This window comes from Melanostigma gelatinosum, assembly GCF_949748355.1.
Source record: "Melanostigma gelatinosum genome assembly, chromosome: 1".
Taxonomy (NCBI): domain Eukaryota; kingdom Metazoa; phylum Chordata; class Actinopteri; order Perciformes; family Zoarcidae; genus Melanostigma; species Melanostigma gelatinosum.
The window spans coordinates 2,632,200-2,703,169 of NC_136634.1; the positions used below are offsets into that span (position 1 = coordinate 2,632,200).

Below are 70,970 nucleotides of genomic sequence, written 5' to 3' on the forward strand. Positions count from 1 at the left end.
GTTCCCTGATGATTAGGTGTGTGTGTGTGTGTGTGTGTGTGTGTGTGTGTGTGTGTGTGTGTGTGTGTGTGTGTGTGTGTGTGTGTGTGTGTGTGTGAGAGAGCTCGAACAAACAATACATCTGTCTCAATACATCAGATTGTTTCTCAGCAGTTTTGGGCCTGAGAAGGCAGATAACGAGGGTTCAATCTCTTTTAATAAGAGGCAGATTTTTAATTAATTAGTGCTAATAGCTCACTATTTATATCAGACTAATGAGGCATAATGAGCTACGCCCCCAATTACAGCGTGTTTCATTATATAACTGATGTTCATCCTCATTTCATTTCATTCAGAGACACAAAGAGAGAGAAAGGAGAGAGAGAGCGAGAGAGAGAGAGAGAGAGAGAAAGGAGAGAGAGAGCGAGAGAGAGAGAAAGGAGAGAGATAAAGGAGAGAGAGAAAGGAGAGAGAGAGCGAGAGAGAGAGAAAGGAGAGAGATAAAGGAGAGAGAGAAAGGAGAGAGAGAGAGCGAGAGAGAGAGAGAAAGGAGAGAGAGAAAGGAGAGAGAGAGAGAGAGAGAGAGAGAGAAAGGAGAGAGAGAAAGGAGAGCGAGAGAGAGAGAGAGAGAGAGCGAGAGAGAGAGAAATGAGAGCTCAGACTGCAGAACGAAAAATGTTTAAAGTTTAAAGAATCGCCCGAAGAAATGAACGTTTCTAACTCGGTTGAGTTTACTGAAACACCAACTCGAGGAGTGAAGCTTCCTTCTCTCCGTGTCGGCCCTCTTTGTCCCAGACATGAATAATAAAGTTGAGCTGAAATGTGTTTTGACTCCTCGGAGGTCCTGAAGGAGCTTGCGGCTCTCAGAGTCGACGTTGGAGAGGCTAAACGTCCCGCTCTTCTTCTTCTGCTCCTCCTGGACTTCCTGTCTCCTTCCATCTGCTCTCCAGTTCATCCCCGACATGTCAGACGTTCTTCTGCACCTTCTGCACCGCCGAGGATCAAACGCTAGAAAGCTTTCAGACACACACGTCTGTCAGCAGGAGGCTGAGCAGCTCGCGGGGTTCCTGGTTTGATGAGACATCAGCATGACGATGGTGATGATGATGATGATGATGGTGATGATGATAATAATAATGATGATGATAATAACGATGGTGATGATGGTGATGGTGATGGTGATGGTGATGATGATGATGATGGTGATGATGATAATAATAATGATGATGATAATAACGATGGTGATGATGGTGATGGTGATGATGGTGATGATGATGATGGTGATGATGGTGGTGGTGATGGTGGTGATGGTGATGATGGTGATGATGATGGTGATGATGGTGATGATGGTGGTGATGGTGATGATGGTGATGATGATGGTGATGATGGTGATGATGGTGGTGATGGTGATGATGGTGATGATGGTGATGGTGATGATGGTGGTGATGGTGGTGATGATGGTGATGATGATGGTGATGATGGTGGTGATGATGGTGATGATGATGATGATGGTGATGATGGTGATGATGGTGGTGATGATGGTGATGATGATGGTGATGATGGTGGTGATGATGATGATGGTGATGGTGATGATGGTGGTGATGATGGTGATGATGATGGTGATGATGGTGGTGATGATGGTGATGATGGTGGTGATGATGGTGATGATGATGGTGGTGATGATGGTGATGATGATCGTGATGATGGTGGTGGTGATGGTGATGATGGTGGTGATGGTGGTGATGATGGTGATGATGGTGGTGATGATGGTGATGATGATGGTGGTGATGATGGTGATGATGATCGTGATGATGGTGGTGATGATGGTGATGATGATGATGATGGTGATGATGGTGATGATGGTGGTGATGATGGTGATGATGATGGTGATGATGGTGGTGATGATGGTGGTGATGATGATGATGGTGGTGATGATGGTGATGATGATGGTGATGATGGTGATGATGATGGTGATGATGGTGGTGATGATGGTGATGATGATGGTGGTGATGATGGTGATGATGATCGTGATGATGGTGGTGGTGATGGTGGTGATGGTGATGATGGTGATGATGGTGGTGATGATGGTGATGATGGTGATGATGGTGATGGTGATGGTGATGATGGTGATGATGGTGATGATGGTGGTGATGATGGTGATGATGATGGTGATGATGGTGATGATGGTGATGATGGTGATGATGGTGGTGATGATGGTGATGATGGTGATGATGGTGTGGTGGATGAAGTATTCAGATTCTTAAGTAAGTAAGTCATTAATAATACCACACTTTTACATAGTAAAATTCCTGCATTTAAAATCGTACTTAAAGTTATTATAAGAAACTTTTATTTTGCAGAAGAAAGTGGTCGTGTTTCAGAGCACCACTCTTTTCAGATATTTAGTAATTTGTTGGGTACTTTGCAGTTCTTATATTTCATTTTTATTTCTTTTCATTTTTTCTAATGAAACCAGACACACAGAACCAGTTGGTCTGTTTCTGATCCAGTGTTCGGACAGCAGAGGAGGACGGAGCAGGAATGTTATTATGGGATGGATGGTGGAGGTGAGAGGTCAAACAGGAAGCGCAGTGCTCAGCAGATTCCACAACAACACTCGCTTGTCTTCTGACGACCTCTGACCTCACCTGTCCGAGCAGCTACCTCCGCCACGGCCTCGGAATGTCTCCACTGGCACAAAACTGGACAAAAAACACACAATCCAAAGTACAAACACTGCTATATGTATAGTGTGTCGTGAAATGATTGAAGAAAGCAATAAAGAACAGACATTGGACATTAAGCACCTTATTATTGTAATAAAACTAATATTAGACTTATATATATATATATATATATATATATATATATATATATATATATATATATATATATATATATATATATATATATATATATATATATATATATATATATGAATATATCTTGTTCCGTTGGCTGTGTGGAGTCTCATCACAGCAGAGTTTTGTCGTCTAAAAGCTCTGCTTCTTCATCAAGGTCGTCCCAAAAACCTGCTGCATCATCATCATTAACAAACTGCTTCGTTTTCCAGAAAGAAAAGAAAACAGCCACGTCCGCGTAAAAATATCACAACATTAAACTTAAACGACTGAACCGTTCACACACACACACACACACACACACATGGGCTGTTAGCAGCTAATAAATAAAGGAAATGAGCAGAGAGAGAGAGCTCATTAATATCAGTGAAGGTAAGCAGCTAACAGCCCCAGGAGGCTGCTGCTGTTAATACAGGCAATGAATGGAGAGAGACGACTCGAGCTAACGCTAATGCTAACACACACACACAGACACACACACACACACACACACTGGTTTTATGGTGGTCAAACTCTCTCTCTTTCTCTCTTTCGCTCTCTGTCAAAAAATAAAGAAAACATGTGCTGTATATCATCAGAATAATGAATAATGATGAAATCTCACGTCATGCTTTAAACACATTATAAAATCCATACACAACAATATTTCAGTTTTTTTAACAGATAGATTAATATGTTTTTATATTTTGCTGATTTTCGGCTCCAGATATTTCACCAATAATTTCCTTTGATATTTTACTAATGTTATTTCGGATGTTTTACATTATTTTGTTTTGGGATATTTGTTAATATTTCTTTTTATTTAAAGTTGTTACTGTATATTTTAGTACATATTTTCTAATATTTAAAAATAATTCCCCAGATATTTGACTCTCTGATGAATTTTAGATACTGATACTCTTTAATCATCACATTATGGAAAGTATGAACTATATATATATATATATATATATATATATATATATATATATATATATATATATATATACATATACATATATATATATATATATATATATGTGTATATATATATATATATATATACACATATATATATATATATATATATATATATATATGTGTATATATATGTGTGTATATATATATATACACATATATATATATATACACATATATATATATATATATATATATATATATATATATATATATATATGTGTATATATATTGCATCCAAAAAAAATGTAAAAGTAGTATCTTGCTCCTCATCCACCATCTTTTTGTCCTTGTCTTCTCCTTTTTCTCTTCCCTCTCAGGACCTCTGTGTGTGTGTGTGTGTGTGTGTGTGTGTGTGTGTGTGTGTGTGTGTGTGTGTGTGAGTGAGTGAGTGTGAGTGTGTGTGTGTGTGTGCGTGCGTGCGTGCGTGCGTGCGTGCGTGCGTGTGTGTGTGTGTGTGTGTGTGTGTGTGTGTGTGGTAGTATTAGTGTTAGCATGAGTGTGACCTTGCTGGACTAATTATCTCTGTGGAGGACACAGGAGGGAGAGCACGGTTTTCTGCCTCTAATGATTCATAAACAATTTTAACAGGATGAACTCCATCAGGACCTTAATTAGCCAGCGACACACACATATGCTTCACACAAAACCATGTTATATGGCCATGTATGCATTTCAGTGGAAGACCAGTGTAAAATCAAAAGGGACGTTCACATCCAACACCAGAGACCATCTTTGACACAATGCCACGAAGCTTCAGTTTAGAGTATTTTTGACATCAGCTTCCTAATTTTAAAACCACTGCAAAATCTCTCAAATTCACTCTCTTGTAACGTCAACAATGAGCATCCATGCTCAACTGCATACATACATAGGTATTTGCAAACTGTAGATTTAAAGTTCTGTGTGATTGGCATGAAGCTCCAATGAGTCTCAGCCGGTTGGTGCAGGTGAACGAGGCCCAGCTGGGGAGCAATCAAGTCAATCAGACGGTGGGCGGAGCCAAACTTCTACCCTATAAATAAGACTGGTGCACAGGTGAGCGTGTATCAAACAGAGGAAACAGCATAGACTCCTCAACATGGCCGGGTCAGTCAGAATCCTTTTCTGGCTTCTTTGTGGAGCCGTGTCAGCGGCGCTGGACTTCAAGTGGAACCCTAAACCTGCTGCTGGCAGGTTTGGACACCGGAGACCAGTCCAGGGCCAGACAGGTAGACCTCACCCGCACCACAGGGATCACTACAACACCGACCACTTTTGATATCTGATGATCAATGTGGTTGATTTATCAGTCAAATGTTTTAATCTATAGAAATTGAATGAGTTTCAGCATCGGATGGAGTGATTGTTTCATTTTGACATGCAGGACGGAGGTGCTGGGTGACCATCACTCAGGTGATCACTGTATATGTACAGCGTCTCTGTCACTCCTTTGCAGTCCTTGTATGGTCTCTCCTATTCACATGGTTGCAAAAATCGAGCTTTCAAAATTGCATTCCACAAACCAATGGCTCCACTTTTATACAGGCTATGTTCTTCATAGCATTACCAATGAAACTGATGACACCTTCCCTCCCAGCAGTCCAGGAGAAGCAGTCTTTACATGCACCGTTGTCTTGGAGGTATCCGGAGCCACCGGCTGAGGAGGAGCCTCAGTTCCCTCCAGAGTTTCAGCCAAAGGCTCCGTCGGCGGCCGACAGCGTCAGCGCAGTCTGCGGGGAGAGCTCCGTCTGGGTGCAGGCAAAGAGAGACCTGCTGGGGATGAGTAAACCTGTCCGGGCTGCGGACGTCACGCTGGGAGGATGTCCTGCCGCTTGGGAAGATCCTGAAGAGCAGGTCCTGATCTTTGAGTCAGAGCTGCACGGATGTGGCAGTCAGCTGAAGGTGAGTGTTTATGTGAAAAGATAACCCACTTTTTGTTTTTAATCTATAAATTGTTTCACTATTTTATTAAAGCCCAAATGATGAATACAGTCTCAGTATCGATTGGCTGATTTGAGAATCTGGTGCGTCTTCGTCCACCTGATGAATGAAATGTGTCACTTCGAGCTCTGTTTTTGGTCTCCATCAGCTCCTGAGGGAGATATTGGTCTTCAGCAGCTTAATGCTCCACCACGTTCACCGGCTTGTTAACTGAGCCTGTCTGGTGCTGAGCAGGTGGTGTAATGTAACTTTGTCATACGGTGACTGTGCTGTAGCTAAAAAGCGTCACAAAGTTGCAAATTTGGTGCCAGTTATTGATAATTGTTAATGTTCCAGTACTTGTCTTTCAGATGTCTGAGGACTCGTTCATCTACACCTTCACGCTGCTCTACTCTCCCAGTCCTCTGGGGGGCAGTCAAATCATCCGAGCCAGAGACGTCGCAGTCAACATCCAGTGTCTCTACCAGAGGTCAGATTTATATACAACTAAACCAGGAAAACAAAATGTTATGGAAGATGTACGTGAATACCACTTAAAACATGAATGTGTTCATCACTTTAGTGTCGGCGTTGAACTGAATTTCATGTTTGGATTGTTGGAAAGCTAACGCTACAATGTATCATTTAACAGTTTGGTGTATAATCTAAAGCTGCCGAGCTTGACGTCCATTTGATGCACAATGTACGCACAGTACTGAGTAAACATGCTACCTAGCTACGCTCCACCTCTGTCCTTAAAGGTTTGTTGTCGATTGGTCTTCTGGGGAACATGGAAGTGTTTCGTCATATCTTTGCTGTTAATCTGTTTGTTTTAGGAAGCATGACGTGAGCAGCTCGCTGTTGCAGCCGACCTTGAGTCCCTTCAGCATCGCCAAAGGCTCGGAGGAAAATCTCTACTTCTCCATCAAACTCTTGACTGGTGGGTGTTTTGTTCCAACTTCAGCAATTATTTTCCTGGTGGTGCTGTTCAAGTGAAGGGGAACTTTACAGGTGAGTAGGGTAGATCATGGAACTTAAACAGTGGATTACGTAAGAATTATTTTTCATAATTATATGAAGTACAATGTGTCTCTCTGAAATGGAATACAGAATTGTACTTTGTACAAAACGTGAAGTTATTTTCCACCTCTGAGGTTCAGCTGGTCTTTTAATAGGAAGCCACCATATGTTAGATTTCTTGTGAAGTTTAACTCTTTTCTGAACACTCCTGTCTTCTGTCCCTCAGATGATTGGCAGTACGCTCGTCCGTCCGCTGTGTTCCTGTTGGGAGACATGATGAGGTTTGAAGTGTCTGTCAAACAGTTTCATCACGTCCCCCTCAGAGTGACGGTGGACAGCTGCGTGGCCACGTTGGTCGCGAATAGCGACACAGTCCCTCGATACGTCTTCCTGGGAAACAACGGGTGAGTTTACTTCACTGGTGGTGGATTTTTAAAGTCCACCTCCACTCTGAAAAAATCTTAGTTTAACCAGCATGGCTTTACCGCAGCATGTTCTCCCAAACGCCGTATTCTTCTCAATCGTTGTCAGAGTCGGTTGCTTGAGGGTCCTCTTTGTTGTGTTCAGGTGTCTTTTTGACAGTCAGCTGACAGGCTCCAGCTCTCGGTTCCTGCCTCGGACCCAAAACGACAGACTGCAGTTTCAGGTGGAGGCGTTCAGGTTCCAGCAGGACGACAATGGCGTGGTGAGACTTCCTCTATCTCCTGCGTGATTAGGCTTTTACCTGGGCTTTTCTAACAGTTTCCTTTCTTCCAGACAGCCGCTGTTTCTATGTTGACAACTTGAATGAACACCTTTGTCTCTGTAGATCTACATCACCTGCAGTGTGAAAGCCACCACAGCTGCTGGAGCTGTTGATGCCACAAACAAGGCCTGTTCATTCTCCAACGGGTGAGACGCCACTGATACTACAACTCCCATCATGCATCTGCTGCCAATACTTGATAGTGTTTCTGTGCTGAAATACTAAAGAACTTTATAATCTATCAATATCACAATCTGAAATCAGTGACTGACAAACTTCTTCTCAGAAATCATAACTAATGTAACTTTTTGTGCACTGAACATCATGCAGGATCACTAAAATGTGATAAAAATCTGAAGTGAACAGATGACAGAATTTTGAAACCTTTTCTCCAAACGATGACGCAGAGCTTTTGTTGACAGGTGGAGGGAGGCCAGTGGCAGCCATCAAGTCTGTAGCTGCTGTGACTCAGACTGTGCAACAGGGAGCCACGAGACTGCAACAGGTGAGTCGGTCGACTCCAAAACCAGTTGCACCGCATTTCCACTAAAGCTTTACTCGGCACATGCTGGGTCAACCTGAACCTACTGTACTGTTAATATAAATCCCAGATGTCTGTACCAACAGCATTTAAAAATCACATACTCAACCTTAATGTCCAAATAATTAGGAGTGTGTAATTTAGGTCAAATTACAGTTTTATGTCAAAGTTCTATTGATTAGATTTTTTTTAATTAATAATGTAGTCAAGATATATTACTGTTTGAGTTATAGTTTTTTTTATAATGGAAAACTTCACTAGATGAGGCACAAGATATCCCTTCGTATGGGAGTGAACCCTTTAATTTAATCCAATCCAGGGGTAACTGTAATATATTAGAAACTGTTGTTTTGTTGCTGCAGGAGCTCGGTGGGAACAGGAAACTGCTGTTGGACCAATCACAGTGAAGGAGAGACCTCTACAGTGAATAAAAAATAACTTTTACTGTGATTAAAGCTCTTAATACTGTGAGACATCATAAGAAACACCAGAACAAAGCGGTTGATTCAAAGTAAAACTGAATTTCCAAATGTTTCAATGAGTCAACAAATGTATCTGACTTTTGCAGTTTAAATGAAACTAATTCTAAAAACTCCACATGCATATGCATGACTGCTCACATCAGCCAAAGTCGGTCATCGGCCACAATCCTTATTTTAACCAACTCTGCTGTCCTTTTTGTCCACCAGCCAATGACCTGAGCGTAGCATTAGCCCGTTCAGGGATCCCAGCTTGTAGACTGGTTTGACTAATGCGCCAATTATCCAGGAAAACAGTGTTCTGAACCAGTAACTTGTTAATGGATCTGTGTGGTTAATGGGCAGTTCCACCATCGCATCGGTGTTTAATTGAAAGTTCTTGCAGATGAAATTAATGAATGAAAAAATCCAATGTAAAAGCGGTTTTTATTCTGTCAAGGATTTGTTGATTTTATTCAGTCACAATAGTCTTCAGAGGAAAGTATATGACATAACTAAACTCATGTACCTTGTAGGACAAAAACCAACAAAGGAAATTCCTAATTTAAAATTCAATCCAGACACGGTTTGGTGAGAACTAACACTTTTCACTAGAAGCTTGACTGAGTATCTGTCTACATGTGTACCGCTTGGCTTCCAAATAAGTTGTGATATTGCTGTTCGTACACCTTTTACACTGAGATTTACAGTTTCTTAAGCTGATCGTTCATCCACTGCATGTTGCTCGGCTTCAGCCAGCATCTGTTTGCTGAGCATCTCCTCCAGCTCATTCACAGCTCTCGCCTTATATGAAGCTGGACTGACTCCTGTCCTTGGTGGGTGGCGCAGCGTTCATGGTCCTAAAGCTCTGGAGGTGGTCTTCGCAGCATGGGAGCTGCTTCACCTAGTGCTTCTTCTTCAGTTCAGATTTCCTGTTCCAGCTCTTTGACGCCTTCAGCCAGTTTCTCCCAAGAGCTCTGCTCGGACAGGAAGTCCTACTCTGGGCAAATGATTAAGGCCATCAAGGTGGCAGTGTGTTTTTAGAGAGAATTGATATTAAATATATTCTGCAGTTTATTTCAGTCTTTTCTTTTGTACATTTAATGTCATACTATGCGCTCGGTGTCAATTCTGTCAGTGTCCTGTCAAAGCTTACTCTGAAACTAAGATCTTCGGACAGTGATTCATATATATTTTTTCTCTCAGAAGCTTCACTAAAAATACAAACTCTTACAATGAAATATAAGGTTCTTGATTTGACATCCAGAATTTCCAAAAGCTTTTCGGGCAGCTCTTCGTGAATCTCAAACCTACCTGAGACAATCATAAGAAATGCAGACTCTCACTCAACGACCAAAAGGGGCCCCTGCGACTTAAACATCAGACATGTGGTGTTCCTACTGTCATAAAACTGGTCATGTTATCGCTGAGTGTCTGACTCGAGCGCAAATATCAGCCTACAAGTAATCCAAGCGTATTGGTTTAATCAAAACGGTGACAGGAGTTGTGGAAGGCCAGTGAGGATATTGAGACACTGGTGGGTCGCAGTCCTTCATTCTCGCTGATCTTCTGCCTCTCGGCACTGATGCCTCCTGTGGAGCTAGTGCAATAGTACGGGGCATTGAGATGGGTTACGTACCTGCCCCACGTCATCGTGTGCATGTCCAGTCAAAGCTAATCTCTGGGTTATTTGATGTTGCTGCACCCTACTCATTTCATATACAAGGGTTTGAGTTCATCATGGGAAATGATATAGCTGGAGATATGGTACTGCCTAGTCCTGAAGTTGTGAATATCCCTGTTACTAGTCCAGATAAGGATGAAGTGTTGAAGTTGAAGGCTCGTAAACAGGAAGAGGCAACCAACCTGCCAGACTCCATACTTGCACATGCCTCTGCAGAAGACAAGCTGCCCCCCTTTGATCGTCGGGATTCTACACCTCCTGAACTGGACCTATCCACTCCCACAGTGATTTTGTCACCATTGCCTGTGACGCGTGAGTCCCCGATTGAAGCTCAAAAAGCTGATGCTAGTCTCGCTAAATGTTTTGATGGTGTGACGGAGGTAGCATATGAGAAAATGATTCTATGCAGAAGAGGGGATCTTGATGGGTTTCACGGACTATGTTAAAAGAAGAGGGAAAGGATGAAAATGGTGGTACTGTGAACCAAGTTGTTCCCATTGTGTACACAAAAACAGGAGATGACTGACTTGACTATGCCTCCTTTTAGAAGAGAGCTGTGTTTGTGTTTCAGGTCTGCCACGCCGCTTTGTGATCAGTTCATCAGTGGACCTGAATATCAACACCGAGATCCACTGGTGTCCCTCTTTTGTTCTTTCTTGGCCTGTGGAGCTGTTGGTTCGCTGCTGTGCCGAGAGCATTGGTATTGCCGTACCTGGGGCTTTGATTGTTCCTGACTATAGAACTATGTTGTCTCACTTTGGGGAAGCTGTCTAGGGGTTCACTGCCATTTATTTTGTAATTCCTGTTATCTCCTGTTTTTGTGGCTAGTTAGGGAGCTCAGTATTATTATTGCATTTTTTTTTTACCATTTAAAAACTGCCCTTGGCACCGAGGCTGGCGGCCAGAGAGCGGGTGCCGTTGGCACAGAGGCTGGCGGCCAGAGAGCGGGTCTCCTTGGCACCGAGGCTGGCGGCCAGAGAGCGGGTCTCCTTGGCACAGGCTGCCAGCCAGAGAGCGGGTCTCCTTGGCACAGGCTGCCGGCCAGAGAGCGGGTCTCCTTGGCACCGAGGCTGGCGGTCAGAGAGCGGGTCTCCTTGGCACCGAGGCTGCCGGCCAGAGAGCGGGTCTCCTTGGCACCGAGGCTGCCGGCCAGAGAGCGGGTCTCCTTGGCACCGAGGCTGTCGGCCAGAGAGCGGGTCTCCTTGGCACCGAGGCTGCCGGCCAGAGAGCGGGTCTCCTTGGCACCGAGGCTGGCGGTCAGAGAGCGGGTCTCCTTGGCACCGAGGCTGGCGGTCAGAGAGCGGGTCTCCTTGGCACCGAGGCTGCCGGCCAGAGAGCGGGTCTCCTTGGCACCGAGGCTGCCGGCCAGAGAGCGGGTCTCCTTGGCACCGAGGCTGCCGGTCAGAGAGCGGGTCTCCTTGGCACCGAGGCTGGCGGTCAGAGAGCGGGTCTCCTTGGCACCGAGGCTGCCGGCCAGAGAGCGGTTGCCCTTGGCACAGAAGCTGTCGAACAGAGAACGGGTGCCCTTGGCACCGAGTCCGTCGTTCAGAGAGGGACCTTCATCACCATGTTTAACTTGTTTTCCATCATGAGACAGGATGAGATAAAGATGTGCTGGATCAGGATTAAGTGTCGCCTCCACTGCAGACGGCTGAAATCTCTTCAGCTCGGCCTCAGTGAGCAGCTTCTTCATCTGTTTACTGAGCGTCTCTTCCAGCTGATTCACAGCTCTCTTCACAGTCCCCTCATGTGGTGGACGGATGCTGACTCTTGTCCAGTTCTTGGTGGGTGGAGCAGCGTTCAGGGTCCTGAAGCTCTGGAGGAGGTGGAGGTGGTCTTCAGTGCGTGAGAGCTGCGCCACCTCAGTGCTTCTCTTCTTCAGCTCAGAGATTTCCTGTTCCAGCTCTTTGATGAAGCCTTCAGCCTGTTTCTCTGTCTTTCTCTGCTTCTCTTTGATGGTGTCGATGAGCTCGGCCTGGCTTCTCTCGACAGACTCCTTCAGAGCGGTGAAGACCTGAACACCATCTGCTAGCTCTCTGTCTGCATCTTCCTCACTGAGCTCCACTGAGTGTTTGATCTCCTGAAGCTTCAGTCGTCTCTTCTGGATCATCTGCTGGATTTCAGCCTCCAGCTCAACCTTCTTTCCTTCATATCCTTCTTTCAAAGGAACAACATCATGTGTCTTGTGGTCTGAAACAGTGCAGAGCATGCAGACACACATCTGGTCGGTCTTACAGAACAGCTCCAGCAGTTTATCGTGCTTCGTACACATCCTGCCTTCCAGGTTCTCCACAGGGTCGATCAGCTGATGTCTTTTCAGACCTGATCTTGTCAGATGAGGCTCCAGGTGAGTCTCACAGTAGGAGTCCAGACACACCAGGCAGGACTTCAGGGCCTTCAGTTTGGTTCCAGTGCAGACGTCACAGGGAACTTCTCCTGGTTTGGCAGCTTGTTGCGCTGAGCTGCTGCTGCTGGCTTTCTGTTGAGCTGACTGTCTGAACTGAGCAGCCATCTCAGAGATGAAAGTATTGACCTGCAGCTCAGGTCTTGTGTAGAAGAGCTTTTTACAGTTGGGACACTGATAGGGGACATTAACATTCCAGTGTTGAGTGATGCAGGCTTTACAGAAGTTGTGTCCACATGGTATGGTGACTGGATCAGTGAACACATCCAGACAGATGGAGCACAGAAACTGATCTTCAGTCAGCAGACAGCTGGCAGCAGACATATCTACACTCTGAGGACAAGGAAGAGAAAAGAGAGCACTCAGAGGATGAAAACACGGACAACTCCCAACCCCGCTTTATGGTCTATTTGACTCTAAATGGACCATAATTTACTAAATGAACTAGAGATTGAGACCATAAACTCATGTTTACTGAGGTAATAAATCAAGAGAGAATTCGTCATTTTCTCATCGACTTCTATACAACCAGACTTCTTTTTACAACTGGGGGAGTCGCCCCCTGCTGGTCAGTAGAGAGAATGAAAGTTTTGAGACACTTTGAGACAAGTCGATAATTAACTGTTAAGATTAGTGTCCATTATCCATCATTCTATTTCATCTGCAGCATTTGAGCAGAACAGCTGGATCCCAAGTTCAACTATCAAAATTCATATTATTGTTAAAGGATGAATGATGAAATTCTTTAAAGGCTCGTTCTTAAGTTATAAATACAATACATACAAATTTCCCCCTGGGGATGAATAAAGTATCTATCCATCTTAAAGCCGACATGTGCCCAGACGCTAATGCGTCCTGGTGTTGCACCCTGTCCTCGTGACACAGTTCTGACTTTGTTGTTCTGTCAATATGAAAAGAATAAACTATAAAAATGTCAGACAGAAATCTATATATTTAATCTGTGAATCCATTCAGAGCGATAGAATATTGCAATTCATCTGAAATCCCGCCCCAGTTTACAAGCTGACTTCAAACCATTAAAAATCGAAATCATCATCACGTGATAGCCAGATCCCAGATTATATTTCACCTAATGTGTTCAGCCTCTATTAATCTCCACAAAGACTGTTAACCTGCATTCAACAAAAGCCAGCTCCAACGTGATTGGTTACTAGTACTCTTTCTTTTTTCTAGTGACGTCGCCTTGTTCCAGATCTCGGAAAGAGAAATTATGGACACTACTATGAAAACATAATACTAGAAGTATTCTTTGAAGACAAACACTTCCATCTGTCTTCTTTTGCCTGCCTGAGTCTGGCTGCCTTGCTCATGGGCTGAGGCAGAGAGAGAGAGAGAAGCTAAACTGGTAAATAACTGCAGAACTGGTTGGTTCAGAAAAGAAGATCCAGGCAGGTGTGTCCTCGAAAAACATGACAGACATGGAAATGCAGTCTCATATAATTAGCTCCTGTGTGCTGCAGGCACTGAGAAGATTACACACACACACGTGTTTATATCTATTACCCCCACGGCCTCCGATGGAGCTCAGTTAAACATTTGCTCTGAGTTGAACTTCCTGTCTGAGTAGAGCTGAGGTTTTGAGTTCAAACAGGAAACAGGTCTGTGAATTAGCTTAAGCTAATGCTAGCTGTGACTGTATTCTGTCTAACCTTTAACTAGCCAGAGTTCAGTCACTGTGGTTTAGTTTCTACCTCTGATGGTTTTATCTAAAATGACACATTTCTACGGCTTAATATTCTTTATAAGATAAAACAAGATGTCAAACAGTCAGATTCTGGTTTGAACTAAACTTGGACTCAATGTTTAGTGAGTGTATTTAGTCTGAAGAACAGTTTACTCACCAGAGTTTGTCAGAGACTCTGTTGTGTTGTTGAGAAGAAGCTGCTGGATTCACTTGAATGTTTCTTCAGAGAGAAACAGAGAAACTTGTCTCGACTGCAGCTCTGCTGTCGCTCAGACTAACTTTACTTTCACTTCAGTTAAAGTGAGTCAGCAGCTCCTCTTTCAGTTGCTCCTCTCAGTGAGGGAGGGGTGGAGGAAGTATTCAGATCCTGAACTGAAGTAAAAGTACTGACACCACACTGTGAAAATACTGGATTCAAAACCTATTATCAGGCAAATGTGCTTAAAGTATGAAAAGAAAAGTACTCTGTGCAATAAAATGTTGCCCTGTTGAAATATGAAATATGATGTTTCTGGATTAATATTCCTGCTGCATTAATGTGTATGTTACATTTTAACTCCTGTATATCCTGTTGGTTAGTTTAATCGACATCAATGCATCATATTCTATAAGATCATCATGTTTGTAGCGTCTGTCCTGTGAGAACCACGTATCTCTAGAAGAACAAAGCTTTGTGACAATGTGTTTTCCAGCTGATCCAAGAGGTTTTTAAAGAGCTTATTTAGCTGAAGTAGGAGGATTTTATCAACACGTAAAGGAACACTTCATCCTTCAGTTTATCACAAACATTCAACATCAACACATCTGGAGATACGTGGTTTTAACTGGACAGGAAAGCGAAGGATTAGAATCTGAAAAAGATACTCTGGTAAAGTAAGTGTCTTAACTACAGTACTTGAGTAATTGTACTGACATTACACCACTTACCTGTAACACTATACCTATACCTGTATTTTTACAGTATGATATTAGTACTTTTACTTTGTAAAGGATCTGAATACTTCTGGAATGTGAGCAGGTCTTAGACCTCTGGACGGCCTCTTTGAGCCCTTAACTGATTGATAAATTACTCTCAGAACAAAAACTAGCAGCTTTTCTTTGTGAATACGACCCCTTTACACCACGAATGACCTTTTACCTTCCGTCTGACCTGCTCATGCTGCGGGGAGTTTACTTTACTGGGTCAGTCGCTGCTGTGCTGGGACAGCTGCTCTGCCACTTCGCCAATCGTCCATTTAAGATGACATCACCTGCGTGGATGCAGCTGGAGAGGGCAGAGCAGGGGGCTCATCATCTGTTTTCTATATATAACCCTGACCTACACCCTGCTCCTGCTCCTCCTCCTCCTCCTCCTCGCCGCCACGCTCCCTCGCCGCGTCCTGAGCGTCCGAGGCAGCGGCATCCATCACGGGCCGGAGAGGAGCCTCCTGTGGGATTCATCCATCTCTGCCCTCCACCTCTCGGGAGAGGAGAGGACGACTGCTGGCTGTGTGAACCTGAAACAAGAGAGGTCACGGGGTCAAGCTTCAAAATAAAAGTCTTTAACGCATCGAAAAGTCAGTGACGAACTTTGGGTTTCTCTCACAGTGCTGATTTTATTTTGTCCGTTTTCATTTATTTATTACATAAAAAGTCTGAAAACTCACGGCACAGAGCAGTAAAGGTTTTGAATGCAGGACTTTTATTTGTAGAGGAGTATTTTCACTGTGTAGTATTGATACTTTTACTTCATTGAAGGATCTGAGTACTTAATTACACCACCCGTCATCAAATACCCCACCACAATAAAACAATCATCACTCAACTTCTGGTTCAAATCCGCCTCAACTCTTCTCCACGGACCGTCACGTGTTCTTCATCAGCTTCTGGGTCCATCAGACATTCAACAGTTTCATCAGGACACCTGTTCTTTTTGAATTTAGAGCTCTCTTCATTTAGTCTACTGAACAATAAAAAAGTAAAACCCTTCTGGAAAATACATGTTTCTCTAAAGCCTCTGAACTTTGTTTATAGCTATGTGAATATATACTCTTGTTTTTGTAACATAATTGTCCTTACATTTTTATTTAAATTATTTGTGTGTGTTATACTAGTTACATACTGTATGTTCTATATGTGCTGCTTATGTTTACCTGAATTCTTCAAGTCAAAAGAAATTAAAAAATTAATCCAAACAACATTGAAGACATGTAATTATATTTCTACCAATGCAGAGACGAAGTCTGTTGGGAGTCTGAGGTTAAATTAATCTCATCCAGAGTAATTCTAGTATTAATAATCTGCCGCCGACGCCAAAATAATCAACAGGTTTAAGGAAAAAATATCAAGCTGACTTTGTGCTGCCTCCTGGACTTCAACGTACACGAGTTCAAATCCCCAAAACATGAATTAAATGTAACACGAGGCGGACTTTGTGACCACGAAGGGGTTTTGAACAGGTGTGCATCAGGAGTTTAAAACCATATGATTTTATTGAGTTGTAGAGTTCATGTTCAGCTGAAGGTTAAACCAGTTTGAGTTGAATTTAACGGCGGTTTGAAATCTTATTGGTTCAAAATGAACTCTTTGTATCAAAGAAAAATCACTCAAATCTGTAACAGAGAACAGCTTTTTTTAGAGAAACTACAGACACACATACACACACACACACACACACACACCCATACACACACACACAGAGCGGTGAGTGCAGCAGCAGCGCCGCCTGCTGTCTCTGAATAACATCACATCCTGGAAAACCTGGAACTAGTTGTAGCCAATCATGGAAACATCCTGGAAAATGTTTCTTTTTTTTAAATAACCTGAAATGTCTTTGAAAACATCGAGTTTGTCTCGTGTGGAAAGTGTGTCTGAGACGTTTCCAGTAATTATCACAAAAATGTCACATCAATGATTTTGTTCTCATCAATGGAAAGAAAATGTGTGAGATTTAATTATTAATGAACACCTTTAAAACCAACAAACGTTGGTCAAGATATTAAAGTTCATGTTGCTCCTCAGGTGGCCGATAAAAAAAACTATTTTGCTGTGTATGCTTTTATTTTGCAGGTATCTATTTTCTATGTTTTGATTCTCAGCTTTACATTTACGATTTATCTAAGAAATAAACCTCTCACACGGTTTCATTTAAATAAAACTTTGAGGCCTAAAACTGTAAAACTATACTATATTTCACACACAAAAAGAAAAGGTTAAAAAGGTTTAAAACAAATGAATGTGTCGATCAGAACTTAATTTCTTCTTCTTTGCTCTCACGACCCCTCTGATTCATCCGGTGTCCCTTTTGGAGGGGCCCGACCCCTAGGTTGTGAACCACTGGATCAAACTGTATACAAAGCAGTTAAAACTGGCTCCACCTCGAGCAGCTACAACAGAAAAAAATGTACAATCTTATAATGAAATATATAATGATATAGCAACCAGTTTCTGCACATTCAGAGTACTTTTACTCTTGATTCTTTACGTATACTTTTACTGCGATATGGAGCTTGAATGCAGGACTTGTGCAGTATTTTCAGATTGTTGAACAGCTGCTGCGTTCCACACTTTAACCTCCTGACAGAAAATACAAAGTAAAAGAAGTCCAGAAAGGGTGAAGAGAGATGGAAGATCCTGAACATGGGACCAAACCATTATTTATACAACTGTTACACTATTATACTAGTATTATTACTCATGCGTTCATGTTAAAACTGGATTTCACTGTTGTAGTTGCTTTAAGTGGAGCTCATTGTGAACTACTTCTTAAAAACTATTTCCCAATATTTATTTATAGGAGCTCTCCCAGGATCAGTGAGACGACGTGATGACGTACTGACGACAGACGCCACCGATTTCTGATGCTTTCATGTGCTTTATGAAACGTTGGAATTATGATTTATTTTACGTAAACACAAATAACCAATCAGTGAGAAGAGGAGCGCTTGCACGTTGCTTTGTTTGATACAACTTCTATAAAGACATGAAAGTTGTGTACGTTTTATAAGAAAGCACAGGGTCCCTTTATGACACCCAAACATTGGATTTCAAACACTCTTTTAATCTGAACTCTGTCTATAAATGTATATTGATCATCTTTCTTTCAATTCACATAAAACAAAGATGTGTTTAAAGCACACATTTAGTTATAATGTATTAAAATCAAACCAATTTTTCAATAAAACTAATTTATTTTCAATATTATCCAAAAAAGAGAGTCATGTTTGAGACTTGTTTGAGGTTTTACAGAGTTTTCCACTTGAGAGAGTTATGCAAATAGGAAACAGTCAAATAAAATGAAATGAATTATAAATATACTTAATTATATATTGTGTATTTAGAGCTCATGAAGTGTATTAATCTGTCCAGGTAAGAATTTAGGCACAATATAAAGAAAAAAATTATGTAAAAACAGTATAGCCACCAAAAAACATCCAAATATAGAAATCATATTTAATCTAAGTTGAGCATCTATTTTTCTGTTAATAACGTTATTTATGTCACACATAAAGGCTGGAACAACAAAATATGAGAATTACGAAATAGAAAATAAAGAGTTGTCTGGCAGCACTTGAACGCACCACTAGGCTCCTCCTACTTCCGGTAAAGAAACCGCTATCTGTCAGAGAAAAACATCCCACAGCTGAATTCCGCTACATTGTCACACTTTGTATCGCCGCTGTTTGATCGTTATTTTTCGGGTTATTTGTGAGGCCTCTCCGGACACACAGAGAGAGACATGCCCGGACAGAGGTAACCGTCCCCGGGCTGCTGCTGCACCCTCAGCCGGCTGAAGGACAGGAGCAGGACGGACACACGCAGATGGAGAGGCCGAGCAGGCTGCTGCTGCTGTCCGAGCTGCGCGTCAGAAACGCGGCGTGCGACGTGAGCCTGAGCCGGTCCCTGCTCACCTGGAAGAGACAGACCTCCAGCCCGGTGTACCACCCGTTCAGACCCAGTAAGACCGGGATAATGTGTGTCTGTTTATGTCCATGTGTCTCTCTGTGGTATCCTCTCTGTGTGTGTGTCGGCCTCCTGTGTGATAAACACAGCACATTTAGCACAAACAAAGGACTCTGTGTGTGGACCTCAGAGACCAACACACACACGTGGATGTACTGAACACTCCATGATTAAGTCCGGACTGTAACAATAAGTGAGAGGTGATATATCCGGGTTACATAACGGACACACACACTATGTGGAGGTCACAGTGAGGAACAATACACACCAGACCTCAGCTTATTCAATTATTAAAAATATCTATATTTTAAGGACTGATTGGCTTGACGAACGCAGACGGAGAGATCGTTGGTTTATGTTGTTCTGGTTGTGAATTCAGAGACTTTGACAGCGTTGGAAAGCAAAAGTGACACAAAATACCTCATTTCACCAACGCTTCACAATGAGTACTTTATTCATATCTTCATCTTTGCGGCGAGTCAACGAGAGAAATATCGGAACGTCTGTTTTTAGGGGATTCAACCAAAGGAGGTTTCTATGCTGTAGGTTCGCTGCTGAATACTGTGTTAGCCTGAGGATCCAAAACCTGCGAGGTTTGTGTTTTCCAAGTGTGTTTAGGTTCACGGTGGCGTTTCAAGTGCTGGATAAACGAGCAGTAATCTGTCGAGCGCGTGAGGAAATAAGTGCTGTGACGGTATTATGAAAGATATCGAGGAATCTGATTTACATTCACTTCTATTGTCAATGGAACGCAGTTCAGCGTAATGTACAGAATATAAAGTATTATATAGAATATATACTAAACAGTCAGTGTATATATGAATATATATATATAAAGTATGAGGAGTAGAACATGTGCAGCAGTTACAGTAGTCAGTGCAGGTATTAGTATAAAGTAAATATAAATACAGAGTGCAGGAAATGCTGATAGTAGGACATCGTCAACAGAATACACAGCTGGAGCTTTGATAGGAATACTGTGGACATGCTTTTTGTTTTTACTGAAAAGCGTCTTGGGAGTTGTAGTTTTTATGCCCACCAGCTTGTAGCCTTTGACAAAAAAACAACCAAAGAGTGAACTGTTGTGTGACACAGGTGTGTGTGTTGTCTCTCCTCTCATTCAGTCTCAGGTGATACACGTCCAGCTGTTTCTTCCGTTGTCACGATGACGACAGAAAACACACGCTGGGTGTGTGAACCTGAGACACACCGTGTGTGTGTTTCGTGTTTCAGGGGAAACTTTAACGTCTGACCTGCTTTCTGTCTGATGCTGTTCTCATTACATTCTCAGGAGCACTGATCAGATTGTTTTCAGTCCCCGACACAGACACCCGGGTATCGGTGTATTGATATCGTGATATGAGACTAGATATCAACTTAGATTTTGGATATACTCATAAAGTAAACTATATTTGATCATTCTTTTGACAGTCTTCGTTAGTTCTATGACTCCACACCGTGGCGGTCCCCCACTGTTGAGGGTCTCCTGGAGAACCCTCTCCTTGGAGTGTTTGGTAACCGTGTGGTTCTCCTGCAGGGTTTTGTGTTCCTTCGTTCCCTCGTCGACCAGGCTCAGGTAGGAGATGCTGCTCCCACAATGCAGTGGGCCGCCTCCAGGTTGAGTGTAGATTGTGGTGCTGCTGTGTTTTTACATGTTTCTGTGTTTGATGGTTGATCTATTGATGCAGTTATGTTCCAAAGTGCTGAACACTGATTCACAAAAATTACTTCCTAATCAGGAGAATGTATCTTAAAAGCTTTAACAAAAAACAGACTACTGTCAAACTAGATTTTAGTTCATTAATTGACTTCTTTAAAGATTTGCACCGTCAGACCTCACATTTTGGAATAGAACTGGTGTTTTTAGAGAAGTAGTCGTCAGCGTCCAGCAGAAACATGCCGTCGTCCTCGCTGCTCCTGGTTCGGTGATAGTTTTAGTAGCTCCGCTGATCAGCGGTCGTTTGTTCAGTTTTTAGATTCACGTGCTGCTGTTTATTCAAATCTTCTTTCAAGGAATAGTTTTAGATTTTGGAGGAAATCTGTTATTCTCTTTCGTGAGAGCGAGATGTTCAGATGAATATCAGTCTCATGTCTGGTCTCACCCAGAATCACAGGAAACATGTGTGCCCCGAGTTTTGAACTTATTATGGTGTTTATTAAACATTAAACTGCTTGATTGGATCCTGTTCAAATAACTTGTCGTGTAAAGAAAGAGAAACTACACACTTCGTTATGCTTCCCTTCACCCGAGACGCTCCGCGTTTGTGGACCAGCTCGACCGGCCTACTTTGCATATTGCTGTCCGATCCCCATCCGATGGGCTGCTCGGTGGGGTGGTGGCTAGCACTGTCACCTCGCAGCAAGAGGGGCCGTGGTTCAACTCCCAGGCTAGCTGTGCTCCTCTGTGTGGAGTTTGCATCTTCTCCCCGTGGCAGCGTGGGTTCTCTCCGGGTTCTGCAGGTTCTCCAGCTTCCTCCCACAGACCTGCAGCACAGACTATTCTAAGACTCTGAACTGCCCGTAGGTGTGGATGTGAGTCACAATGTGGACACAATGGAGATAACGAGGAGACTTCAGTCGCTGTTTAAAGATATAATACGGAACTTTTACTCATTCAAATGTATTAAAACCAAATGTATTGTTTTGATTCCGTCGTCGCTGTGGGAAAGACGATCTTAGCTCTGAAAGTTGATCCGTCACCGTTTCCTCTCAGCTTCTCAGGTCAACATTGTGACGTTGTGGTCGTTTAGTAACGCATAGATCTGAAAGGCTGACAAGGATGTTAGATTTCTGTATATTAGGCTATTATTTTAAATTACATGATATTAATTTGTGTTGAATATATATATATATAAACATTTGTGAGAATTAAAAGCCTGTTAACATTAAAATGTCTATTTTTGAGTGAAGGACATTCTTTAGCAAATGTTAAAGTAACATGTTCAATTCATTTATAATATCAAAATACCATTTCAGTGTTTTATAAAAAACACAAAACCAAGCACGGTCAGTGTGAAATGTGAATGAATACAATGAAAGCTTAGTGACATAATAACAACAGTGTTATTAAGAGTGTGTACATGACACAGGTCATGTCGTTGGACTGGATTAATATCTATGTGCTTTATTAGAAACGTCAGTGTGATTCCAGTGAGGTTTCCTTACTGTAAGTTCTGGTTTCTGGTTTCACTTCAGTTCCCCGTGAGGCCCAAGATTATATTTCAGACATTCAAAACCTAAAACAGCTCGGACTCGATCCACTCTGATTGTGGGTTGTTCTCATTCGGTTCTAGTTCAGGTTTGAAATCATTTCTTTAAACATAACATGAAACTTGAAGCTCGTGGTGCATTTATGTTCTGCAGAGAGCCTCCGAAATATCTGCTGTGTAGGTGTGTCTCACAGCGTGTTGGTGTCAGAGATCATCTCTGTCAGAGAGGAGGAGAACAGTAGCGGAGGAAGAGACGATGGCAGCTGGAAAAAGATCAAAGAGAAGGAAGGAAAGGACTGCAGGCAGGCCTTCACAGGTAAACACACCTGGAAACACAGTAACTAAACATCTGGAAACAAACGTCAAAACACGCATAACACATCTGGAAACACTGCATTAGATACATCTGGAAACACACTTGGAAACACACTAACAAAACATCTGGAAACACACTGACACAACATCTGGAAACATCCCTTTACATGCGTCTGGAAACGTACACGAAAATAAACTTGGAAACATATTTAAACATCTGGAAGCACCCCTGTACATGAACTTGGAAACACACCCGGAAAATACCTGAAAACATAACTGGCAACACACCTGTGTGAATCCATCTGGATAAACACCTGTTTGATTATAATGACCAGTTGTGTGTGTCTCTGTGTGTGTCTCTCTGTGTGTCTCTGTGTGTGTGTGTCTCTCTGTGTGTGTGTGTGTGTCTCTCTGTGTGTCAGTGTTGTACGTGGAGAGGGGTCAGCAGCACCGCTGGCGGTGTGCTGAGGTCACCTTCACCTGTCCAGAGGGGGCGCTGTGTCAACACTGGGTCAGCAGCATCAGAGAGCAGCTCGCCGCCATCGGTACGACGTCGCACCGACACACGCTCACCGACACACGTGTGATGGTTGCCAGAAACACCAGTGACATCATCTTTGTTGTTGTTGTTGTCGATAGCCAGCAGACCCAAACAGCTGCTGGTCTACATCAACCCGTACAGCGGGAAGCGGCAGGGAAAACACATCTACGAGCAGAAGGTCGCCCCGCTGTTCGCCCAGGCAGGCGTCTCCACGCACGTCATCGGTGCGTCACGTATGACTCACTTCCTGTTTTTGGGCTTCCCGTGTCAGGGATTATGCATCTAACGCTGTGTGTGTGTGTTGTCTTAGTGACGGCGCACGCCAATTATGCAAGGGACCACCTGAGGACGGAGGCGGAGCTGAAGAAGTTTGACGGGTGAGAGTTTAGTTCAACAGATGATTTATTACATCACAGAGACCAAAATACACACAAGGCAGCTAATGACCCGCCAAAATAAAAGCACCACAGAGAACACATCTGTCAGGCTGTTTTGTGTGTTACAGCAGCCTCTTTACGCTTTGTAAGGACAGTAAACATACTGATTATGAAATAAAAAGCCTTCGTACCCTACAACCTCTCTCTGTGACCCCGGCTCAGGGTGGTGTGTGTCGGGGGGGACGGCATGTTCAGTGAGATCATCCACGGGCTGATCTGGAGGACGCAGATAGACGGCGGCGTCGATCCAAACTGTTCGGATGAAGCTCTGCTCCCCGGCTCGCTTCGCATCGGAATCATTCCTGCAGGTCAGAAACACTTCAATACTGCTGATTTATTTATTCATTGGTTGATTTTAAAATGTCGTCAAAGCTGAAGAGGCCCTTGAGGAGGCTCGATGGGTCCTTGAGGAGGCTCGATGGGTCCTTGAGGAGGCTCGATGGGTCCTTGAGGAGGCTCGATGGGCCCTTGAGGAGGCTCGATGGGCCCTTGAGGAGGCTCACAGCCAATCAGAGAGCAGGAGTCTCTGTTACCGGGGTGTGAACGCAGGTAGTGACTGTGTCCTCGTTTCCCGGTTTTCTTCTGTTTGTTTGTGTCCGTTTGTGTTTTCTGTTGTTCAGGCGCTCTATAAATACACACGCAGTCATCGGGGAGGCATTCATTCTCTCTGCAGCAGAAGCAGCTCACCTGGTTAATTACTTTCTGCTGATGCTCGCTGCGCCAGTGAAACGTGCAATTTCAAAAAATTTTGCATGTAAACAGGCAGCATTTGTGAACGATCATTGCTGCTCTTCACCTCACTGCATCATTACACTCTGTTTGTTTGGCTTTCAGGTTCAACAGACTGCATCTGCTTCGCCACTGTGGGCGCCAACGACCCCGTCACCTCGGCCCTGCACGTCATTGTGGGTCAGTCACATGGGGTCACGACACGTCGACATGAGTCATTTCAGGTTGTTTACCATGTTACACACCGGACAAAAGGAAAGTCATGAAAGGCAAAGGACAAAGAAGGTCTTCCTCCAGTAAAACATGACATGTCGCCGTCATAACTAATCAGCAAAATAAAGACACTTTTTGGTCAATGACTTGCCAACATTGCACATTTAAATGCTGTATATCTACATTTTTCTCACAAACACTTCTACTGATTTTTTTTTGCCCACTTCCCCATTTTACAACTGTTTCACCTCGTATGCAAAACTCAAATTTAGAGCTGCAACGATTAGTCGATCAACAGGAAATGAAGTAGTTTGATGACGCAGTTAATAGTTTCAGTAACATTGGCTGGTTTCATGTGGTCCAATGTGAGAAGGTGCTGCTTTTCCTGGTCTTGTATAAATAGTGAAGTGAATTGACTGTCGGCCGGACAAAACAGCACATCTGACGACTTCACCTTGGTTGCACTTTGAGAGTCTGGGATGGAGATCTGTTTCTGTTTCTGATTCATAGACTAACTCATCAATCAAATAACTGGGAAAATTGAAGATTCATTTATAATGAAAATAATTGTTAGTTGTAGCCCTTCTCAAATTTGCAAGAGAGATTTTTTGTCGCCTTTTCCTGCTGTCTCAGATTATATTGTGTGTTTCACAAATGTCGCCACGTTTTTTTTAATCCATATCCAGTTCATCCTCATCATAGTCGCTCCAAATGTAATGAAAATCCAGTGACGCACATTACTTTGCTTTCTATGGTCTCGTGCTGCCATCTAGTGTTCTTTCAAGTCAACTTTATTGTCAATTCTGCCATGTTGTACAGGACATAATGCCGTTTCTCTCTGACCACGGTGGTGATATATATTTCATACAAAGAACTTTTCAAAACAAAGTTACAAAGTGGTTTACATGGTAGAACCAGAAATATAACATTTAGAACTGCAATGAGGCAAATAGATCAATTGGGACAAATTTAACTCCGCGAGAAATAAAATAACCAACAATGGTTTAAGATAAAAACAATACATAATAATAAGATTTGAAATAAAACACGTGCTCGACTTAATAAATAGCTTTTGCAAAAAAATATTTTGTGTTTATGTGCTCAGGAGACTCTCAGCCGATGGACGTGTGCTCCGTCCACCACAACAACACCTTCCTGCGATACTCCGTCTCTCTGCTGGGTTACGGATTCTACGGCGACGTGCTGACCGACAGCGAGAGGAAGAGATGGATGGGACCGGCTAGATACGACCTCTCGGGTACAACAAGTGTTGAGAAGTTCTCCGGGGCAGTCTGTCATTGTAGAGAAACCGAACAAGCTGCTGCTGTTTATTAGCGACCGAAGCTTCCAGTAAACTAAACGGAGGGAAATCAACAACACATTTCTTTGTCACCAGACAGAAGGAAGTCAGAGATAAAACTACAGCTACAAACAGAAGCCCTGAGGCAGATGGAACAGGAAACACCTGGGAATCCGTCCAGGCTCTTGAGACGAGTTTGCTTGTTTCAGATCAGTTCTTGTATCAGTAAAGGAGAGGGTTGGTCTCTGAATGAGTGAAGGGAGGCGCAGGATAAGGAAAAAAAGGAATGAAGAAATAAATATCATAAAACTGAAACTATGAAGCTACATTTATCAATGCAACAAATATCATTGACGATGAAGTTGCTCATGCTTCCTATAATAATGATATATTGATTGACATACACCTGATACTACGAGGAACTTTCATTTTGTGTTGATTGTGGCGACCCCTGTGGACAGAAGTGGTACTGCTTCCCTGTAATCCCTTGATGACGATATGACTGCAGGTGTGAAGATGTTCCTGACTCATCACTACTATGAGGGAACGGTGTCCTACCTGCCGGCCAGAGGCATCATGGGAACGCCGCGGGACGCCGCCAAGTGTCGATCCGGGTGAGAAAGATTTTATATAATGTCCAAAAATGTACTCTCAGATTCAAAAGTGTGTTCATTTAATAAACTGTAATAATAATGTTGATAATAATCCTATCAGTCAAATTCTTTCAAAACCTCAACTTTTGTTATTGTGCGTTTCGTGTCATTTTTGGGAAGTGATTTACACTCCAAATACAAACTTAATGAGTCTGTAACCATAACTATATCTGTAATATCTATGGTGTGTATTATTACATATACATATGTGTAAACTATTTCATGCCATTAGCTCGACTTGTAACAGGTACAGAACCTCTTTGGTTGAAGTGTTCGGTTTCGGTAACCTCACAGTTTAATTTAGCAACCATCACTATTTGGTTCATGTCGGGTAAGTTGATTGTTCAGTTTAATTGCCAAAACAGTCCAAGTTCAAGTTATCTAACCATCCTGTACAGCGTCTTCAACGGTTTGGTTCAAGTTAGCTAACGGCTAAGCAGTTAAAACAGAATTCAGCGAAGGTTCAGCTGACAAGTTTAGTAGCTAAAACTGCTGTTTTCTGGTAACATTATTTGATTGTTGTTTCATATCAATAACATCCTGTCTGTACATTTCCAGCTGTGTGGTTTGTCAGCACAACGGGCAGCTACTTTCAGAGAACGCTCAGCGGTACGAGGTGGATGAGGCATCGGACAGCGGTGAGTCCAACGAATCCTCATTCAGAGCTTCTAAAACACAGCTGGAAAGAAAATTAGTAAACTGTGTTTGGATTAAGATATCCTGTCAGACAAATGGATTTTTACTCAAAAAGGCAGACTTCAGTTAGAATCTGTCATACAGACTGGAATCGGGGGCAAACAGCAGGCCTGGCTTAATCAAAAGTGACAGAAATGGACCTTACAACCAAAGCTGTCTGATTATCCTGTTGCATCTTAGAATATATTTATACCGTGTTATGAAATAAAAGTGGTCCATGAATGAAGCCCTGGGGGACACAACTGGTCTGCTGATGAAGATCATGGGATGTGATTGACAGCTCCAGAATAACTTTGATATAATAAATAAAATTTAAAACAGGATAGTCCTCGGACTCAAATTTTATTTATTATATCAAAGTTATTCTGGAGCTGTCAATCACATCCCATGATCTTCATCAGCAGACCAGTTGAGCATCTGATCCATGTTTACTTAATAACTACAACTGACAGAACACTCTCACCACAAGGTCCAGTTAGTAGCTGTTCTGAAGGTTTCGATCACATTACCAACGTCAAGAATTTTGAATCTCAACTTTTTAAAGCTACTCAGTATATTGTGTGATTGTATTCAGATGTACATACAAGTATCTGATTGGCCTTGTAGATATTTTAGATGCTAATTAACGTATTGATTGTTCAACCACAGTGTTTGAATGTCAACGTTTTCCACAATAAAAGCCAAAGTAAAAATGTAGACGTTGGCAGCAGCAACTAAAGTCAAATCTGTCTTTTGCTGGATTGGTTATAGAAAGTGACAGCGAGTGGAGGACAATCAGAGGGAAGTTCCTGGCCATAAACGCTGCCAGTATGAGCTGTGCTTGTCCTCGTAGCCCCAAAGGCCTCTCCCCCGCCGCTCACCTGGCCGACGGCACCACCGACCTCATCCTGGTCCGAAAATGTTCCCGCTTCGACTTCCTCAGACACCTTCTACGGCACACCAGCAAGGACGACCAGGTAATAGATCAGCATTCTGGTTTTATTGTCTCTCCACATAATCGCAACAAAGAGACTGAATCCCAAGATACCAAACACCTGGTACAGTTACTAAAGGTGCTCCTTAGTATCAGGATTTTGCATCATCTGATTGGCTGTTCTGATCTGCCTTTTGTGGAAACCACCGATCAAAGTGTTTAGAACCAATATCGGCCGATACCTACCGATCGATCGGAGCGCCCTCCAGATCTCCCTCACTGTCTCGTTCTGTCTCGACCAGTTTGACCTGAACTTTGTTGAGGTCCACCGTGTGCGGCGTTTCCGCTTCATGCCGCGTCACTGCCAGAGCGACTCAGACCTGGACCTGCGGGAGAGCGGCAAACACCAGATCTTCAGCCAGATCTGCCGAGACCACCCGGCCTGCAGCTGTGCCCCCGTCTACAGCAGCTGGAACTGCGATGGCGAGATCCTGACCCACACGGCCATCGACGTCAGGTACCACGAACCTCTGGGAGTCTCCTACCTAACTGTTATCGTTTTTCCAACCCAGGTTGAATGTCTTTTTAAAAAACATCTCCATTTGTTGTTTTTTCCCCAGAGTGCACTGCCAGTTGATCAACCTGTTCGCACGAGGGATCGAAGAACCGACGGTGTTTGAGGATCTCGCCAACCCCTGTGCAATATAGGTCCACACCCCCATTATTCCCTGTCAGACACTGGATTCGTCTCTCTGTTTTCGGCCTCGACCTACGTCGCTGGTGCTGCCACCATCATGTGACACTCACCACGTCCTTCAACAGGAGGCTCGACAGGATTTACCGAGTTGTGCTGTTACTCAACAAAGATAAGCACTAGGGAAGGAGACAAGTCTTTACTTTCTGGGTCTGACACTCCAACATTTCCCCACAGACAGGAAGTGAGATGTAGTTTCCCTTAGAATGTCTTGCAACAGCTTTAAATGCATTCTCCAGTATCTAGCAGCTGTTCTTAAGAAATAATTGGGTAAATTATTGACTTGGAGAGTAAAGCTTAACCCTCAGATTGTGTTCTAGGTCAAATCGTTGGTGTTGACGGGTGTCTGGCACCTGATTTATTTGTCGTGAAACTGAACCCTTGAGGTTACAAATCCCTGTAACAGTAACGCAATGTAAACAACCATGGATTTGTTTTTGCGTTGCCCAGAACATTGACCTGTGTGTCACTGCCGATAGAGTCCGCTGAGTACTCAAATCTGGTTTTAATCTCAAGTCTGGTGTGTTTTTCTGTTGACTCAGACTTGTTTTGGGTCAAATGGATGTTTTGACTTTGACTCATCTCATCTCTCGGGCTTGTCTCTGTCTTTTGGCTATTTTTGCTTGAACTTGTCTTGACTTGAGCTTTAGTCGGCCTTCTTGGTATTTTGAAGTGGACTTGTCTGGGTGTTTTGACTTGGAGCTGCCTTGACTCGTACTTGTCTGTCTTGTGGCTGTTTTGACTGACTTGTCATGGGTGATTTGACTCTCCTTCGTCTCGGTGTCGGCCACCACCTGTTACAGACTCAACCGAGTCCAGATGTTTGTTTAGCAGACTGGAGTCAGCTGTTACGGGTCTTGACTCGGACTCGACCCTGTTTGGACTTAGCTTTGACTTGATCAGAAAACTGCTCAGTAATGGTTCATTTTGCCTTTTGTGTTTGTGATTTTATTCTGTTGAAGTACTCAAGTCCTGTCTTGGTCTACAGACGTTTTATTCTTCTACCTTCTGACTCGTCTCGCCGATCGTTTAATTTATGCCTTTTTTGACTAACTTGTCTTGATCCTGACCACCAGACATTCTCACCTGTTAATGCGATCTTGAAATTGCTCGAACTTGGAGTTGCTCGAACTTGACTCAAATAGTCTGTAAGCTAATTTGTAGATTGACTTTTATTTGCTACGTTTGTCATTGTATTTTTCCACGTTCTTCATTAGTGCTGTGGCGTTGAGTCCGGTCTCAAGACGTTTTCTTCTAATATCTCGGGACCTTACTCCGTCGTTTAGATGATTTCACTCTGATTTTTCTCGAGTGCAGTCCTGCTGCAGACTGAGTTTCATATTTATTCAGCATATAAAAAATATTGAAAATTGTTACAGAAATTTTTGCTTCTTTGCACTTTTAAATCATTTGGAACGATCATGGATTTGGAATTATCTGTTACATGTTTTAAGGATGCCAGACACCTGCCAGTCATTCCTCGGGTCATGTAGTCATTAGGGGTCAGGGGCTTCATGGAAAGTACAAAGTGAATCCCCTGCACATGGTCAGTACTTATAATGCTGACAGGACATTTATTTTCCAGCAGCTATGTTCTTCAGCTGTGTGAAGATTTCTTTTACTTCTGGATTAGATTCTCCATAGAAAAACCTGAGCTCAATCATACCGATGAAATTTCAATTTTTGATGGTTTTAATTCCCAGCTATTCAGAAGTGTGTCGGTCAAGCTGGTCGTGGCTGAGTAAACTGAACAGCGCATGCGTGAATGTTTTTAATCTTCCATTTCTGCTCAATATGCAAATGAACTGCTCTAACACCAATGTCTCACTCAAACTCTGCAGATATTCTGTCTTCAAAATCAGCTGAAGTTGTAGCTGTAGCTTCAACATGCTTCCGGTGTGAAATTATGTTTTAATGATGTTTATCAGCTTTATTTAGTTTTGTAAAACCTCAAGTCAATAATCTGAACCTTCCTCAAATCAAACAGGAGTCACATGCAACAAAAGACCAAGCGAATACTAAAACACCCCAAAAAAGCACAGAAATGTCTCAACAACTATTGGATCGATTGCCAGGGTGGGTGGTTCAGACATCCATGTTCTTGTCGAGGCAGATCCTTTTACAGCTTGTAAACAATGATGACGTACGTTTGACGATGGAAGTACTGCAGAGTGCCAAGTGTCAAGCTATGCAAGGACATTAACCACCGAAGATGGAGAATGCAACCAAAGAAAATCTGTGCTATCAGTGAGTGAGTAGAATTCTTTAGCAAGTGGCCCAATATTTCGTGGCCAGATAGAAAGGTGTAGCGTAACAGCAGCGAGACATTATGAGCTACAAGTCACTCGATGCTTCCAGTTACGTACAGAATGTCAAACACCACGACAGAGACTCAGAGGTTTGACTTCATGCAGTTTTCAAACTGTCCAGTTGTAGCCAACACGGTTACGGTAATAGCTTGCCGCGTAGACGTTGCCGATGTTCCGGTTAAACCAGTGACCGTGTTAACTGGTGACTCTCAGCTGAATGTGCGTTTAGACGGCTCAGGCCAAACACCACCTCTGTAGCGAACATACGTACGCATATTTGTGACGAGGGCCGCTGTAAAAGGGTCTTTAATACCTGCAAAACAAAAGGCGTTCCCATCAGCCTCCGCTGTAGCATCAGTGATGACTAGCATCTTTGGGGGCTCAACATGGTTTTGTCCTAATACTTAACATCAAACAATCAAATCTGAATTTGTCACAACCATTAGAATATTATTTCACACAAAACTAAATTTGTAATTGTATTGTGTTACTGGAAGGTTCGTATTATTGACATGAAGTTTTGTGAGTTCTTGTTTAGTTGACGGAAGCTGCGCTGTAGAGTCCAGTGTTGATATTCAACAATCTGCTCACGATTCCTGCTTTCAAGAGGATGAACCCTTTCCTCTTCCACCTCCCTCGGGCCAAATTGGCCATTTTTAGCTTCACTAGAAGCTGCAAATCATCAAGATATTCTTTGCAAATATATTACAAATAATATGAGGTTTTCTTTTTCCAAACCACTTAAAGAGCTCCATTTGACCGGACAGGAAGTCGGGTACCAGCACTGGACTGTCGGACTGCAGATGCTGTTTCTTTGTGTTTTTGTTTTTGTTTGTTGACGAGCGATCCTGTTTCCTCTCCGCTGACGTCGAGCTGGACTCGAACTGACGGAGGAGGGAACCAGTAGCAACTCACGGTGCTCATGAGCACCACCAGGCCAAATACCGGCCGGGGTTCAATGATGTAGCGGTGTCTGTCTGTCTGACAGTTGTAGCTCAGCCTAGAGGACCTCACCAATCAAAAGAGTCACCCAGGGACAATCAGAACCCTACGTACATGCATTCATGTGACGGATGCAAACTGTCTCATGTGGATTTATCTCTTAGCGCTGTATCGATACAATCAGAGTCTTAATGCTGTAAAACCTCCAAACAACAACAAACCAAATGTGTTAATCATGTGCACACAAAGGTCCACTGGTGATGGACGACTGAGGAGGTCTTTTAGTTAGGAGAGGATAAGACTTATTTATTTACATTTAGCAATCTAATTATGAATTAAATGTCTCTGTGCTTCAGTATATAGATGTAGTGCCCGGTGAAACCATAAAGTGTCTAATTCATTTGCAGGTAAATACCTGAGTGAACCTGCTAACCCTAGTCGGCTATAATCTCGTATTATCTAGCGAAGTTTCTAAGAGCTAGCTGGCTTGCTACTAGCTAATGTCGCGTTCACAATTCGTACAGACCAAAAAGGCCCAGTCACACAAAAATAAGTGGAATGAAGAAATTCTCATGTACTTAATGCGCATCTTGACGATAAAATGGCTTTAAAAGCTTGGTGACGTAGTGACTACACTGTAAAAACGGGCCTTATTTACCAACAGCCAAGTGGGAAAACTGTTAATTTCAAGCCAATTCTTATTCATTCTGATTTTAATAAATTACAACATGACACGATAATATCTCCCACTTGGTGAAAATATCTTCTAGTTTCCAAAAACATGCGGTTTTCTAGCTTCCATTCTGCAGACGTAGTTTCTACTAGTTAGCCGTTGGTTAGCTAGCTATGCTAACTGGCGAGTAACGCACAGTTAATTGACGATGCTGCATGGCGTACAGCTAACATGACTCTACCGCTCTCTATTCCGGTCAACACTGTCGAGGCGGTTTGAATGTTTTCTTACAAATTAAATTCATTCCCGTTAATCCACTGATTGTTAAGGAATTAATAGATTTTGTCATTCAATTTTGCAGTTATATGAATGCTGGGCCCTTAAATCAGTGCAGAGTAAAATATGTAATTGCCTCGATAATAACGAGGAGAGTTAAAGATGGTGGTGTGGCGTCAGGATTTTACTAACAGCATGTAGAACGTGTAGAATGAAGGATTAGCCTTGCAAATAATTAATCTTTTTAATAAATTAGTTTAATCTATAAAATCTGAAAAGTATTTCAAATGTCCATCTTAAGTTTTCAAAGTCCAAAGTGGTTTTTAAAACTCCTGGAATGACGTTTTCTTCAGTGACGCTTCTCTCATTTTAAACCTCTCGAACTAACGGAATGTTTTTTACGCTGTCGTTTAATCCGACGCTCGTTTGATTTAATGTGTCTGTCGACCTCGAGCTGTAAACTGATATTTTCCTTCTGCTGTAGCTGTTTCAATTATCAGGAATAAAAAAAAACATTCAACACTTTCTTGTACGGAATTTATGATTTTATTGTTTACGTCTGACCGCTGAAGGACTTATTGTCCTGGTGTAAGGCTGTGGGGAGATCATGCATGTTGTGCGTGTGCGTCTGTGTCTGTCCGTCCACGGCTATGTTTCATGGACTCATCACGCTGATGTTTCTTGTGCTCATTGATGCTCAAGGACCTCCGTGTTGCAGGGATTCACACGGCTTGAACTGAAGATTGAGAGGAGCTGTTTCAAGTTAAGTCCTCGGCTCTTCTGCCAACAGCACATGTTCTTTCACTCGCTGCAAATACATCTAAATGTACTTCAAGTATTAAGAGTAAAAGTACACGTTACTGAAAATTGGCCCTCTGACTCATATGTGACGTTATTAAATTGTGTCGGTCACCTCTGAACTGTGAGCAGAGCAAACAAGCATAAATCAGAGCGATAAAAAGATCAGAAACGTGTGTTCGTGGATCAATACTCTGCAGTGATGTGAGAATGATTCCATGTGAACAAACAGCAGGCGGCTCTCACAGGTGATTAGAGCTCATTCAGGAAGTCTGATCCAATAATCTCATTAAGATTTCAGGAAGCGAATAAAAACTGGAAAATCTGGTTCCGGACTAAATGCGTTGACATGGTAAATAATCAGACCAATAAAGTCAGAGGGAAGTCCGTCAGGGGGGTCGATACCCGAGGGGGTACAAAAGGAGGCAGCTCGGACCCCAACACCCAGTCTGCAGGTCTGATCCGGTTCGGTCTCTGAGAAGGATCTGTCCAGGTGAGTCTCCCCGTACGTCCACTGGAGACATTGTAGTCGCTGAGATGAGCTCGTTCTGTTTATCATTAATATCTCTGCTTGTTCCTTTAACTTGCATTTAGTCGTGTTTCTAAGTTTGTACATATTTTTTTAACTTTCAGGTTGAAAATCAAACTTTTGAGATCCAACTCTGATGCTGAGAAAAGAAGGAAACTTGTAATTATGATGTGACCTGAACAAGTGCATTGGTTGTGGCAGATTGATCAGAAGTTAAATGTTTATTTATAAAGCTCGGATCACAAACTGTCAGGGTCACATGTGTTTTTTATGTGTTTTTAAATTACAGACCTGAAGCTTTCACAAGAGAATTTACAGGCAGTATTTCTTGTACGTACGAGCTCACACCACTAACATTGCAGGTAAACAACTTTATTGTCAAGCACATCTTGTAAAATAATCGAATATTCCAAAGCTGCAGGGATTGTTCACTGGTGTTGGGGCATCAGGTCTGGCTCAGGTGTTGGGTTGGGTTGAGGTCAGAGCTCTGTGCAGAAAAGAGACGAACACAAAACAAACTGTTTTCTATTTCATGCTGCAGCCTTAAGATTTTCAGAACAAAAAGGATGCATCCGCCTGTTCGGAGGTTTTGAAATAAAAATCGTATTTGTCTCCGCAGGAAATCATCAACCTCATCTTCTTCTTCGTCCTAATGATGCCATCCATTAGTGCGACTCAGCTGTTCCTGCTGTTGGCCCTCCTCCACCTCACCACATCACTTCCTGTCAGGTACCATCACCTGATCGCTGCTTAAAAACATCTGCTGAAGAAATCCCTCCCTGCTTCCTCTAAATATAATACCACACTCCGCTTCCACATGATCATGAGAGATGTGTCTGAAACAATAGCAGCTGGATAACAAAATACAGAACAATTGTATCATGTTTAGTTCAGTTTTCCTTTCTTCATTTCAGAAAAATCATTTTTCAAATCATCTTCAGGAGGAAAAAAAGGGTTTCGTGGTTTCTGATATTGTTCTTTGTATTTGTTTTAAAAATGCATGTTGTGACTTCCTGTCATGTGACCTCAGGGATGAAGAAGAGGTGGAGAGTTTCCTGACCGAGATCAGACACCTGAACGCACCGTGGTCTCTGTCGAGGATGAACTCTGCAGACGCTCTGCTCGAGGCCAGACTCGGGTGAGTTTACACTGATGAAAGAGTTTTTAGTGAAGAAAATGAATATGTGGGATTGTTATGTTGGGATGTTTTCAGAGAAAAATCTGTCAAATAAAAACGCCCGTACACAACCTGCTCAACAGCAAACAGCAGTCAGACACAGTTAGATTGGTGGTGACGATAGTGGAGCATTTAGCAGCTGAAGATATTTCCCTCCGGAGGTGGTGGAGACAGACCAACAGAGCTAACGGAGCGTTAATACTGGACTTACATTCATCAGGTGAGACAGACTCTTCATGAATGACCATGTTTATCTGTAACTGATGGATGTGTAAATACCGTTTTGAAGCCTCGAGTTTGGCATTTTGTCCGTTGCCATCTTGTTTCTTTTGGAGGCATTTTTTTTTTTTTTACCATTTTGCACGAGACGTTGAAGCCCTTCAGCACTGGCTTCACTCTTCAGATCTGGAGGGTTTCCCTTGGTTCACAGTTTGTTTCTGCAGAAGTGACAGCAGGTTTAACTAAACCAAAACATATTTCTCCACTGAGTTTTTCTGAATCATGTTTATGCAGCTTTTAATTGTAACCTCTACGATGTAGTGTTGAGTACATGGTTAGTGCAAGTCTATAGATACTGTATATTGTCTTGTATTGATTGATATTGAAAAGAACATAAGCAAAACAACAAAACATAAAAGCGTGACGTCAAATCCAGGAAGACAACGATACGATTGTTCATGCGATTGTGTTTCAGGCAGCTGCTGTCTGCAGGTCTGGACCGCCGGAGGCAGCTGGGAGACATCGAGTTCTCCAACAGATACGCAGAGTTCCTGCGATCTAAAGCCAAACACAGCTCCATCTGCGCCTTCCTGCGCCGCATGCAGGGCGTCAGGAAGAGGTGCGACTCTGCAGACACATCAGAGCAGCAGCCTGCCACTGAGCTGCTCTGCTGTCATTCATGTTTGGTGATTGGAAAACAGCAAAGTAGAAAGAAAGAAAGAAGAAACCATTTTTATTGTAATATACATTTTTACACATACACGAAATTTGACTACTGCATTTGACCCGTCCCTGTATATAGGGAGCAGTGGGCTGCCGTTAATCGGAGCCGGGGGTTCAGTGTATTGCTCAGGTACACTTCGACACGTGACACGTCCCAGTCGGGGATCGAACCGTTGACCTTCCGGTTCCCAGACGACCCTCTTAACCCAGTGAACCACGGTCGCCCCTAAATAAGTGAAAACAACCGGTGAATGAAAATAACATCCGTGTTAAACAGAGAACTTGGACTGGACTGGACAGGATGAAATGAGTAGTAAATGCTTCTTAAGGAGATTACCAACCCTGCCTGTAAAGTGTGTTTCTGTCCACAGCGGGGTGGGAGGAGACACGGAGAAGGTGACCCTGCTGCTGAAACAGTACATGTGTCCGTCCGTCTACAACAACTGGCCGACCGACCTGTAGAAGAGAAATGAAAGCTGACGTTAGAAGGACTAACATGGTACTGATGTTCTGAATGAAGCTCTTTGTATGCAGCTGTAATCATATTTAATATGGAAACACAGATCTTTGTTATTAAAATACATTGGATGAAGGACTTTGGTGTGTTTGGTTACTGTAATACTCTGTATTAGTGAGGACTTGATGTCAGTTAAAGAAGCTAACAATTCTGATATTTAAAATTTAACGAAGAACAAAGTTTACTAAAATGCTAAAAATTCCCCCGAAACGTGTTTCAGCTCAGCTGAGGTGAAGAACTTAGTTTAGCAATAAAAGCAAGAAAGCGCCGAACAAAGTGAAACCGAGATAATAAATGATGACGTACAAGAAGTGTGTGACTTAAAACACCAGATCCATGTGGAGCGATGAGGAGACCGCCACCTTCCTCACAGTAACACATCAAACAAACGCGCATGTTTTTCCCGCCCATCAAGGCTTTGACCGGCTCTGTCTTTGAATCACCTCATCTCGCTGCGCCCTCTTCTTCTGTGGTGTATGGGCACTGGGCAGCTGCGCTCCGGTGGGTTCATCCCCGGCTCCTGCAGACCGCATGTCAAAGTCCAAAGGTGTGCCATCAGTGTTTGAATGCGCGTGAACTGGTGAATGTTGACATGTAGTGCTCAGCGCTGTGAGTGGTCGGAGGACTCGAGAGGCACAATATAATCTGGCTGGAGAATTAGCACCACATCTGATCTCGATAAACCCACTCCTAATATTTGCAGTCGTTGATGGAAATAAACAGACATTTTTCCGTGTCCTTTGCTGATCTGTACATTTGGTTGCCTGGCTGCTGACTCAAAAAAGCACATGTAATAACTGAATGTGGTTGACCACATCTGGACATGGTCAGGCTTTCATTGTGATCCGATTTTAAAAAATCCACTCAGCAAGTTTTATCTGACTCTGCCTCCAAATTAGTATTTTGATATCCAATCACAATGCCGGAAGAATTGAATCCCAGGTGTGAACGCAAAAGCTCGTGGATCCCTGCACCTGTATCCACAGATCGCATACAAACTGCTATTTGTGCAATCTGTTGTAACTTCTGTGCGCTCTGTTGACATGGAGGTCGCCATGCGCGCCTTTTTAGTGCAACTTAGTAAGAATCATAAAGTCTAATAAGACAAATATTGGGAAGTCGAATCTTACTGACGCTTAAATTGAAGCTTTGCAGAACTACTCACCATTGTCTCTTGTGAATATTTTCATCACTACCACATTGCATTGTGGGATATTAACGCGGCCGTGGTGTCCAGTATTTCCATACTCGAGTATTTCACAGGAAATAGTACGCGGTTGACGTACTGTTGGTTTGGGTCTGCTCAAATACATCACATACTGTTGTGATGTACTAAGAAGCATGTTGGGTGGAATCTTTGTTGTTTATTCATGGCGTGCACACATGTCTGCCACAAACGTTTTGTTTATAATCGTCCCATGAATTATAAAAACTTCAAGCCTTTTCTCATATGATGCAAATATTTTATTTAATATTGGGTTATAAAGTGAAATGCAGCACAACTTGACAACTGGGGTCCAGACTACAACAACTGTGAATATGAAAATCCTAAAACTGTAGAAATGTACTTACCGTGGAGAAATTGTCATCAAAGGATAAAGTTACAATTCATAATTATTAGAACTTATGAATCAATAAAGGAGGAAAAGAATGTTGTAAAAATAACTACGTGATAAATCTATAGATTTATCACGTAGTTATTATTGAACTCAACCTATAGGTTGAGTTCATTGAAGCTATTCAACCGTTTGAACAATAATTAAAAGACTTTCTTTTTTATATTAAGTAGTAAGAGTAGTAGATTCGTAAGAGTAGTACTAGTATAGTAAGAGTAGTACTAGTATAGTAAGAGTAGTAGATTCGTAAGAGTAGTACTAGTATAGTAAGAGTAGTACTAGTATAGTACGAGTAGTACTAGTATAGTAAGAGTAGTACTAGTATAGTAAGAGTAGTACTAGTATAGTAAGAGTAGTAGATTCATAAGAGTAGTACTAGTATAGTAAGAGTAGTACTAGTATAGTACGAGTAGTACTAGTATAGTAAGAGTAGTACTAGTATAGTACGAGTAGTACTAGTATAGTAAGAGTAGTACTAGTATAGTAAGAGTATACTAGTATAGTAAGAGTAGTACTAGTATAGTAAGAGTAGTACTCGTTTGGATATCTTTGTGGTGACGTGTAAAAGAGAATATAAATCTAAAGCTCCACATGAAATATACAGTCTGTAGTTTCTTTCCTGTATTCACGTGTTGTTTGTTCCGTCTTTGTTGTCATAAATGGAGACTTGACCTCTGGATGACGGGACACTGAGAAGAGGGTCAGAGGACATGCTGACATGAAGACATGAGTTGATAAAAAAACTTAATTAAAGACTTCATTAATTCTTTCAACTTCTGTCTACGTGTAAACATGTGACCAGGATGAGCCTCAAGTCAAACCAATCAAATAAAAGACAATTTGTCACAAATGAGGTTTTATGACTTCCCAGCACAAACAGACTGATCTGTTTTTATGACGGGGAAAAGTCCACCGCAGCCATAAAGCTGAGCAAGACAAGTCGAGAGCAGAGACGGAGACGGATCAGTTGAGACAAGGTGGACGGAGACATGGACGGAGACATGGACGGCTTTCATCCACACTTCACCGCGAGGACGTGCGTCTGCTTTCTGCTTCTGACTCTGCTGCGAACGTCCGCTGCCAACAGTGAGTGAAGCCCGCTGTTCACCGCCGCTGCTTTATCTGCTGCTGTGGCCTCACAGAGAGACACCAGGGTGCGAACATGTTGCCTGATGAGCTATAACCACTCGCAATGTGAGAGTTTACATCGATAAAGTGGAATAAAAAGCAGAGGGAGCTCAGGCGACTGAAGCAGGAAGAAGCGTGACAGTGGAAGAGCTGAGTGGAGCGGACAGGTGAAGGGTGGAGACGGTTAGATTAAGTGCTGACATTCAATTTAGGGATTCAAACTATGATTATTGATCAATTGATCTATGGTTGATTTGGGGCTTTTATTCACCAGCAGCTGATCATTTAGGGTCCAGTGTAAAGGATTCAACAACTTCTAAGAGACAAAGACAGCTGTTCTTATGTTCAGGTGGTTAAACACTGTACCTGTAAATCACATTCATACAAAAAAAGAAAATGTTTCGTAAAAGGTTTTTAAAAAATAGGAAGAGATTTTTTTTTGTCTCCCCTCTAGAGTTGCAGTTATCTCTAAATTGTTTCCTGTTAATAAAATAATTGCAACTTGACTGATCAAATATGCTCCGATCAGGCGGTGCAGGCAAAAAGCTGTCGGGGTGGAAAACAACCAGCTACCAAATGCATGACAAGAATAATTCCATCAACTTCAGAGTGCTGTGGCAAAGGCTCTGCAACCTCTGGTTGCAGTGTGCAGTGAATCCGTCCTTTTCAAGCGGTTGCAGCATAAAATCACATGTTACTTACTTGTGATGTAACAGATTCTACTAAGCTTGTCAAGCTAATACTATTTGAACCTTCACATCTTTATGAAGTATTTTTGAGACTATTTCCGTGCATGCCGGGTCTGAACCTCTAAGCACTTCAAAGTTTTTCATAATTTTGAGCGATCACTCCGATGCTTTGTACTGGACACACACAGGTGAAACTGTACTGAACGTTTCATTCTCCAATTCTTCTTCTTCTTCTTCTTCTTCTTCTTCTTCTTCTTCTTCTTCTTCTTCTTCTTCTTCTTCTTCTTCTTCTTCTTCTTCTTTCCCAACAGTCTGTTCTGCAGTTTCACAGGTGGATTTTCCAGAAAACAACACGGTGGATGAAGTCGTGCTGACGATCGTGGTCGGACCCGGGGTGACCCTCGAGTTCAAACCTCCTGCAAACCCCAACAACCCGTTCCGCTTGGATGGAAACAAGCTGCTCGCCGCGGAGGTGTTGGACTATGAGGTATGTAGGTCGTGACTTATGGTGTCAAACGGATCCAACCCCCCTTTCTCAGTTTAGATACTCGTCTGTCAAAATACCTGCTGAGCATAAAAGTTTTGTTTTGTTTGCAGACTGGAAGAACTCATTCAGTCGATATCATCTGCAGTGAAACGGCCACCGGCAGCGAGGTAACTCTGTCTGCATACACTGAACATGTTAAGCCTGTACAGGTTAGACAGATGGATGTCAGAATTCTGCGTCTTTGATTTATTTCATGTTCTTAATGTACAGTTACATATTATTTACAAGTTCTTTGCAATAAAAGTTGTAAGGATATAAAATCAATAGCAAAACGAGTAGTTTGAACCAGGCGTGTGTCTCTTTGTTTCCAGCTTCCTCTCACCATTGTTGTCATTTTGGTAAATGTGAATGATAACCGTCCGGTCTTTGACCAGAACCCGTACCGCGTCAATGTCAATGAGGTAAGAGTCTGATCAATACCTTCAGATACACACAAATCATTGTTCAGCATTTCAGTTGTTTGCTGCCTTACAGACCTGACCAATGAGAAAATGTTGTTTTGATGAATTTATTTTCATCCCGTGTTAACGTCCAAGGTACTCTGGATTACAGTACACTATGGCCAGAAGTATGTGGACACATATTTCATGGTTTGGTTACAATGAAAGAAACACAATCATATTTCAGGCTCTAGTGCGCAGATCAACACCCATGATTGGAATGTCATATTCAACAGATACCTTTGGTATGAATAGGAACGTTATATGTTTATACATGGGTCTATTGATGTGAGTTTCAATGAGTTTCCAGAACAAAAGCAGTGATGTGGCTGCTGACTGTGATCCAGGTTCATATTTCATCACTCTGACGGTTTTTGTCCCAGATGTCTCCTTTAGGCACAAGTGTAGGCCGCTTCGAAGCCACGGACTTAGATCTTCAAGCGCTCTCCTACACGCTGACGTCTGAATTTGTAAGATCTCCTGCTTGTTTTTCTTTTATCTCTCAGTAGCTCCAACATTTAGATAAATCCTCTTGTTGTTTGTCTTCCCCGGAGTCTGATGAGATATTTGCTTTATATTTTAATACATGCCCTGTAGGGGTGTAACGGTTCACAAAACTCACGGTTGGGTTGGGTACGATACAGTGGAGCCGCGGTTCGGTACGTTTCGGTACAGTAGAAAACTATAAATGCAGAGAAATGTACTTGATTTAAAAATGTATTTATTCATTACAACTGACATCATGACGTTATTCTTTGACTTTGAACAATGATGGAACTATACCTGAGTGACTCATCTTCTGGGGTGTCTTCTTAGCAACACATAACATAAAAACAAAAACTGCTCCTTAATGTTATGTAGTATTGTTACTTACATCTTGCAAAAGAGATTTTTAATCTCAATGGGACAACTTGGTTAAATAAAGGTTTGAAAAAAAAAGTATTTATTTTTTATTTTTTCAAACGTATTCGATTCGTCATGCGTACCGAACCGTGAGCCTCGTACCGAATGGTTCAATACGACTACGCGTACCGTTACACCCCTAATGCCCAGGAAATATTTGGCTGAGCACAAAGACTGGACGGAGGATGAAACTGCTAGCTCAAGGGTCGGATCTAAAGACATCTCATTGTCCCGTTGGATTTCTGCAGAACGGCTTCACGCTGATGTCGTCTACCAACCCGGATCTCCTCGTTGCGATGCGTCTCGACTACGAGAAGGTCCAAAATGTCCGACTGATATTAACCGCTCAGGTGAGTACTGCTCATTGCTGCTTCCAAACTCTGATTTCCCTTTGTCAGATTCAATGAAATCAAATATTTCTTTCAGTGTCTGGAGGTCAGAGATGCTCTCTTCAGCGTTTGAGACATCATGTGAATTCTAAAATGATTTAGTTTGTTGTTGACTAAAGCTAACACAAGTCAAAAGGACTCAAATTTGGCTGAAGCTAATATACATTGTCTTCCAGAGACTTAAATTCAATTCAGGAGCCAAAATAATAAGTTTGCAGGTTCTGTAAAATGTTTGGATTTTACAGGACGTTGAGTCCCTGAACAGCTGAACCTTGTGAGACAAGTTTCAGTCCCGTTTCTCAGTGATCTGCCGTCGTACTGTAGCTACGTTGTAGTAAAATAATGAGATTGTCCCTCTTCTTTTCAAAGGACACGCCGTTGGACAATGTTTCATTCAGTGCCACCACCACCATCCTGGTCACCATCTTGGACGGTGACAACAGGCCGCCGTGGTTCCAGCCGTGCAGCAAACATGAGGTTGGGGGGGCTGTGATCTGCCAGAGCAACGGCTACACCGGCATGGTCGTCTTAAACGAACGAAAGGTGCGACTCTTCATCTGGAAACTTTATTAGTGTTTCATCCATGAGCAGCCAATCAGCGAGCTCCCTCTCTGAAGTTTAACTTGATGCCATGAATCGTTCAAAAAGGGATATCGGTGCACACGTTCAGATACTACAAGAAAGTAGAAACGTTTTTGTTTTGTTTTTAATCTAAAAACAAAATGTGACCGAGTGTAACGGGAAAACAGACTCTGCATGAAGAACATGATGATTCCACTGAAGAGATGAAAACATCGGGTCTGTGTGGAGCGATGAAGACACTGTAGCATTCCTCACATAAAGCCGACATAAATGCCATATTTACATTGTGTTTTCTTCATCAACGGCACCCGACTCAAACATTAGAGCCACCAACCAACTCCTAATAATCGCACAACGGTAGTGGCTGGAAACGGACATTAATTCAGATTCTTTTTGCCGATTCTTCGCTACATTTGGACGGTTGAGCGTGTGACAAGAGACAGAAGTAGTTGTGCGGAGAATGGAAAAAGAGGGCTTGACAGGGAAGTTCTAACCCCTACTTTCACACCTCCACACACCTCACCTTGTCCAAAAAAACTATTCTGCATTCTGAAGAAAGGTTTCAGACGCTGTAAGACAATCTGACAAGCCCTTAGTTTGAAGCAGACCGAGGCCTCAATGCAGCCTCTAATGTCTGTCTGTGTTCACGCCAAACGACCACTTCCATCGCCGACTTAGGCACACGATGATGATGCTGATGATCAGGGTGTTTTCTCCTCTGCAGCCCGGAGTGTTACCTCTGGAACCAGGACCGCTGTACGCCATCGACGGAGATTCAGGGATAAACGAGGAAGTGACGTACTCGTTCTTGGCCGGTAAGCAACAGTGGTTTGTTCCTCAGTCTGATGTCAACATCCACTGATGGAAGTTGTTGATGATCGGCAGGTAGAAGCAGCTCAGTCTGTCTTTGTTTTAGGAGATGGAGGCGGTCTGTTTCAGATCAACCCCAACACGGGGAACATCACCATGTTGAAGCCGGCCGATGTGTTGGGGACGATCAGTCTGACAGTTCTGGTAAAGAGAAAACTTGTTTTTATCCAATGTGTCGTTGAAATGATGGCGTCTTTGTGTCTCTTTTGTTTTAACTGTCCCGTCAGTGTTGATGTTGCGTAGTGCTGCAACTGATGGTTACAGTCCTTCTGTTTCTCTCTCCCAGGCCGCTCAGAAGACAAACAGTTTTCAGTTTGCCACCACCACCGTCACGGTCAGCGTTCAGGTGAAGAGTCTCTACTTTCCACAGTTTCAGAGGCTTCAGTACGACGGCGTCATCACCGGAGTGGGCATCATGGCGATGGACCCGAAGTCCAAAGATGAGCCGCTGCGGATCCTCGCCACGGACGATGACTACAATGGCACCGGGGTAAAAACACTGATTCCAGACTCGAGTGGATCGAAGTGCGTCTTCTCTCCACCCTTTTTACCGACATTTTCAGTGGAGTGGAAATTGTTGTGGCAAAATGACGAGAAGAGACGGCGAACTGGAGTTGCAACCAGCGGGAATTGTTTTAATGCATATTCGTCAACATCACCGAGTTTAGCACATCGAAACAGATTCCAATGTACTACTTTTCACAGATCACTTTTATAGTCAAAATGTACGTAAAGCTACGTTCCACTGTCCGTTGAACCGAAAAACATCGCACATCTGGTCTCTTATTTAGGGCATGTTCTCATGTCGATGTTCTGGTCAAGTCAACCTTTTGGCAACACACAGCTCCATGTATGGAAATGTTTTGGTACACTTAAGAGAGATTTATTACATTGTGTCTGGCGCTTCATAATAATTTCCTAAGAACGTTGCTGTGAACCAGAATGTGTGTTACATAACACGTTATATAACTGTTGCTTGCGAGCCCAAATGTGTTCAGTTCAATTCAAGTTCAATTCAAAGTTCAATTCAAAGTTATGATGATTTTCTTCAACAAAATGTTGAAGATTTACTTCTGACATTCAGTTTTTATAAAAGTCAAATTCTAGTTTCCAGTTTTTGTTCTTTTGTCCGTCATCTTTTTATCAGTAATAAAAACATTTTACTCAACAAGTTAATATCTGAGATCGTCAAGAAATTGTCCAGAAACACAAACCTTTGATCGGAGAGGCTGTTTCTTTTTTTAAACTGTATTTAGAGGTTAAAGTGCACCTGAATTTTTTGCATTAACAGTTCAACATGTTTGTTAAGCCCTCTTAACTTCAGCTAACTCTGCTGGCTGAAGCAGCTTTGTTGTGAACTAAAAGCGTTACTGTTTAACTGAACATTCATCGTACTGTTATTGAGTGTTATTGTTATTGAAGTCTTCCTCGTGAGTTGTCTGTCTACTTGATGTGTTGCACTAACCTTTTCACTTCTGTTAAAACAGGGTATAAATCCCCACATCACCTACTCCATCGATGGTTACAGTGCTTTCTCCATCATTGGCGGCTATTTGTTCATGACAACGGATCTCCCAAAGCAATCATATGCTCTACGAGTGAGTTAACAACTTCTACTGAAACTTAAAGTCACTGAATGATGATTGTAATTTTCCACTGAAACTTCGTTCTTCCAGTTGGTGGCATCGGACACGGCTAACGGAGAATCAACTTCAGCTCAGCTGTTTTTGGATGTGACTTCAGGTAGGAAGAGAACCCTCACAGACGGCTCTATTACAGACAACTAAACCGCTCTGGCTCTGCTTCATCAACGCAGCGTTATCCTCCAATGCAGGACGATCAAATACATGCAAACATGAGGGTCAGAATGAAGAGCTTGTAGGTGTACATTTTTACCCTGGGTCAACCCGTTCGGCCTGTCTCATTTATTGCATGGGAAGCAGAGGCTGATATTTCCATTTCAACTGCCTTCGGTTCTTTTTTGTTGTTGTGCCATGTCTCCTCTGTGGCACAGTCCTGTGGTTGGTCTGCTCTCATGTCACCAAAAACTGCAACAGAGTTCACTTGGATGTGGTCAAAGACCTCTTCATGCAGTCTTAGCTAGCTGGAGCACATGTCTGCACCGTTGGGGTCCAGTGATTGTTCGTGGCAAAGTTTATTAAAAACCATTTCATCTGAAGAACCATTAAAGTTGGGAGAGAACAGGAGCACGAGGTGAAACCACAAGGCTTCAAAGTGTGTTCTCCTCATAGGTCTAACCACCACCAGTTTGCCTCTCAGCACCACAGACAGTATGGACACGACGTCAATAGGGGAAACCTCCACCAACAGCAAAACCACAGAAGAAGTGTCAACCTCCAACCCCACTGCATCCACCTCCATCAGCCTCTCAACTACTGTCGCTGGCACGACCAGTGAAGGCAGCAATTCCACTATTAATCCCAGTGTGACCAGTGAAGGAAGCGCCGCCACAGCCAGCACAGCTGACCCTCACACAGGTGGTCACACTTTTCTCTCAACACCCTCCGCCATCTCGAACGTCTTCCTGTTATGCTGAGATGAGAGCGATCCTCACGCGGTCTTTTAAGTTCCTGTAATAGTAGCGTTCTCAATGTGATCAAGAGCAAAGACAAAGTGTTTTGTTGTTGACATGAAAAGCAACCAACCACAGTGACAGCAGTCAAGCTTTGCACCGACCTTCCTGTATTCATCCTCCAGCTCAATGCTGAACCAGCTCGACATTCTTAAACTTGTGAAGAACAAAAAACAAAAACTCATTGTCATAGTATAGTATGCCTTAAAGAATGTTAAAAAAACTATAGTGTGCAATTTGATAAAAAAAAGGGCCAAAAACATCATTGTATATTTTGCCATAAAAAAGTGTTAAAGCATAAAACGCAAGTGTTAGTGGTGAAGGAGGGAAAGTTGTTGCCAGCTGGAGTTCAAAAGGCTGATGTCATACACTAACCCAGTCCAGACTCGGTCCAGACTCGGTCCAGACCCGGTCCAGACCCGGTCCAGACTCGGTCCAAACCATTTATCTGTTTAGAATGTTACACTCAAGATTTACCGCCACTCTGGTTCCAGATTTAGCTGGGTTTCTGTATTTAGTTGCTTTTGTCCCCGCAGTGATCGTACCGTCCGGTGGCTATGGGCCGGTGGACATGGCAGCGCTCGGTGCGACCCTGGGGGTCCTGCTGCTCGTCTGTCTGGTGGTCATTGTGGTGCTCGCACTACGCATCCGGAGGGGGGACGCGGACTGGAGGAAGATCTTTGAAGCCAGCGTGTTCCGAAGCTCTGTAAGTTCAAAGTGGTTGTGAAAATGCTCGGAGTGACTGAAGGGGCTCAACTCTGTGACTGATTTAGGAATATCGTGCAGAACACTTTGTACAAGAGACCAACTTAATCTCATTTTAACACATCTATTTTACAGGAATCTGAGACATAAATCACTTCAACTAATGGTCAGATTTAAATGAAACTTGTTAACACCTCCCCTTTCTTCTAGGTCCATCTTTATTCTTCTAAAGATGGACCAGATTTGGAAGATTTGCGCTCTAGAATTCCAAATGTCTTTCAAAGTTCAAGTCATAATCTCTGGATAGAATTTGGTTCAATAACATTTTGAAAGTCTCCGACGTCGAGTCCGACTGAGCTCGCTCTATGGGCCTAAAAACAGCAGAAGGAAGCCTGCAGAGCCTTTTTCGGCATTTGTGCGAGCAACTTTCATAGGGGAGTTGTTCTTGAATGCTGCACCCTGTTCTCCTCAATACATCCATGAGAACCTTCTTTAAAGGCCTCCAAACCTGGAGGGACTAAGGCCCAATCCCAACCTCCAGCAAAGCCTTGTCCCATTCGTATTTACACCATTTTAAGCCTTCACAGTCTCTCGCGCTCGACTGTTTAACGGGTGACGTCAGTAAGTCCCTGAGGGTTCAGGGTTTGAGGCTTTAAGGGGACATTGGGCCTTAATGTAAAACTCGTGGGACAAACATTCAATGGAAGCCAGGCCCAATAGTTTACCATAGTGTGGTATGTAATAAACACTGCAGCTTCTAGTGGTCACCAACATGACTTTGAACTATTAATCTTGATTTTAAAAGAATGTGTTTTCCTTCCACAGCTGGGTCAAGGCAGTCAGAAGGGGGGCATCCAGTACACCAATGAGGCCTTCCAAAACGACGAAGATGGACACAGTACTGGCTCCGGCAGCCCAGCGGCGGGAAGCGTGAGGGCCGGTGGAGGGGCGGGCGACCTTCCGCTCGTCGCCAAGTCTTCGGTGCCGCTGCGCGACCTCCCGCACGACGACGTCAGCCGGGCGGGCTCGGACAACGAGGAGAAGGAGGTGAGACCCATCCTGACCAAGGACAGGCGCGTGGACGACGGGTACAAGTCGGTCTGGTTCAAGGAGGACATCGACCCCGACGCCAAGGAGGAGGTGGTCATCATCCCGGACAGCAGCGAGGACGACAGCGAGGAGGAAGACGAGGAGCCGTCCAGCGGCAGAGAGGACGACGAAGACGACGTCCCACGGGTAAAAACCCAGAGGGTCGGCTTTAACGACACGGATCTGGACAGTGGACTCGGGGTGAAGATGGAGGATCGGGAAGACGACTCGGAGGGTGACGAAGCGTTGGCCATTAGTCTGTGAAAGGCGCCAAAAGGGAAAGACGAGTATGTAGCGTGAAACCGCCCGTAATAGAAATCTAATGATCTATCAGCAGTCTTGTAATAATCTGCCTCATCAATTAATGATAGAGGACCAGTGACACAGAACCAGCACTGAACGCACCTCATGGAAAAACAGTGAAACAAATAATCAAATTCATAATCGAGTCTTGCCCTGCGTGTGTGAAGCTTTTAAATAAATTTAACCTTTTACAGCATTTTATTGTTTATGTAAATACTTCCAGTGTCATAATTAATGCAGAGTAACCTGAATAAAGATATTATGTTCATGTATTAAATGAGTTTCAGGCGACTAATAGGGTTTCTATGGACCCCCTAGTGGTCCTTGCTAGTAGTGCAGTTACAGCAAAGATGTTTTTATTAAAAGGTATTGATTTATATTCACTAAAATCAAATATGTATTTTAAACTTACTAACTAACTTGTGTGTTAAGGCGTTACAGCACATTCTTAATCCTTTATTTTCAAAGAATGAAAGTGAGTTTCGTCTTTTATCGTCTCCTTTTATATATTTGGCAGAGAAGTTCCCAGATTTACTGGTACTTCGAGTTGATGATTCACTGGTTACGATGTTCGTTCAGCACTGACGGATGAATACAATCATGTCGTTTGAATCTAGAAAATGCACGGAGAGAAACAGCCGGAGATAAAAACACGCACATCTGCTGTTAGTCTGGTGATAATAAAACCCTCCCTGCTGATACCGAAGGCTGTAAAACATCATGACAGAAGCAAACTCTGAACTCCATTAAATAACACGGAGCAGGTAACAGCAACGTTTGTCAGCAGATGAACTGAAGGAATGGAAATAATATGTCTGTTGATTGTTTGGCTCAAACCATTAATACACTCTTATTCATTATAAAGCTATTTATTTATCAGTTCTTCAACTTGTATTGTTTTAACTCGTCAAAAAATAAGACATTTCTGTCAATATTAATTTTCTTATTATATTTGATATGTGGTTCCTACGGTCTCCTTAATGATTAAAAAAGAGACGCAAACTCTCCTTCTGAAACAACAGAGGAAGAATTTAACCTGCAGATGATTCTCTACCGACACCAACAGGCTGAAGCGGGTACTGCACAGAAACAACAACAGACTCAGTGTTTGACATTTGATTTTACTTCAATTTAAAAAAAAAACTACATCACTTTTTAAACAACAGAAATCATTTCATAAAAATAAAAAAAAGAGAAAGAAAAAACACCTATTAGTACAATGACACCATTTTATAAAACCATTGAATCCGAAAGACTCAACAGAAGACGTGAACGTAAACGAGGCGGAAACTAAAACCTGAGAATCCACAAAACAAACGGAGGAAGATTAGGAATCAGGAAGCGCAGAACACACAAAGTCTAGATGAGGCAACGTGGCGTTAATAACTGGCATCAATACTGCAACAATAAAAAACAAAAACAGCTAAAACTTTTATTTTCATGAGAAACAAAATCAACAACTACAAAAGACAAAATACTTGGCAACGAAAGAGCTTTGAGAGGCCCGATCACTAAAGTGAGAAAGATCTATCAAAACATGTTTGAATAAAAACATTGATATAATGTTATACTGACGCTTTCATTGAAATGTATGCTCAATGTGCAATTTAAAAAACAATTATTACCAGAAATATTACCTCATTTTCATCAAAAAGGATCTATTTTGGACAGTTTGTCTTTTTAGACAATTTTTTTTTGGAGTGAATTTCCCGTGAAATAAAAGTAATAAATGCTGGTGCGACAGCCTTCAGACTGACAGTTAATAGTTACTACACAGTGACAGATACACTATTATAAAATGTAAGATGGCTGCTCATTAGCTGGCTAACAAACACTTCATCAGGACGCAACAAAAAAAGAAAAAAGTAGTTTACTTAATTAATGTTAGGACGTCGTCTACTTATCTCGGTTCAAATTTTTAATTAAAAGTTTAAAAGCCAAGTAGCTCAACAATCATTCGTTTGTGAGAACAAATTAGTTTTTGTAATTTATTCTGCAACACCTGCCGTCTCTGAACAAAGTAAAAAGAGAATCTGGACAGAAAAAACGTCACCGTTTTGTTTTAGCTTGTTTAGCTTTAGCCGGTTAGCTACGGTTAGAAAAAAAAAAAAAAGTTATACATACTTAAAGTGGCAAAAGACAACTTTTCAATTTTCCCCCTCTCGCGTTGACAAGTGATATTATTGATCGCTTTCCGTTTTACTCAAAGGGCACTTATTAGCGTTAGTTAATTGTATTTATTCAGACCATCGGGGGAAAAGAAAGAAATATATTATATTAGATTAGAATGACTTCCCAATGCGGCTGCATTTTGTTTTCCAAAGTTACGTCTGTTGTTCCACCGCCGTAGCCATTACATTGTGCAAACAACATTTAGTACATATTGATGAGTCAAAGCAAAAAACTTGTCTATTGACACTTTAAACAGGAGCTCAACATATTTAATATATATTTTAGCCTTTTGTTTAGCCTCTTAGCCGAGGCTGAAACTCCGTACCAGGATATCTTTCAAACAAGAAAACACGTCGGCTAACGCTAAGATCAACAACAGTTCGTGAGTTTTAGGCTCGCTTTATCCGTTTGTTTGTTTACGCACGCATTATGTTTCGCTTACTTTAACATTGCGAGATAGGGCTTTTGTGCTGCCGTATGATGTCGTACAGTCGTATGATGAACTTTTTACAAATCCCTGAAGACACTAATGAAACTTAATGAGGTTTAAAAATGTTAAACTGCTAATACTGTGAAACAACAGATTCAACTTATTAAGTCTAAAACACATTTTCTTTTTCTTCAGAAAAATCGGTGTAAAATATGTCAGTGTGACGCTGCCATAAGGAAAGTAAGTGCGGTGTTTCCATCATTATAAACTGAATATTTTGAACTATTTGTCAGACAAAATAAAAATATATTGATGGCTTCTGGACAACTTCCCCAAATTTCTAATTTTTTAGACCAACTTATTTAATTAAAATGTAAATAATTGTAAGTTGCAGCCCCACTTTAAAGATTATATTTTTAGTTTTACCACTAGTTGACGCCAAAGTCTTTAAAATGAACTATTATCGTTTGATACAAGTGGGTTTATCCGTTTTATGGTATTTCTGTCTCTTTATAACTTTCACTGATTCCAAGGTCTTCAAATGTCTTGTTTTGCCCGACGAACAGTCCAAAACAGAGATATTCAGTTTTCAACAAAGAACCAGTCAAGTTTTCGATTGATAATTGACTTAAATGAGAAATCAATTATCAAAAATGCCAATAGAGTAATCACCTCACATCGTGTAGTAAACGTTTTGGTGTAATATCTTAATGTACCTCCATGGAAGTAAACTGAAAATACACAACGGCCTCAACAAACCGTGGCGATGGAATTAAAATGCAGAAATGCTTCTTGAAGACTGATTTTCAACAACGTCGTAGCTCGTGTTTCACATTAAAAGCCAACCAAGGAAAGGGGGGATTGTGCCCTTGGAGGGCTTTTAATGTGAAGCATCTGTGCAGGAAGTTTTGAGCTTCACTGACTGCAGCTGAACACGGATAGAATTAAAAACGTAGAAGCAACTGGAAACAATCACTGATGTTAAACAGAGAGAGTGTTTGAGTGGTGAGCTGCTGTTGCGCAAAAATGTTCTTTAAAGTGAATTTATCATGCGAGACCACGTAGTACAGCTAACGTCACCCTCAAAGCTCCGGCCTCTATTTGTCTACGCAGGCGATTATTTGAGAATTTACGGTAAATTAGCAGTCAGGATGGCCGTTCAGTTGTCTGTTCTGTGGGATCTTTCTGTAACAGTGGTCAGTTTTGGTCGTTGGCTGATTCTGACATGAAATCAGAGATTTGTTGGAAATCGGCTGATGTAATATTAATCAATATTTAGTTTGATGACTGAAGGGGCGGCTCAAATCACACGAGAGCAGCTCAAACTAAAATCAGCAGCTGTTTGAAGACGTCAGCGATGAACACAGTGAAGTGCGTGCGTGCGTGCGAGAGAGACGGCAGCCATCTTGTGGAGGTGTTACTGTGTCTCCGGGCCGGTGGCTGTCGTCACGTTAAGGATCTTGTTGTACTGAGTGAAGATGGCGTCGAAGGCCTCGTCTCTGTGGATCATCGCGCCGAACACCATGGGCTGCAGGAGAACAGAAGGTAAGTCCGCGTCATTCACTTCTACTTTACCGAACTTCTATGTTACCAATCAATCAGACTGTGTCTATAAAGCACGAGTACATCAAGCGCAACTCCAAGTGCTGAACACAAAGAGTTGATTGAAATAGACGCGTGACTGGCCCGCTACCTTTTGTGTGGATGGCGTCGCGATGGAGATGCCCATCCCAGATCCAGGAAGCACCGACAACACTTTGTACTGCGAGTGAATAGAAGACAACACGGCGAAATAAACTACTGTCACGAATCAGCATCAGTTCCTGTACCGAAACCACAACAAGAGGAAAAACATGAAGCAAACTGGAATTGATGTAATGATGAACAAATGATTGATAACAGGAATAGAGTATAGAGCAGCCATGCGCCTCCTTATCAGACTGTGTAGCACGCCGACAGCGATGATGACGAAGGTGACGATGACTGAAGTCCTGCGAGAGGTTCAGTGAGACTCTACGTACCTTCTGGACGTCGGTGATGTCGAGCAGCTTGATGACTTTGTTCCTCTTGGAGGATCCAGATCTGGAGCTGGAGCTCTCGAAACACAGATAGCTGAGGAGACGGAGGAGAAAACTCAGAGCTGCAGGATTTTACGTCGAGTCGATGAATAATTAACTGAACTACTGTAAACGCGTTGGACTGACGATAAAGTTTGTTTACTAAAACTAATGCTTAACAGACATTTATTTAATAGTACATATGCTCAGATACCAGGCAGATCTTCAGGGAAAAAAACAACCAAATTTGAGAGAAAAGAATAAAACTGAGCCAACAGGACGTGAGGGCCTCACTTCTCGGTGACGTAGAGGTACCCGTTGCGGATGTAGTCCGTCGGTGTCTTCTTGTCTCTGTTGATGAGGCAGCAGCGCCAGCCGCTCTCACACACTGAGACAACAGAAACAAGAATCAGACAACAGCTGACGCCACGTGCTGCAGGTAGCTTGTTCTGGAGATTTAGGGGTGGAAACACGGTGGTTATATGGCTCATTCCAATGGTTTTATATATGTTTTTAAGGGCCATAACTGAATAAACAATTCATTATTTCCCATCAGAGTCAAATTCCAGACAATGTGAAGACTTCCTCAGAGCATTTGGACTCTTATTTTCAGAGATAAATATCATAATTTAACATTTAGCTGAATAAACACTGCGTTTGGGAACTCAATTTGCAAAGATTCTTCACTACGGTCCTGAGAAATGTGTACAAAATGAATGAAACGGTTTTTCTGCAGTTTGAATTGTGGCGCCGAGATGCGACGGTTCCTCCCCACCTGTCAGAGGGCGCTCGCTCTCCGGCAGACTGAAGACGTCGTGAAAAGCTCCTCTCTTGGTGCTGGAGTATCGTCCGCCGTCCTCGTCCCGGCTGACGCTCAGAGGAGCTGCGGCGCCGAGGGTTCCTCGGCCGGCCGGCACGGTCACCTGGACAGGTAGACAGAGGGGGGGGGGGGGGATTCCTGGATTAGAAAAGCTTGTTGCGGTGGCATCCTCAGCAACACGGCCAGAAAATGAAGCTGCAGTACACAGTCAACAAGAACAACTTGAGAGAGATAGAGATAGAGATAGAGATATATCTATATATATATAGATAGAGATTCTTAGAGTCTTACCAGTAGTGGGACTAAAAATGAAGGTGGCACGAGAGGAAAGAACCAACATAAACATTCATTCCCAACGTGGTGGTAAAACCGGACCCAAAACATACGTAAACACAAATAAAATGTTGACACAAACCTTAACATTTGGGTAAAACCAGGAACACGTGGTAAGATTTAACCTGAGTTTGTCCTCAGGGTGGCGCTAGACGAAAGTGGTCATTAAAATCTTAAGTGGACAGAAATCCTGGAGACGTATCAACGTGTAAACCGTCGTTTAAAAGTTGGATCGTCTTATGAAACGGAATCAAATTTGCATTGTTTTTTTTTTACAACAAACACTTTCCAGAAAAGGAGCAGTTTTACGACCGTCGCTCTCCTGATGTCAGCAGCTGTATCTGTTTGTTCTGAAGGTTGCGTGACATCATCAATCGTTTGTTGCACTTTTTCATGAAACCTGAAGCCGAAATCCACAAATTCAGAAAAGATCCAAACCAGTTCAGGTAAAAACATTACATTTGGATACAAACCTGAAGCGTAAAAGCCTGAATATTCAAGTTGGATCTGATCCGAAGTTCGTCCTGCAGGAGGCGCTACAGGAAAGGTGGCTACAGTCTAAAGGGTTCATCCTCTGGAGAGCGGGAGTGACACACTGACTAGTAGGTTTTGATATATCTCACTCCAGAACAAACCAGACCGTCACTGTGACTACTAATAACAACAACAGCTGATTGTATTGATTCTACATCTCTAGTAAACAATACTGACCTCTACACTGCGACCACACACACACACACACACACACGAGGGAGAAAAACAACAGAGAAGTGAAACCAACACAGACCAGAGATCCCCCACTGGGACCACAGTCACCAGTTTGCACCAGGTGTCACCAGACCAGCGCTTCGGGTCTGTGAGCCGGTCACTTGTCAGAGAGTTGGGACTGACCCGTCTGCTCAGCGTGGTGCCGCCGCGCTCCTTCAGCTGCAGGTCGGTGGGCAAGTTGGTCCAGATGATGTACGGCGTGTCGAAGCGCTGCCTCAGCTTGGGACAACTCTTAAAGATGAAATCGATGATGAAGAACTTTATACCTGCGTACACACCTGAGGAGGAGGAGGACACCGATCAGAGACACTCTGCAGGACTGAATCACACACTCACTCTCATATTCACTTTGTCTTGTTCTCCATGTACAGAAACTAAATATATAATTGTTGTGAAGAGGACTTTCTACAACCTCAGAGCATGAAAGAGCATTCAGCCGTCTAGAGGAGCCCTCTCAGACGGCCGTCTAGAGGAGCCCTCTCAGACGGCCGTCTAGAGGAGTCCTCTCCTCGTCTAGAGGAGTCCTCTCAGACAGGTGTTGTGTTGTACCTATGAAGAATCCCAGCAGTTTGAACGGCAGCAGGCAGGACGAGATGAAGGCCACCCACAGACCAACGTACAGCTTCTGAGTCAACTCTGGCTGAACCCACATGAACAGACTGCACACACACACACACACACACACACACGTATTAAAGATCTGTGGCTGAACCACGAGTTCACTGTAACCTGAAACAAAGTGTGTGCAGAGTAAACTCACTTCTTTATTTTCTCCAGGATGTTTGCCATCCTCCCAAACAGATTCTGTGAGGACCAAACAAAAACAAACAAACACGTGTCGTGAAATCTGCCTGCAGGTGTCACACGGTGACCGAGAGCCTCCGGCTGCTCCGTCACGTCTCACCTGAGCTTTCTGAGCGACGTCCAGAACCAGCTGGAACTTCTCCGACACCGTGAGGTCTTCTTTAGGAGGCTCCTGTGAAACGGAGCAGACCTGTCAATCACCTGCACACTGATTTAGGGCGGGACAACCTAAGCAGAGTGATTGTAAACACCAGGGCGGCTGTGCGGAACCTCTAACTTGCTAAATAACTAAACGTGCTGATTAAATGTAATGGAGTAAAAAGTACAGTATAAAGTTACATGACAAAGAAATACTTCAGTACATTATCTACAAGTACCTACATGTTGTATCCAAGAACAGTAACATTTATGAACTCATCTCAAAAAGGCAAAATCTGGGATCCAAATGTTAATTATATCAATCAAAACGTCATTCCTTAATTTGACAGTACATGTAATAACGTCACATGTCCATCAGGCGGAGCTGTTCACTGTCATATGAAACAAGAAAGATTTAAAACTAAATCAAACGAGAGTAAAACGAGTTCTCTCACCACGGGCTCCGAGACTTCAGGTACAATGCTCCACTGGATCCTCCAGCCTCTGAGAGAAGTGCATCATGGGAACACACAGGTGAGATGTATGACATCATTTCACACTCACGACATATCCGTGTGTCTGGGATTTAAATGTAGAACTGCTCAGATTTACCAGGTGGTTTTAAAAGACAGCGAAGATGTAAAAGGATTCAAACAAGAAACCTTTCTGTGGTGTCGTTTTTAAAATCAGTTTCCTTTCCCTGACTGAAGTATTTTAATCCATTCAACCTCTACAGCTACTTAAGAGGAAAAGAAGGGGGGGTAGTTTATAGTTTAAAAGACAGAACTTAACAAAAGTCCACTTTAACAACCCAGAATCAAGGGCTGGCCTGTAGTGGTTTACACGTTCATTAGGAGGAGAGAGTGTGTGTGTGTGTGTGTGTGTGTGTGTGTGTGTGTGTGTTTGAGAGTGTGACGCACTGTTGCAGAGATTAAATTCTGTGCTGAACCTGGTTTACGGTTTCTGGCCGTGTGATTGGCTGACAAAGGCAGGGGGGCGGGGCTTGCACGGACCTGGCGATGAGGCAATTCAAGGAGAGGCGGAGGATGGCGAGAAACAGGAACATGGGGACGGCCCAGCCGTGCCACGCCGCGTACATGTAGACCTGTTAACACACACGCACACGCACGCACACGCACGCACACGCACGCACACACACACACACACACGTGAGGCAATGTGTCTTTATATAGATGATAAAAAACATGAATGGACACAAACGGATGACGGTGAATTTATTTAATGTGACACGAATCAAGACAAAGACAAGTCTATATGAATGAAGTGTTCGTTTATTTATAATATGTAAATATAATAAAGTACTTAGTAATACAGCTCTAACAGTAAAACATAGAACACACAAATAAAAGTAAACAGCTAAAAATATGCTTTTATCCAACTTAAATGTATCTAAATAATTCATGAAGCAGATCAATTATATGTCGGTATTTCTTAATAAATCAATAGATTTAAATAAAATAAATATGGACATGATATTTCCCAAATGAGTATATTGACAATAAATTGTGTGTGCGTGCGTGTGTGGACTCACAATGAAGGCGATGGCCGACGTGTAGACGGAGTTCCAGCTGGATAAGGCAGTAAGGTTCCTCTTGAAATTGGTCACAGGTTTAAATCCTCGTTCTGAAAACACAACAATGGACCAACTGACCAATCACAGACTGTCTTCTCTATTGTTTTAAATAAACGGTTAAATAAAGCGTCTAAAGTGCTTCTCTGAGCACAGGAGTCTGTGCACACCCCCCTGTACTGAATGTGATGTGTTGCCTTCAAGTACAATCTGAAAAGAAAAACTCACTGAGCCGTCTCATGTTTTCAGTCAACCTGTGGATCAGAATATTGATTTTAGATTCCAGACAAATGCAGCTCTAAGTCAACTGAAGAACACACAGTGAAGAACAGCTTCAGTCACTGCGTCAGTAAACATCTTCTTCACCTCTTGGCGCTCAGCGGCTCGTCCGGCTCCACCGTCGGCTCCTCCGGCTGGAAGCGGAAGTCCTCGATATAAACGCCAAAGCGGTCGTAAAGCCCCTTCAGGAAGCTGTCGGACAACGTGTCCTTCTGTTTGTCTGAGGACGGAGAAGACAAGAGGCCGATGGAGGTAACCGACCGGTTCGTGAGCATTTTAGCACTTTATTAAAGTTCATAATCTGAGGTCTGGAACAAACTTAAAATCTCAGACATTTAGAAAAAAAAAATAGACAAATAAAACCTAAACTATGTTTTTACATGTAACATAATTACTAACTAAAGCAGGAACAAAAGTATTGATAAAGTCATCCGTTACTCAGTGGTGGAGGAAGTATTCAGATCCTTTATTTCAGTCGAAGTACTAAAACCACACCGTAAAAATACTACAAGTAAAGCTCCAGCACTCAACATGTTAATTAAGTAAGAGTATATAAGTGTGACTGTTATACTATTATATAATTACAGTATCATTACTCGTGCATTCATGTAAAAACAGGATGTTACTGTATTACAAGAAGGATGGAGATGATACTGGATCACATTACATTGTGTAGGTGTCCCTAATAAAGTGGTTGGTAAGTGTCAGACGCTCACCTGTGCTGGTGACTGCAGGTGGAGGAGGGGGCGGGGCTTTAGGCGTCTGAGAAGGTGAGTCTTCAGGTCTGTGAAGTGACAGAAACGACCGCGTCAGCGAAGACGCGAACCCTCAAGAACAAGCTGCTGTGACCGACGTCTCACACGAGCTCATCTAATAAAGTCACCTGGGTTTGATGACGTCGCTGATCTTCTGCTCCAGCTCCATGCACCTGCTGCGCTCCCTCTCCAGCTCCTGCTTCAGAGAATCCACGTTGGACTCGTCCTTAAGCTTCCGCAGCTCCTCCACTGAAACAGAGGATGATGATGGAGACGAAGTGAGTACCACTGACGTCACACCGTCACCGCCAGGTGAGAGGCGTTCAGGTGACATCTTCTGCTCTACATCTGGCCTCCTTCAGGGGGCTTTTCTTATCTGATTATTTTATTTTTTATTGTTTATCTGCAGGGAAATAGTAATGCAGCAATTGGAATGCAAAGGGGAGGGAATCACCAGAGACCCCCACGATACGATATCATAACAACATTTAAGGAACGACCTTACTGCGATTTTAAACATTTTGCAATATGCTGAGTATTACGAAAACGTACATTGCCATGTATTGCAATTCATAACCCTTTTCTCATTTGCAAATTATGCAATTTGTCAACATCCGTTATATCTACAGCACAAGAAATAACTCAACTCGGCACCATCCAGTGGACTGGAAACGCAACTATTACCAAAAGGTTTCATTTGCTTTATTAACAGTTTGTATCATAACAGTTTGATACCTGGCGTCAAATATCTCGCAAATATGGCGATACTATGTTATACTATTTCTCCCCCACCTCTAACATACGTGGTGCAAATAAAACATCATACAAACAACAAAAGATCATCAATAGAATAGGTGCAAAAACCAAATGTACACAACACCAGGAATGCAAACAGTAAATGGTTCACAGTAAGGTGAACATACAAAACAACAGTTAACGGTGAAGAACAACTGTTTCAATATACAAACAGGTGAATATTGTTTTAAGACAGCCTCAGCTACATCATGAGTTCTCCCATAACTACTTCGTAGAGAACTTCCTGTTTCATAACGTCTAACAATGACTAAGCTGAGCTGACGAGGCGTCAAGTTTGTTTAATTCCTGTAAATATTATTATTGTTTTTAACGAGGGAAAAACAACATCCTTATTCACCTCTTCTCTGTGTGTGTGTGAATGTGTGTGTGTGTGTGTCAGACGAGGTCAGCAGGGTTATTAATAGCTCTGTGCGTGTTACATAAAGCTGACGGACAGATATTGACGGATTACCCAGCATGCTGGTGTGCTGTGGGATGTTTGACAGATTCAAAAGGATATTTTACTTCTTTTAGAAGGACAAAAACCACTTACCAGCTCTAACCCGGCTGAAGCTATCAGGCTCCGGGTCTGATTGGTCGGAGTGAATCTAAGTGGTTATTTTCAGAATAAAATCTCAGAGAAAACTGAACTCAGACACGTGAAGATGAGAGGAAGATAAAGAAGATGTTGTATTTCTCTGTAGGGTCCTTTCCATAATGCCGTCAGACACTTATAGTAACAATCAGTTTAGCGTCTGCAGCGACCTCGTTCAATGATGGAACAAGAATAGTTCGACACAAACGCAAGGTAAAACTGATTCCATACTCACGTAGGAAGTGTTTCTCTAACAAAGCGATTTCTAGGTGACCCTTGACCTCGTTGAGATCCGTCCTCGAGTCGTCTTGGAGAGCTGCAGAAAATGTTCCTGGACCAGCCTGAGGAACAAACGCACACACAAACACACACACACACACAGAAATTAATATAAAATAACCAGACGACATAGAAGGTGATAAAACAGTGAAATAAAATCAGTTAGCGATGTTTGTGGGGTCCCACAGGGATCAATGCTGGGTCCTCCTCTACTCACAAACCTTTACTCAACAGGGTGAACTTCACACGTTAGCATTTAAATCTCAACAGAAGTCAACGGACCTCCTTCACAAATACTTTTATTAAGAGAAACATAAGAAACTCTACGTCTGACAAGAATAATACTGCTATATAGCATTACCTGTGGTCAGACCGCTGTGAAACACAATGAAAAAATGTTGAAAATACTGTTTGAATACTTTACATCTGGTATTTTTGTAACATAGGTTGTATCCTATTTGTAAATTGGTAATTACATGTTACCCTACTTTACACTTCTACATTATAGAGGTAAATATTGCACATTTAGTTAGTAGTTAAAGTAGTTAATACGAGCTCCACTGGAGCAGCTACAACAGTAACATATTAACAATCTAATAATGTCACATATAACAATACATCAGTCACAAGATGACATTTTACTGGAGTTTACTGGAGTAACGGAGCGTTTTTGTAGCAGGTTGGTAACAAACCTGCATCTTTATGGATTAAAATGATTGGAAGAGAGTCAAGTGAACACAGCTAGCAGTGTTCCGGCTCGGTCAAACCAGAATTTCGTTGATTTCACACATAAAGATCAGAAAAACATGTTTATTTTTTTAATCCTGGCTGAAGTACTTTCTCAGGTGCGTACCTGAGCGTCACTCTGCTGCTCTCCCTCCACCTCTCTCAGCTCCTCCGAATCTCTGGAGACGAGTCGAGGTTTAATCACGAACTCCTCGGTGCATTCTGTGTCCGACGTATTGGGCGAATCGGCCAGATCCAGGAACTCGTCCCGCCTCTGGCCCCGGAACCGGATCTTGTCCAGATGCTTCCACATGGTGGGCGCCGTGGAGGCGGTCTCTACCTGAACATGACTGCCAGTGGCCCTGCAGAGACTAGAAGAAGGAGGAACACTGAGAAATTATCCACAAAACAGTTCATTACAACCCGATTTCAATAAACTGTGTTTCCACAGTGATCAAATCAACTTTACAATAATTCTACTGTTCAGAATCAACAATAAAGCTGACATTCATTTACATCCTGTGAGATAATTCAACACATTAACCTACATCTCCACTGAACCTGAAACTACAGTTGGAAATGGAGAAAAATAAAACATGTGCTTCTGATGAATCTTCAAACCGACCTGCAAGTGAACAGAAAGCTTTATTTACAAAGGGAGCAGACACTCAACGCGCCTGCCCTCTCCCATAAAGACGCATGAAGACAGCTGAAGCAGCCAGTCAGACACTGCACTACACCCCAGATAATGTAAACATTTAACGAATAGACATCGCCATGAAACTTCCCCAGTTGATTATTTACATTAAGAAAATGATATTCTGTCTGAAATGTTGTGTTAAATATGCAAATGAGGCTCTATCTAATTCTAACTTTTGGTGAATTAAGAAGAAATCTACAGACACAAATAGACAAAGTAGCAAAATAAACACCCAAATGTGTATTTTGGATGTTTTCTTTCCACTTGTCCGACACTTTTACATTTCAGTACAAATATGGATTAAACAAACAATATATTGTGGTAATTAGTAGCTTCAGAGGTGGGTTGTGTTACCTTCAGACAGAGCCAGGGTAGATGTTTCCTGCTGTTTCCAGTTTTTATGCTAAGCTAAGCTAGCCAGCTGCTGGCTTTAGCTTGTGGAAGAGTGTGTGTGTGTGTGTACAATAACCTATATGCATGAGTCCCACACTGTCTGGACATGTAGGAATGTCTTTATAGTTTAATCACACACGTCTGACTGTCTACAGACACCAGAGGACCGACCGGTCTGACTGCTTCTGTTCAGATGACTGACGGACACGACTCACTAATTGTTTCACCGTTTGATTTCGTCACGACTGAGTATTTACTGACATAATTAGTGAGTGATGTTAAAGTCACTGACAGAGAGAAGAGGTATTTAGTTCCTATACTTGTGTACAAGTACTAATACCACACTGCAGAAATACTCCACTACAAGTGAATCAGCAAAATGTATGACAAGGGAAATAATTAATTGTGCAGTAAAACGTTCCCTGTCTGTGTTTTACTATTATATTACATTATATATATATATATATATATATATATGATGTTTCTGGATTAATATTAGTTCTGCATTAATGTATGGAGCACTTCAAACTTCATCACAAACGTTCAACATCAACACATCTGGAGATACGTGATTTTACCTGAACGGAAAACTGTGATTTGTAAAGTAAATAAAGACTCAAGTAAAGTACCTTGAACGTGTACTTAAGTACAGTACTTGTACATGTAGTCTACTTAGTTTCATTCCACCACTGCTTACAGACTGAAGGACACACATTTACATCTAAGTGACTGTTTCATTGACTGGCTGATGTGAAAGTCTCCTTCTGCTTCTGTGCACCACCTGAACAGGTGTTAGCCAATCACCACCTGCTGCTTACCTGTCGACCTCGATGAGGCTCAACAGGAAGCCGAGCCGGTACCGCGTTGGACACCCTCAGAGGACCGAAGTGAAGAGGGAACAAGGTGAGGAAGGAAGGAAAGAGGGAGCAGGTGAAGGTTTTCTCACCGTGACCCTGAAGCTGAGGCAAACTTTCCCTCCTTCTCTTCTTTACAAACGGTCCAGACCCGGTTACAAAACCCGCTCCAAACCGGGTCAAATCGGCTCCAAACCGGTCCTCTTCTAGACCCGCTCCAGACCACCTCCCTTCTCTCCCTCGAGCTACTCAGTCCAGCTGTGGAGGTTTTTAGGCGGGAGTTAAAAACCAAGTAAAAAAAGCGAACCGTCCGTGTCTCTACCTGTCCACAACAATCACTGTGCTGTGGGCGGGGTAGCCCGGAAGTGACGCCTTCACGCTGTGCTCTTAAAGCGAACGTCCGAAGTGCAGTCAGGCGGAACCTTTAGAGGCGGAACCTTTATGAGCGGAACCTTAAACGGGCACTTCTCTGTTTCTGGGGGGAACTTTTAACACATTTAGTTTCCCAGCCAGTTCAGTGGTAGTTACTGTGTTGAGACATGTGAATACACTGGTAGATTCAGCTGTCAAGACTGCATATAACTGCTTATAACCTGCGTTGTTTCAGCTAAGAGGCGGACATGCTCTCCACGATCCAGAACACCGACGTGAAGCAGGTAAGACTCACCTGAGGCGGGTTTTATTTTAAGAACTGTCTCTTCTGCAAAGACAGATCACACAATTTGCAGAACAACCGTAATCCAGCTCTGGTAAATATTAGACATGCCACGCTGTATTTTGTGCCATTTCTCAGAGTTTATCACCAGATTGCATTTAAATAATCACGTATTTTATGGACAGCGTCCTCGTTTTCTACAGAACATCACGGACATAAAGCTCATAAAGTAAATCACCAGTTTGAACTCTTTGAGCTTTAAAACGTCCGTCAGAGTGGTAGAAAATGTTTGTTATTTTTCTTCTTCAAGTAGTGTTTTAATGTTGGTCCTGTGATGAACTTCTGGTGATTTCATACACGTCCTGTGTGTGCGGAGTATTGTTTGTTGGTTGAAGATGCAGGATTTGTGTCTACCGCTACAGAAAGATGCTGATCGTGCAGTCGTTGTTGCGGTCACGACTCGTGCAGTGTTTGAATCTGGAGCTGATGTTGGTGATGGTGTATACGGAATGGGCGTGGCTTTCCCGTTGCTGCAGGTCAGAATTAAACATACATTTAAAACGTTTTACTGCTGTTTTTGTGTGTAGAGATAAATTGTTACCCATCTTAGATTCCTGTATGTAAGAATAGTTTATTATTCATTCATATACCTTCTTCCTCTGTGCCATAGCGCTCCATATTTGTCCAGAAAGAACAATATAGAATAACACCAGATGGAAGCTCTAAAGGAACATTCTTGATTTGGTTCATAATTCAGGCGCTGCAGAGAGTGAACCAACGTCTGCTGGAGGAAAATCCTGCTGAGTCGCTGCTGTTTGATGTCATCCTGATCACCACCGACAGCCAGCAACAGCAGCAGAGCTCCTGCATCATCAGCAGCACCAGACATTACGGTAATCTAACTTTAACCATCACCAGACATTACGGTAATCTAACTTTAACCATCACCAGACATGACGGTCATCTAACTTTAACCATCATCTCCATCACCAGACATTACGGTAATCTAACTTTAACCATCATCTCCATCACCAGAGATTAACTAACTTTACCCATCAACTCCATCACCAGACATTACGGTAATCTAATTCTAACCATCATCTCCATCACCAGACATTACGGTAATCTAATTCTAACCATCATCTCCATCACCAGACATTACGGTAATCTAACTTTAACCATCACCAGACATTACGGTCATCTAACTTTAACCATCATCTCCATCACCAGAGATTAACTAACTTTACCCATCAACTCCATCACCAGACATTACGGTAATCTAATTCTAACCATCATCTCCATCACCAGACATTATGGTAATCTAACTTTAACCATCACCAGACATTACGGTAATCTAATTCTAACCATCATCTCCATCACCAGACATTACGGTAATCTAACTTTTAACCCTCAACTGACAGATTACAGTCAACAGCTGATCAGAGTTGAAGTTTTTGTCGTCCTGTTGAAGACTTCCTGTCATGACGTCATCGTCGCTCTGTTGCAGGTCTTGAAGTCGGCCGGTTCTGCTTTTCCAGTCAGGAGGATTTCATCGAGAGTTTACTGAAAAATGATGTGCAGCTCTTCCTGTCGACGGACAGAAACGAGGCGCTGCAGGCGTCACAGAAAGGTCGGGAGGTTTCTTCTTCTCTCGCATTAATCACAGCTGATGTGTGATTGATATCCAGTTGTTTAGATATTTTAGTCTGGACCAAAGACATATTACAACATTATAAATATTCAAACTAAAGGAACACTTTATCCCCAAATAGACTATTTGTATACTCAGAACCTCCCTTTGTTGCCCCACAGTGGCCCTAATGCTCCACTATACTTGTTAGGATGAATAAATATTGATCTTAAAAAACATTTATTAGCAACGTTGGTCGCTTTCAACTTGTATAGTTTCCTCCTTTAAGCTCAGTTTACCCAGAAATCAGTGTGTTTTGATAATTGTTAATGTGTTGACCGGTATCCAGGTACATGTGATGTTAGAAGGTGAACCATCCTCCTTGTCATTGGTCCAGGTGTTCTCTCGGCGGTGCTGGACCGGCAGGTAGCTCCGTCAGAGCAGCTCAGAGTGATGTTGTGCGGGGACGCCGTCGTCCGGCCCGACTCCGGCCCGGTGCCGGCGAGCCAACAGGCCGCCCAGGTATACTCGCAGCGACACCCCGCTAATATGTCGTCTTTCCGGTTTGAATTAAGATTTTTCCAAAGCGTAGTTCAACGTTCTTGCTCCGCAGAGTTTCTCGGCTCGGCTCGGCGAGATGCGGCGGAGGTTCGGCCTGCTGGACAGCCCCCTCAGCATCGTCCTGGTGACGGCGAGCGGCGGCAGGGAGAGCTGCGGCGTCGCCCTGCGGACGCTGCGGTCCCGCGGCCTGAGCGTGGACGAGGCGTACTGTCTGGCTGGGGCCCCGCGGAGCCCCATCCTGTCCGTGCTGCGACCTCACTTCCTGCTCAGCGACGGCGTCATTGACTGATGACATCATGAGGGGGGAGTGCACTGTCACGTGACCTCACAAGCGCTCCACTGTGTCTTTAAACCAAGTTGCCTAAACCGCAGAATAAATTTCAAGTCAGCAAATGTTTTCAGCTCATTGAGCCTTAAAGAGCCAGTATGATCATGTTATAGATCATGAATATAATCAGAACAACAGAGTGTATCCAGAGACTCCAGCAGGTTCATGTGATCAGTTTCAGTCATCGGAGGATGTAAATCAGACGGAGGCTGAGTCGATGTCATCGGGAGCCGCCGCCTCGTTTCTGCTGCCACAAATTAAAGCCAATGGTTCCAATGGTTCCAATGGTTCCAATGGCTCTTAGTCATCTAACAAGGTTCTAGTGGTCCTTAAAAATCCTAGTGGTAACGTGGTGGCACCCTCATTAGGTTTTAGGAGTTGTGTAATGTTTCTGAGGTTTGGATGAAATCACTGCCCAGCTGATCCATCATCATAACAGGGCCTCACATTAAAACAACACCTTCAGACCAGGGTCAGAGTCCAGGCCCTCAACAGTCTCCATGGAGGCTGTTCATAGTTAAATACAAAATGTCAAAATAGAACAACAAGGGTTCATACTGCTACAGTGGAGCAAACTGAAGAACTATCAAAGCGATTTGACCACCGAGCGGTTTGTGTCGGTCTCAGCAGGGACCGTGATTCAGAGAACACCTGATAGAAAATCAACAACAGCATCAGATCAACTCCTTCCCACAACCTCTGAAGTCACTCCGACAAAACAGAGCAAACACAGGAAGTCCTGCTGTCGTTTCTTTTTAAATGTAGGTTCTGGGAAGAAAAGTGTTACAAGAGCTAAAAGTCAACAGTGACGCTCAAGTTGCAGCTGTTTACGTTGCTGAAAAGATTATGAGACTAAACGGCAATGAAGCTCCCTCCTCTTTTCTTTACTCTGCTCCTTCTGCTCTCAGCCACAGGCAGGAGGGTGAGGAAGAGGAGGAAGAGGATGTTTAAGCATCTGTTGGATCCTGAAGCAAACTGGAGGGCAGCGGCAGTATGAAAATGACATGTGAAAGCAGTGTGAAAATACTGGCTGACTGAGCAACACTGTGAATTAAACTGTAATCACTGTTCCGTCACCTTTTTTAATCATAAGAAGAATACAAATCGAAAGCATGTCAAAGTTAGTTTCCTTCAAATCACTGTTCTGATTTTAGAAAAACACTGAGGAAGTTGCACCAAGACTTTAAGCAGTTTTGAATTGGCAGAAGAATTTCTTTTTAATAAACCAAGAAACATTAAAAACATATCTGAATTTTCATCTTAATGAAGATGGTTAATGGTTTATCTCCATGGTTTAAGGATATTCAAAAGGCGTAAATAAAACAACTCTCTTACATGACCTACATTTTGAATAAAAGTGAATATTCAGGGTTTGCTTTCATGGTTTTGGTCCATTTTAAGGAGTAATTTACTTGATTAGTTCATTGAAGGCTGGAAATTAAGGGGTTTAGTTGTCGTGTTTTCCAAATGAATGAACAGATTATGAGCACACAAACCGCCAGACATGAAACTAAAGCACAGAGACAAATGTCTATTGTGCAGCACTCATGATCTGTGTATAATCATGTGTCATAATCCTAATCTACCAGGAATTTTAAAAAAGTCCCATTAAATGCCTTTAATTACACCTCTAAAGTGAAATAATGCCGTTTAAAGATGTATGTGTAGCCTATATATTGTATTATATTATATTGTGTATTATATATATTCGCTTCTTGTCACTGCACCTCTCTGCCCTCTTTAATTAACTGTTAAATGAAGTTGTGGATATTTTTTGCAGCGGTCGCTCGTCACCTCACACACGCGCACACACTCGCACACACTCTCACACACACACGGACAGAGAGACAGACTGGCAGACAGTCAGAGAGACAGACTGTCCTGCTGGAGCTCAAGGACTGAAGGACACCGTAAAGCGCAGCTGATAAGCGGCTTTAATCGGTAATTTGGCCCCAGTGGCCTTTAGCAGGCTGCAGGTAAACACCCACAGACCGACACACTCACCGCGGTTTGACCGCAGAGACGCCCCGCTTGGTCGTCACTCTTCAACAGAGCTTTTAACAGAGGAGACATGGACTTCCTCCTCCACTTTCTCATGATGTGAGGATTTTTATTGCGCTTTTGATCAAATCTGTTTTGTCATCTTCACGACACAAAATGTTTTTTTCAAGAGGACAAACAGAACTTTATGAGCACTTGTTTAACAAGTATGAGTTAGCGGTGTAAATGCGTTTTTTATTTTGTGGATAAAACCAAACTCAACCTGTCTCCATCCGGTTTTACGCGGAGTTTGTTTGCGTAAAGTGTGCACCGGAGCGCTCTGGAGCTCCACGTTAGAGTCTTGACTCTGTTACAACATGATGAGACCAAAGTGCGGGAACCGGTGTCCGGCCCGGCCTTCATGAGAGCTCGGTGGCCGCGCTGCTGTGGCTCGGACCGGGGACGGAGCGGAGGAGCCGCGGCGGAGATGGCGGCCAATCCAAAAGGGGCCGCGGGGGAACACAACGTGCCGGCTCTGTTGTTCGGCGTGCTGCTGATCGTGGTGATCATCTGCGGGAACCTGCTGGTGTGTCTGAGCGTGTTCACCGAGAAGGCGCTGAAGACCACCACCAACTACTTCATCGTCAGTCTCGCGGTGGCGGATCTGATGCTCGCGGTGCTCGTGCTGCCGCTCTTCGTCTACTCCGAGGTGAGATCAACCGCACCACGCTGTCTGTAGAAATATTAGCCTACACGTGAGTTCAGGGTACTTTGTTATACTCCAAAAACCTTTAAATGACCCAAATAACCCTTAATTTACCCCTGAAATCACACCAAACACCTTCATTTAAATGAAGGTGACCAAATCAAGAAGACATCAATTCATTTCCAGTGGCGGCTGGTGGAACATGTTCTAGGGCCATCCTATCAATTTCAGCAAACATCCCAGTATGATTTAATGCAAAAAAAAATGTAAGTATCAAACACGCATTATTACTTGGCAGTTAAATATTTAACATGTATTCCAACATGAAAACAATCAGTAAATAACACTTATATAATATAATATAACATGTTCATTTGTTGAGATGCCCCTATGGACCTTGTTATAGGAGGTAAAGATCAGGAGAAGTAAACATGAAGTGTAATTATGAATACTGATGTTAAATTAAGCTATGATGAGTTTTCACTGTTAATTTAACATCTCTATTACATGTTGATGCCTCCATGACCAAGTTAAGCAGATGAGACTGAGGACAGCTATGTTTGAATCCATTCATCAGTTTGTTTCCTCCTCACAGTTTATCTTTTGTTTGGTTTGTAATTCAAACTGTTTTTGTTTTTATTGTCCGACAAACATTTGACCTCAAAAAGTAAAGTAATTAAATTGTTATAGATTTATTACATAGAAGTATTATGAAGCCCTTTACTGAGGTAAAAGTACTACGATGTCAAAATACTCCACTGCATTATTTATTTTGTGTTCAAATGCTCATTGAAGTATTTTATTCACATCATTTTAATTTGCATTCATGCATTTATTTGTTTTATCATTCAGATTTTTAAAGGATTTACTTTTTAAATGGATTATTTTATTAGATTTATTCATGTTATCTAGTTGTTAATTTGTACTTTTATTAAATTCGTAGTATTTATTCATGTTTTGTATATTTGCACATTTATAGATAATTTCTTCACATTTTTGTCTGTTTGTGTATAATTTATTCATTCATTTAATATATGTGTGCATTATTTTATTATTGTGGTATTTATTATTCATTATGCGTTAATCACTTTTTTCATTTGCATTAGTGTATTTATTTATTTATTTATTTTCCAGATTTTCAACGTGTCTGTATTTTATTTGACTTTATGTTTGTTGTGTGCGTAGTTTGTATGTTAATCTTGCGTTCGAGTGAACGTACTGAGCGCGTTTCTTTCAGTTCCAGGGCGGCGTGTGGACCCTCAGCACCACCGTGTGTGACGGCCTGATGACCATGGACGTGATGCTGTGCACCGCCTCCATCTTCAACCTCTGCGCCATCAGCATCGACAGGTCAGTGCTCACCTGCACAGGTACATGCAACCATTCAGCCGGTCAGTCTGTGAAAACAGGATTTAAATGCCGATATCAGCAGTCGTCCATCTGACGCTCGACCTGCTGTAAGTTTTCAAGTGGTTTGTGCTCTGTAGTCAGTGGTGGGAGAAGTACTACAGTAATACTACCACAGTGTAAAAATACTCTTACAATTAGAAGTCCTGCATTCAAAATCTTACTTTAATTAAAGTACAAAAGTATCAAAATATACCAAAAACTAAAAATATTCATCATGCTAAATGGGTCATTTCAGAG

General features: G+C 42.6%; 6 protein-coding genes across 6 annotated transcripts in view; 5 read left to right on the forward strand and 1 right to left on the reverse strand.

Moving 5' to 3' along the window:
• Positions 1-4,878: 4,878 nt before the first annotated feature.
• LOC306782834 (zona pellucida sperm-binding protein 3-like) lies at positions 4,879-10,921 on the forward strand (the record flags this gene model as incomplete). Its single annotated transcript, XM_079276310.1, has 10 exons — positions 4,879-5,008; positions 5,380-5,681; positions 6,071-6,189; positions 6,536-6,639; positions 6,946-7,123; positions 7,287-7,404; positions 7,528-7,610; positions 7,887-7,969; positions 10,277-10,459; positions 10,719-10,921. The coding sequence occupies 10 exons, from the start codon at positions 4,879-4,881 to the stop codon at positions 10,919-10,921; spliced, it is 1,503 nt and encodes a 500-aa protein (XP_079132436.1).
• Positions 10,922-18,922: 8,001 nt separating this feature from the next.
• LOC306777680 (ceramide kinase-like) lies at positions 18,923-33,613 on the forward strand. The gene is made up of 13 exons (XM_079268889.1): positions 18,923-19,192; positions 22,588-22,722; positions 23,144-23,266; positions 23,361-23,486; positions 23,573-23,639; positions 23,862-24,007; positions 24,534-24,608; positions 25,747-25,899; positions 26,450-26,555; positions 27,153-27,232; positions 28,041-28,246; positions 28,506-28,720; positions 28,824-33,613. Exons 1-13 carry the CDS (start codon positions 19,057-19,059, stop codon positions 28,909-28,911), a joined length of 1,656 nt encoding a protein of 551 aa, XP_079125015.1. The 5' UTR covers positions 18,923-19,056; the 3' UTR covers positions 28,912-33,613.
• Positions 33,614-39,725: 6,112 nt separating this feature from the next.
• On the forward strand, positions 39,726-48,935 carry LOC306782845 (uncharacterized protein; the record flags this gene model as incomplete). Its single annotated transcript, XM_079276321.1, has 14 exons — positions 39,726-39,822; positions 40,877-41,040; positions 41,151-41,207; positions 41,412-41,501; positions 41,924-42,010; positions 42,692-42,793; positions 43,202-43,375; positions 44,139-44,229; positions 44,331-44,428; positions 44,571-44,774; positions 45,961-46,027; positions 46,537-46,782; positions 47,414-47,583; positions 48,408-48,935. 14 exons carry the CDS (start codon positions 39,726-39,728, stop codon positions 48,933-48,935), a joined length of 2,175 nt encoding a protein of 724 aa, XP_079132447.1.
• A 1,154-nt stretch (positions 48,936-50,089) lies between these two features.
• On the reverse strand, positions 50,090-63,703 carry LOC306780224 (GRAM domain-containing protein 4-like). Its single transcript, XM_079272505.1, has 19 exons — positions 63,556-63,703; positions 61,644-61,887; positions 60,747-60,852; positions 59,250-59,370; positions 59,083-59,150; positions 58,454-58,586; positions 58,316-58,341; positions 58,049-58,140; positions 57,510-57,601; positions 56,952-57,000; positions 56,459-56,530; positions 56,315-56,358; positions 56,104-56,213; positions 55,678-55,832; positions 54,409-54,556; positions 53,928-54,021; positions 53,598-53,688; positions 53,270-53,338; positions 50,090-53,104 (listed from the first exon to the last, which is right to left on the reverse strand). The coding sequence occupies exons 2-19, from the start codon at positions 61,827-61,829 to the stop codon at positions 52,994-52,996; spliced, it is 1,767 nt and encodes a 588-aa protein (XP_079128631.1). The 5' UTR covers positions 61,830-61,887; positions 63,556-63,703; the 3' UTR covers positions 50,090-52,993.
• A 271-nt stretch (positions 63,704-63,974) lies between these two features.
• On the forward strand, positions 63,975-67,623 carry LOC306778968 (cytosolic 5'-nucleotidase 1A). The gene is made up of 6 exons (XM_079270707.1): positions 63,975-64,119; positions 64,541-64,654; positions 64,876-65,011; positions 65,626-65,748; positions 66,146-66,270; positions 66,362-67,623. The coding sequence occupies exons 1-6, from the start codon at positions 64,084-64,086 to the stop codon at positions 66,596-66,598; spliced, it is 771 nt and encodes a 256-aa protein (XP_079126833.1). The 5' UTR covers positions 63,975-64,083; the 3' UTR covers positions 66,599-67,623.
• Positions 67,624-69,038: 1,415 nt separating this feature from the next.
• LOC306782854 (D(4) dopamine receptor-like) overlaps positions 69,039-70,970 on the forward strand; it is a gene marked incomplete at both ends in the record, with an annotated part of 6,812 nt that continues 4,880 nt past the window's right edge. The window contains 2 exons of the mRNA XM_079276332.1: positions 69,039-69,326; positions 70,561-70,673. Coding sequence (XP_079132458.1) covers positions 69,039-69,326; positions 70,561-70,673 — 401 coding nt within the window. The remainder of the gene's footprint in view (positions 69,327-70,560; positions 70,674-70,970) is intronic.

What these genes read in the sequence shown, in the direction of transcription:
- LOC306777680 (XM_079268889.1), top strand. Translation starts at nt 19,057, where the DNA reads ATGGAGAGGCCGAGCAGGCTGCTGCTGCTGTCCGAGCTGCGCGTCAGA. An exon ending in CTGCAGGCAGGCCTTCACAG is followed by an intron (nt 22,723 to 23,143) that starts GTAAACACACCT and finishes TCTGTGTGTCAG; the next exon opens with TGTTGTACGTGGAGAGGGGT. An exon ending in CACACGGCCATCGACGTCAG is followed by an intron (nt 28,721 to 28,823) that starts GTACCACGAACC and finishes TTTTTTCCCCAG; the next exon opens with AGTGCACTGCCAGTTGATCA.
- LOC306780224 (XM_079272505.1), bottom strand. Translation starts at nt 61,829, where the DNA reads ATGTGGAAGCATCTGGACAAGATCCGGTTCCGGGGCCAGAGGCGGGAC. An exon ending in AGCGACGTCATCAAACCCAG is followed by an intron (nt 59,151 to 59,249) that starts GTGACTTTATTA and finishes GTCACTTCACAG; the next exon opens with ACCTGAAGACTCACCTTCTC. An exon ending in ACGTCGCTCAGAAAGCTCAG is followed by an intron (nt 56,359 to 56,458) that starts GTGAGACGTGAC and finishes TGGTCCTCACAG; the next exon opens with AATCTGTTTGGGAGGATGGC.
- LOC306778968 (XM_079270707.1), top strand. Translation starts at nt 64,084, where the DNA reads ATGCTCTCCACGATCCAGAACACCGACGTGAAGCAG. An exon ending in AGAACACCGACGTGAAGCAG is followed by an intron (nt 64,120 to 64,540) that starts GTAAGACTCACC and finishes CTACCGCTACAG; the next exon opens with AAAGATGCTGATCGTGCAGT. An exon ending in TGGCTTTCCCGTTGCTGCAG is followed by an intron (nt 64,655 to 64,875) that starts GTCAGAATTAAA and finishes TTCATAATTCAG; the next exon opens with GCGCTGCAGAGAGTGAACCA.